This window comes from Cnephaeus nilssonii (assembly GCF_951640355.1).
Source record: "Cnephaeus nilssonii genome assembly, chromosome: 14".
In the NCBI taxonomy this organism is placed as follows: domain Eukaryota; kingdom Metazoa; phylum Chordata; class Mammalia; order Chiroptera; family Vespertilionidae; genus Cnephaeus; species Cnephaeus nilssonii.
In genome coordinates, this window is record NC_137085.1 from 36,643,243 (window position 1) to 36,715,331 (window position 72,089).

At 39.3% G+C, this 72,089-nt stretch overlaps 1 pseudogene across 1 annotated transcript; it reads left to right on the forward strand.

Annotated features, from left to right (window-relative positions):
• Nucleotides 1-1,984: 1,984 nt before the first annotated feature.
• On the forward strand, nt 1,985-15,336 carry LOC307111166 (small ribosomal subunit protein mS33-like; annotated as a pseudogene). Its single transcript has 2 exons — nt 1,985-2,128; nt 14,884-15,336. The product of its transcript is annotated as a small ribosomal subunit protein mS33-like (transcript).
• The last annotated feature ends 56,753 nt before the right edge of the window (nt 15,337-72,089 follow it).

Here is a 72,089-nt window from a genome sequence, read left to right on the forward strand (position 1 = left end):
AAAAGTTCAGCATGTTTACTTATCATAGAGTATTTTCAGATGGAACATTTTCCCCTTTTTGATGTCGTAGAAGTAAGCATTTCCATTCATAATTGATCTCAGAGATGCTACTTCAAACACCACCCACAATGTGTTTCCAATGGTATTTAAAGTGTTCTGTGTGTTATTGTTCATAAGACTTATGTCAGACACACAGTAGAAAAGCAAAGTCAGTGCGGCAAGGAACTAAAAACATCCATTTTGTTGCTCTCAAATTAAGGAAAAAGACAGAAAAGGAGGAAGAAGAGAAGCAGACAAAAGAGAAGGAGGAAGAGATAAACTAACATTGTTTGAACACTTACACCCACCTTTGTACCAAGTTCCTCTCATATATTTCCTCCCATCAACCACACAATGACTTTTGAAGCAACTATTAAAGTTATCCCTATAGTTATGAACTGGGAATTCAATATAGAGAGATTAAGAAAATTTCCCCAAATCCCCAAGAGGTAAAACTGTGTTTGAAACTCAAGTCTATTTGTCCCAAAGCTGGTGTGATTATCCACTGCATTTTCTAATCTATATATATAAAAGCCTAAACGACCATACCAACCGAATGGATGACCAAATGGACATCCGAACAGGCTGCGTGGGGCAACCAGGCCAGCAGGGGGGTTAGTGAGGGATGACCAAATGACTGAGCAGTGGGCTGCGTGGGGTGACCAGGCCGGTGGGGGGGGGGGGCAGTGAGGGGTGATCAGGCCGGCCAAGGGGGTCAGTGAGGGATGAGCAGGCTGGCGGGGGGGAAGTTGGGGGCAACCAGGTCAGCAGGGGGGGCAGTTGAGGGCGACCAGGCCAGTGGGGGAGGGGGTAGTTGGGGCTGACCAGGCCATCAGGGGTGATGAGGCAGGCAGGCAGGTGAGTAGTTAGGAGCCAGTGGTCCCGGATTGTGAGAGGGATGTCTGACTGCTGGTTTAGGCCCGATCCCACAGAGCAGTTGGACATCCCCTGAGGGGTCCCAGATTGGAGAGGGTGCATGTTTGGCTGAGGGGACCCCCTCATGCACAAATTTTGTGCACTGGGCCTCTAGTAAGACTATAAAAAAGGTCAGTTGGCCCAGTTGGTATGGCTCAGTAGTTGAGCAGGGACCTATGAACCAGAAGGTCAAGGTTCGATTCCCTGTCAAGGCACATGTTGATCAATGATGCTCTCTAATCATTGATGTTTCTCTCTCTGAAATCAATAAAAATATATTTAAAAAAATAAGGGCAATTGTCTGATATTTTCATTTGTTTACAAATTTACCTAATTTAACTGAACTCAACCTTTAGGCTTGATGGGTTTCAAATCCTTTTCTTATTGCCATATAGTTGGCAGTGCAAAGGAAAACTAAACTGGCAGGTTTAATTTTCAGTTATCCAGTTAAAACTTTTTAGGTGATTGATACAATTTTTTTTTATTAGTAGTAGAGATTAAGCACCAGTAGGAAGGGAAAATGTCTTTACTGTGTCTGAATTGATGAGGATGGCATATACGCTTGAAAATAACTTGATTCCTTAATGATCGTCATTCATATTATCGGATGTTAAACAGAGTATGTAAAGTCTTTAGTGTGCTGGCTTTGTCAACATGGCTATACTGAGCTACAATTTCCAGAGTTCCATTTCCTATATGTTTCTGGCTAAGGTGAGCCACCAGAAAGATTCTTCTATGAGATTTGACTTACAGCAGCCCTTCTGTAACTCACACATTTTGGTTTATCTGCTGGCTCGCTCCTTGCTGTGAGGCAGCAAGCAGGCTGGCAGATGCCCACCGTGCCGTGGATCCTCCAACTCCTCTGACTCCTGTGCTAGGTGAGTGTCCAACTGCATGATGAAGTTTACCACCTTCTCCGGCAGCATTCCCACACCATCACAGCCAAAGGCAGTGTAACTGGTGTGGTGTCAGTCCATCCCTGTGGGTTCCAGCTCATGCTGTGGACCCCAGTTTGTCCTTCTCTTTCGCAATGTTATGGATTGAATTGTGCCCCTCTTCCAACCCCAAGAAAGTTGTGTTGAAGTCCTTACCCCCAGTACCTCAGAGTGAGACCTTATTTGGAAATGAGGTCTTTACAGAGGTCAAGTTAAAAAGGGGTCATCAAGGCATCAAGGTGAGTCCTAATCCAATATGACCAGTGTCCATATGCAAAGGGTATATTTGGACACAGACATGCACAGAAGGAAGACTATGAGAAGACACACTGGGAGAAGGTAAAGGATCAGAGTGATGCATCTAAAGCCAAGGGATGCCAAGGACTGGTGGCAAACCCCGAGAAGTTCCCAACAAGGAACCCATCATGACCTTCTAGCCTCTAGAACTGTGAAACCTTCATTTCAGACCTCTAGCCTCTAGAACTGTGAGACATTAAATTCCTTGAATCTAATTTTAAGCCACCCAGTTTCTGATACTTTGTTAAGGGCAGCCCTGTATAGCTCAACCCCCAGTATCAGAAGCTAGTACAACTGTCTTGCAAAGACTTAATCAGCTCCCACAATCATGTAAGATCTAGTCCTGGCCACAAGTCCCTAGAGGTTCTGCTTCTCTGATCGAGTCCTAACTGATGGGAAAATAAATTAGTTTAAAAATGACCATAAAGCTTCAAGACAGTTGCACAGTAGGAAATTTAAGGATAACATGACGAGGGATACTACTGTGATAGTGATATTCCGTTATTCCATAAGAAACAGAATAAACCTGAATCTTAGTGAGAAAAGCTGACAGCTTATAACCAAAGTTCTTTTCCTCTAACATAAGCTGTGCTATTAAGTTTGTCAGTTTATTGACGGTGCCTGTGTTAACTAAACACATTACAAGCTCTGAACAATTTATGCTCTTTCAAAAAAGATGACTACAAATTCAGGGAATACTGTCCTATGTATTACAGTATACAGTTTAACTATCATTTATTAATATTGTAACTTTCTTTGAAAAAATATCAATGTTGGCAGGTATTACTTTATTAAAACCCTACCAGTGGCCTTGTGAGTAAAGAGATAGCACAATTAGTTATCACTCTTTTCAACACACTCTGGGCCCAGCAGCTAATCAGCGGTAAAGTATAGAGTACACCAGTGGTTGTGTGAATCCCCAACTAATGTGGTATTTCCTCATAGAAAGAGCAAATTTCCAGTGAAGTTGTTGATTTCTTGGCATTTTTTAATTAAAATTATTATAATAATTATTTGTCCTTAAGATTCCACATTGTTTTGGATCTAAACAGAGGAAAACATATTTGTTACAGAACCATATATCCCAGCAAAAAGGAAATGTATTCAAGTTCTTTTTCTCCAGGAACAAAAGCATTTTAATATCTTAAATTTTGCCTTTGAATCATCAGCATGATATTTTTATATTACTAGGTATCATCTTGTAAGTTATTTTTTTGTTTAATTTTCTTTCTTAAAGACTTTAATCAGATATTCAGAAAGCTACTTGAGACTGAACTGTTTGAAATGCATTTTATAACTAGTTTTGTCAAAACTAGGACTTGGTGGTCATTCCTTAAACACTGCTTCTCTGTCTTTAATCTAGGCATCAGTTCAGCTGTAAACTCTTAGAAGTTACTAGTCCACCCCTGGTAGATTTGTGATTTAATATGTTTTGCAAGGTAGAACACCAGAACAAAGCTAATCAGTACAAGCTCACAGTATCTAATGGCTGTAAGCTTGGTTCTGGGGTTGCTTCTTCACTTGCTACCATATAATTTATTTATTATTAGTGTGGAGAACTTTGATACAGAATATTCATCATTTTTTCAAAGTCCATTTCCCCGCTTTACCCTGTTGCGCATGCTGCAACCAATAGAATTACCTAGTACATCCATTTAGGCACTTGACAATCTCTTGTAAAGAGGATCTATGTAAAAGGTGTGTGTATTTTAATAGCCTGCTATGTTTCAATTGTCTTTTTAAAATCCTATATAATAAAGAGGTAATATGCAAATTGACCATCACTCCAACACACAAGATGGCTGCCCCATGTGGACACAAGATGGCCACCACAAGATGGCTGGCAGGGGAGGGCAGTTGTGGGCAATCAGGCCAGCAGGGGAGGGCAGTTGGGAGGGACCAGGCTTTCAAGGAAGGGCAGTTGGGGGCAATCAGGCCTGTAGGGGAGGGCAGTTAGGGGTGACTGGGCCTGTAGGGGAGGACAGTTGTGGGGGACCCAGGCCTGCAAGGGAGGGCAGTTGGGGTGGACAAGGCCTACAGGGCAGTTGGGCATGATCAGGCCTGTAGGGCAGGTCAGTTGGGGGTGGGGGGACCAGGACTGCAGGGGAGGGCAGTTGGGGGGTGTACCAGGACTGCAGGGGAGGGAAGTTGGGAGGGACAAGGCCTGCAGGGAAGGGCAGTTGGGGGGGACAAGGCTGGCAGGGGAGGGCAGTTAGGGGCAACCAGGCCTGCAGGAGAGGACAGTTGGAAGTGACCAGGCCAACAGGAGAGGGCAGGTGGGGGGGACCAGGCCTGGAGGGGAGGGCAGTTGGGGGGGACCAGGTCTGCAAGGGAGGGCAGTTAGGGGTGACCAGGCCTGCAGGGGAGGGCAGTTGGGGGTGACCAGGCTGGCAGGGAGGGCAGTTGGGGGCAATCGGGCGGGCAGGGGAGCAGTTAGGCGTCGATCAGGCTGGCATGGGAGTGGTTAGGAGGTGATCAGGCTGGCAGGCAGAAATGGTTAGGGGCAATCAGGTAGGCAGGCAGGCGAGCGGTTGGGAGCCAGCAGTCCTGGATCCCACTGGGATCGGGTCTAAATGGGCAGTTGGACATCCCTCAAGGGGTCCCAGATTGGAGGGGGTGCAGGCTGGGCTGAGGGACATCCCCCTCCCCCGTGCATGAATTTCATGCACTGGGCCTCTAGTAGTAAGATAGGAGGGAAAAAGTAATAGAAGTTCATTCTACCAGAGATCTTTGACAGAATAACAATTAATTATTGGATTACTTCAACCTCTTCATGCAAATTAACTTATTTTCTTGGATAGTCAAAATGGTGAGCTTAAAGATAGCTGTAGGGGGTGACATTATTATGGTAGTTAAGAATAAAACATTTCTGGTTTAGAAGAATCACAGATATTTTTGCAGAGCAAGTAAGCAGGAAATGACTTTGTATATATTTTTTATGTTGCTCTGTCCCCATCAATCACAGAAATGTTGGGAGCAAAGTCAGTCAGTTCTTTCTAAAGGGGAGATGGAAGGAGGGGAATAGGAGAGAGTAGGAGTAGAAGGAGTCTGAAAAGGATTCATATACCAGCAAACCAGCAAGTATTAAAGAGACATGCTTTACTTGTGTGAATTATCAAGCTATAGTAGTATTTGCAACCAAGTAATTAATGGCTCTATTCAACAAAGCAGTTTAGAGTAGATAAAACAGGCAGACCTGGCAATATAGCAGAAAAATGGAACAAGACCTCCTAGTAAATAAAGAGCCCAAACCAAAATGAGCATTGCATCGTGTTTGAATAGAGTTCCATTTGGGGTATTTACATGTAGGTGTTCATATTTCTTTTAGTAAGGTTCTGTATTGTATACTTTCTTAAGACTTGTTAAACAAAGTCATAATTAACATATCATTTCATAAGATATGTTTACTTTAACAGAAAAGCAACTTTGCCAGGGTCATTGGTGTGGGAGAAAGCAAATTAATTAGCTCTCAGAAAGCCTAGCTCCTGGTTCTAACTTTGCCATCAGAACTTTATTCACCTTGGGTAAGTGATTATTTAAAAGGCCCTTATTTCTATATCTGTGAAATAGAGAATCTGGAGAAGAGCAGTGCTTTTAAAAAACTTGGTTTTCAGCCTTGAAATAATGTGTTCAAGCAGAAATCTTATCTGGAAACGCAGCGTGCAAATCTAGAGCTGCTCAACTTGAAGCTGAGGTGGAGAGGAGAACAGTCCCTGCCCTTGCTACCCACTAAGGTCAGACAGCCAGGGGCAGCCTCCACTAGAACCACAAGCACCAGAAAGTGAACAGCCCTCCAGGACCTATGTTGTTGAATGATCAAATATCCCACCTTCCTGGAGCCCTTGGTGTGCTTATTTCTCCTTCCAAGTCAGTCTGAAATGCCTGGTGATCTGATTTGGGGACTTGCCATTTATAATTATGCTGGTTCCCTTTCTTTTAGTTTCTCTTAGTGGTCATGTTTTGGAGGTTCTCTTCTCTTGGAATTGGACATCTCCAATTATTATTAAAACTGTCCCTTATGTCACATTAACACATTGGCTCCCCTTTGCTCATCCATGTCTCAGGGACACTTGATTTGGATTATACTAATAGTTCCACAGCCTAGAGAAAACCTTCCCTCACCAACTGACATCAACCTGTCACTCTTCACTTATCCTACAAAGTTCAGGCTGCCCTCCAATCTGAGTATATGCTAATGTTTGACAATGTCAAATGCCTTGTATATAATTGTGCTACAGGTTAGTGTATGAAATAAAATAATTAATGAGGAATTCATTTAGTCATAGTGTTTGTACTTAGGCTGTCAACTAGAACAACCTATTTATTTCTCTTGAGGTTGCCATTATTTTAGTCATTACTACCAGCTGGGGATTAAATAAGAATTGTAATAGTATTTTGCAAGTACATGTGATTCACAGATTTAAGTTTTTAATTTATTGTTTTGAATCACAGAATACACAGCATGGTTTTAAATGTCTAAGGCTTTACCAGACTCATAACAAAAAATAATATTTCCAGCTCCACTTCCCCCTGTACCTGATTCTTATCTCTGGCAGGTTAATCCATTAGCATAATCTTCTAGTATTTGCCCCCATATTTCTAAATAATATTTTTATTTTTAAAATTTTATTTAGATATTACCCACTGACCATTGACTAACCACTCTAACCCCACCTCCTTGAAAAGAACACATCCATTTCTATCAAATACCTAGTGCAGTTACATCACAACTTACTTAAGTCAATAGTCCATGTTTACATGGTTATGGCTTTATGAATGTTATTTATAGTTGAATCAATGATTATATTTCTAGGTAGTATTACTTTATGTTTTTCCTGGAGTTAATAATTGCCTTGCTCTTTCATGTTCTCTGTTACTTCAGTACATTTTAGCCAGAAACTCTTTTTTCAAAATAAATTTTTATTGATTTCAGAGAGGAAGGGAGAAGGAGAAAGAGATAGAAACATCAATGATGAGAGAGATTCACTGATAGGCTGCCTCCTGCATGCTCCCTACTGGGGAATAAGCCAGCAACCTAGGCACGTGTCCTAACCTGACCAGGAATCTAACTGTGACCTCCTGGTCCATAGGTGGATGCTCAACCACTGAGCCATGCAGCTGGGCATACACAAACTCTTTTTAGAAGTGTAATTATTCACCTAATATATCTCAAAACATCAGGTAATCTGCTAGTTTTATTTTCCCCTTTTTGTGATATTTCCATATTTTTGCTCCAATTTGGTCTTTTTTGCTGTCTTGTCCTAGGTTTTTGCCACAATTCCGGATTTTACTTCATTGTCTTGTATCTTCTGTTACTTGAATCACATGTTTTGTTTTGTTTTCTTTCTTTATTTATTTTTTGCTTTATTTTGGTGTAGCACATTCTCTAGTGGATTTCTAATAAAAAATGGAGGAACTACATTTCTTAAGAATTTGCATATCTGAGAATGTTTGTTTTTTATATCCTTACATTTGGTTGATTATTTGACTCCATGAGTTTTCTATGCTGAAATTTCAAAGGCATTTAATCATTATTTTCTATCTTTTAATTTTGCTTTGGAGAAATCCAGCATCATACTGATTCTTAATCTTTTTTGACATGTTTCATTTTTCTCCTCTTTGGACATATTTAGCATTTTCTTTTAGCCATGGTATTCTGAAAATTTAGCATAATATGTTGAATGAGTGACTACTCTCAATCTGAGAACTTATAGACTTTGATTCTGGAATATTTGAGTATGGTTATTTTTTATTTAATAATTTCTTTCCTTCTTTTTTGTTTATTTTTCTCATTCTGGAAATTCTATTATTTAGATTTTGAACATTCTGTACAGATCCTTTAATTTACTTATATTGTATCTCTCCTTTCCCATCTCTTTTGTTATTTGTTTAATTTTGTTTTGCTTTCTGGTTGTAGAAATAACCCAGGAATTACCTTATCTTCCATAATACTTAATGTATTTTTTATGTATCTTATCTATTATAAATTTCAATCATATTTTAAAAATTTTCTGAGTGTTCCTTAAAATACAGCATTCTTTTTTATTACTCTATAATAGCTTCTACTATCTCTCTAAAGATAACATTTTATAACATATTTTTTCTTCTATTAGAGTTGTGATTCCTCAGAGTTCCCTCTTATTCTTTGCTTATTTTGACCCTTGTATTTCTGATAGAGGATTTCCTCAAATCTCTGGTGATCCTTAGCTCTCATTTATATTTGAGGCACTAAAGGGTTGTTTAGAAGCTTTATGCCCATGATCAAGACTTGTCAGGTGCCAAAACCGGTTTGGCTCAGTGGATAGAGCGTCAGCCTGCGGACTGAAGGGTCCCAGGTTCGATTCCGGTCAAGGGCATGTACATTGGTTGCGGGCACATCCCCGGTAGGGGGTGTGCAGGAGGCAGCTGGTCGATGTTTCTCTCTCATCGATGTTTCTAGCTCTCTGTCCCTCTCCCTTCCTCTCTGTAGAAAAATCAATAAAATTAAAAAAAAAAAGACTTGTCAGGTGATCCAATAGGAACTATGGGTTTAATTGGGAGATTCTTTCAGTTTCCTCTGAGAAGAATCTGTCAATCACCTGCCTGGGGTTATAAGCTTGACTGCCAGTATTCTCTGTGCCAGGTGGAGGAAAGGGGCAGGTCATGTCATTGTCCTCTATGTAATATTCACTAGTCTTCTGTTTTTAGCTGTACTTGATGTGCCCAAATAGTCCCTCTGGTGGAACCTTCTCAGAGAGTGTACCTCCAATCATTCAGTCTTTTGCTGGGGTAAAGGAGGGATACACACCTCACTGTGTGAAGTAAGCGGGGTGGATTTAGGCTAAACTGGCTACATAACTTGCAGGACCCAGTGCAAAATTAAAATGTCAAGCCACTTGTTCAAAAATTATTAAGAATTTAATGATGGCAACAGGAGAGCATTAAACTGCATGGGTGCCTCCTAAGTGTGGGACTTGTGAAAATGCACAGGTTGCATGCCTGTGAGGCCATCCCTGGATTTAGGTATCAACTACTTCTCACAGACATTTCAAAGTAATTTTCCTATTTACAGGCCTGCCTGTACTCCCATTCTTCAGAGGCACCCAATGCCTCCAGTGCCTAAGTTTATCATGCTTCTATAGTGCAACTGAGTTTGCTTCCTGGTTTTCCTTTCCTCCCCTAAGGCTGTCTCTTCACAGCAATTGATTTTCATGTTGCTTTAGTCATCCTTCTGCATTTGAAATTGCAAAATTGTGTTGACAACTTTCATATGTTGTCCTCATCTCTTGTTCTATTTGTCCTTATGGGTTTTTGTTTTCTTTTCACAAACCTATTTTCTCTTGTTGTACTATTGTTTTGGGAGAAAGTTGAAATAAGCCCTTGTCTTATATCTGTCATGTTTGATAGGAAATCTGAATTTCAATTTTATATTTCTCACAAAATCATTTCCCCTTTACTCCGTTGATTTTTAAAATAGATTAATACTTTCTGTAAGGATCAAATTTTTCATTTAGTTAATAAATTATTATTTAAAAATATTTTAAAAGAATACCTTAATCTCAACAAGCAGTAATAAAAGCACTTAATAATAACTTCTCCTTGTTTTGATCATTACGCCAAGTTAGTTTTGTTAAAAATATATGTTTTTATTGACTTTAGAGAGAGGAAGAAAGAAGGAGAGAAAGATAGAAACATACATGATGAGAGAGAAACATCTATCAGCTGCCTCCTGCACACCCCCTACTGGGGGTCAAGCCTGCAACCCTGGCATGTGCCCTGACCTGGAATCAAACCTCCAACCTCCTGGTGCATGGGATGAAACTCAATCAACGTAACTGCACAAGCTGGGCCCACGTTAGTTTTTAGGAAGTACTTTCTATACTCAAGTACCATATTATTTATTGATTTTTAAAAAATATATTTTTATTGATTTTAGAGAGGTAGGGAGAGAGAGATAGAAACATCAGTGATGAGAGAGAATCATTGACCTGCTGCCTCCTGCACACCTAACACTGGGGAATCGAGCCCACAACCTGGGCATATGCCCTGACTGGGAATGGAACACTGACCTCCTGGTTCATAGGTCAACACCCAACCACTGGTCAACACTGGCCAGGCTACACATATTATTAAACATTCAACAAATACTAATTGAGTATATCCTATGGGCCAGGTACTGGTCAGGATGCTTAATTATATTACATAGCTATAAAATATAACTATATTTAGTAGTCTTAGAACTGGGAGGGATCTTGGAGAAAGATGAGTTCAATTTCCTTACTTTAAATAGGATGGAAATTAAGCCCAGAGAGATTACTGTATCATGAACTTCTTTAAGAAGTTGTTAGCTAACTTTCTTCAGTAAATTGATGATATGCAGTATTTGTTTCTTAAGCATTTTAAAAGATAAAGCAAAGTTTTAAATATTAAATGGTAGATGACATACATTTTATTTGTTATAAAAACTCTGATACAATTAATATATGAAAATGTGGCGTTCTCAGACATTTAAAACATTAAAGAAAGCAAATAATTTTAAAAACCTAAAACTTAGAAGAAAAAGAATAATTCATTCAATACAAATGCTTCAAATAAAGGCTGTTCACCAAGATCTAAGAATCTAAGTAAGAACACACCATGGACAGCATCTCCTATGCAACTCACTTGGGGCAGCAGTGGTACTCTGAATGTGACCTTGGCCAGGGGGTTGGGGAAAGACTTAAGCAAGAGAAAGACCAGGAAGAAACTAGAGCTAATTCACTACTAATGAAGGTCAGTGGCTTCCAAAGCAGCACAACCAGTTTCACGGGATCCTTATATTTGTGATGACTACAGTTTGTTGCCAGGGTTCAGCCAGGTGTTCAGCTGCAGCACCTCTAATGGGGTGACCTCAGGAGGAATGAGGAAATAAACTTTTGGTTTGTCTCTTATGAATGCCTTCTTGCTAATAGATACAATGGTTCTAAGAGGCAAAAATTAAAACTCCTAGGATCTCTTGAAAGCAAAAAGAAATTAATAATTTTCAGAATCATTTGCCATCCCTTTGTATCTGTTGCCTCGCTAAACAATGACAAGAAAGTTGCCAGAATTTATTAAATATCTTTGTTGCACCAGGAAGCGTGCTAAATGCCTTTCCTCCATTGTTCTGTTTGAAATTTACAGGAACAATCCTGCAGTGTATTTATAGATGTAGGAATTAAGTCTCAAATATATTAAATAACTCATTCAAAGTCAAAGTATAAGGAGGGAGTCAGATTTTTGAACCCAATTTTCTCTTAGTTCAAAGCCCATGTTCCAATCAAACATACAGAGATCATGCTCATTTGATTAGATTGATTGGTATGTATCATGGTTTGTTGCTGTTTATATTAATGCCTAATTGATTACCAAATGATGGAAAAGAGAGAGTTGAGGAAATTAATATTATCAGTGAAGGTGGTTATGTCAAACAGTGCCATGAAAACGACCAAGAACTCTATGTAGAGATGTTCACAGGATCCTCTGATTCCTGTTGCTTACATCTGACTTTTGATAGCAGATCATCAAATACAATATGATATAGCATATAATGAAGACTGTATCATAAACCATTCCTAGTTTTCTCTACTCACCAGTTATTCTCCCCCAAACCAAATTAAACTAAACTCTGCATTCTTACTGCAGGAAGTAGCATTATCTCAGAAAAGTATATATTCCATAAAACACAACTACTGAGCAAAAACACTATATATGCATTTTAAGACTGCTCTGTTTATTCAAATGCATATAAAAATTTCAGAAGCTTAAAAACATCTTGCTTCCTAGTAGAAACCTCTGACAAGAAAACTGTGCCCTCCAAAACAGCAGAAGTTATAAATTGTATCAAGGAAACTACTAGAATAAAGGATGGTCATTGATAAGAAGGAGGACATTGAGTATAAATTAGTTTATTTTCCTTAGTTAGTCATGACAGAACCTAGTTTGTTAGAACTGTGTGTATGTATATAGAGTATGTCTGCATTTCTGACTCAGTGAAGTATTTTTCTCCACTAATAATAAGGAATAAAAATATATGGATTTAGAGCAAAAAAAAGTACATGAATACAAATTTATGTAAGAGAAGAGGAAGGAGAAGGTGGAGGAGGAGGAAAGGAAGGAGAGAAGGAAGGGAGGAAGGAAGGAAAGGAGGGAGGAAGGGAGGAAGGAAGGAAGGAAGAAGGAAGGAAAGATTTTAGCTCATTGGCATCAGCAAAATATAAGCATAACTAAGGCTATAGCTACATGAATTTCAGGAAGCTAGAGCACTTAGTACTAGAGGAAAAAGTACTCTGTGGGCCTTAAAACTAGTTACTCAGCTGCCAGACAGTTCTTTTCCTGATGGCAGAAGATAAGATATGAGAGTCCTGGGTCAGAGACTGAGAACTTCATTACTCATTGCCCAGCAAACATGTTCCCCTTGTCTCCCAAGTCCCACCAAGGTGATATGGAGGGTCCTTGGTAGTAGTGCATACAAGTACTTTTATGTTACAGCTGAAGAACCATGAGCTTAGGAAACCTTCAAATTATGCAGTAAGCACAACTGCCCGACCTTTGCTCCTTCAGGGGACATTAATTAATTATACCTGGCAGTATGCAACCCTACCCTCTGATCCAAAGGGCAGACTATCTCTGTCTTCCAAGGCCATTGGCTATACAGGCATCCTCGGAAAGATAGTTCAGAACAAATAGACAAACAGGACATGTAGAAACATGATAGGTCCACGGAAAATTATCTCCTGACAAAAACATAGGGGTGCCATACTGAACAGTCTGAGCGTGGATCAGTCATCAATTCCTAGGGAGAGCCCAGATCAGAAATTTGGCATCTTGTCAGCTGCACCTGCTCAACTGTTCTTTCATGTGTAAGTGATGTGCAAGATGATGACCAGAGTAGGAGAGACTCTTCTCTGCCCTGCCTCTTATGGCTTAATAATTAGTAATCTAATTAGCAACAGGATTCTCAATTACAAATTAGATACATTATTTTGATAGGACTTCATTCTTCCTCATATCTGGCTGAAGTTCATTTCCCCACTTTTCAGAGATCATATATAAAGTGAGGGTGTTGACTGGAAGATCATGGAGATCCTTTCTGGTTTTATATGTTATGTATAGAAATATGTTATACTTATATGGGTATCTGGGAATTACAAAGTCCAATTTCCACAGGAGCAGGCAGGTAACCTAAATTGGAAGTGAGCAAAGGATGGACTATGGTAGGGTTTCTCAAACTTGGCACCCTTGACCTTTGGGGCTGATGATTCCGAGTTGTTGGAGGCTCTCCTGCACATTGTAGGATGTTTAATGGCATCCCTGGCCTCAACTCACTAGTGCCAGGAGCACGTCCACCCCTAGCTGTGACTATCAAAAATGTCTCCAGTCATTGGCAGATGTGCCCTGAGGGGAAAATTGCCCTAGAAGGAGAACCACTGACTACAGAAAACTGAAGAGCTCAGTGTCAGATACACAAGCCCCGCTCCTCTCCACTTGATTGCTCCAAGGTGGGAATATTGGCCCAATATGGCCAAACCTGAAAGATTTCAACAGAAGGCAGAATTCTAGGTATTTTTAAATCTCAAAGCAGAGTTTTAAAATACTAGTATATAAGTGCCTTTCTTATATTATTTCTAGAATATGACTATGATGAGGATGCGACAGTTGAGGGTTTTTCAGTAACTTCTGAGCTGGATCATCTCCAACATAGGAACACACATTTTCATGGAAGTGGGTGTCTGATATAGGTCATTTTTGAGTGCTGGCCAGAAGGGATAAGTGTAGAGCAAAATTCGTTTGAAATTATGGGGAAGAGAAGTCGCTCAGAAAAGGAATGAGGTAAACCATGTACTGCTTTTAGAGTGATACGTGTATCTTTCATGAACTCTCCCTACTTTCCTTTACCCAATTGTGGCTGCTCAAGTGCTGTACCTGTAGCAAATTGTTAGAATTTTTATCATGGTGTTTCTGGGGAGCATCCACACCATGTCCTGGCTCTCCACAAGAAAATCAAATTCAGAATGGAGATGTGTTATCCTTGCCCATCCTTCACACATGAGCACCATTTGCTGGCTATTTACCTGACAGATTAGATGCACCATCTACCAGAAATAAACAGCTTTATAAAACCAGCAATTTTGAAGCATTTAACTCATTTGTACTAAGACTTCTGTGCTCTCTTTAATCATACACTATCAAATAAATGTCCAAGTCAATTCTCCAAAAATATTCTTTATAAAGAAAAACCAAAACCTTTAATAATAATACCACATTTATGAAAACCAAGCACAGAAAAGCATTTCTTAAGATGACATTCTCCCTTTTGCTTGGCCAGTGTTGCTCAGTGGTTGAGCATTGACCTATGAACCAGGAGGTCAGGGTTCAATTCTCAGTCAGGGCACATGCTAGGGTTGAGGGCTCGATCCCCAGTGGAGGAAGCGGGGTGTGCAGAAGGCAACCGATTGATAATTCTCTCTCATCGTTGATGTTTCTATTTCTCTTTCCCTCTCCCTTCCTCTCTGAAATAAACATATATTTTTTAAATATGATAGTCTTCCTTTTAGATTAAAAACATTGAAAAATATGCTGAATGTGTCAGGTCTACTAGGAACATAGTAATTAAGAATTATAGTTATTTCATTGTGTATTAATAGTCATTAATTATAATACATGGTAATTAAGAATAGCAGTTCTTTTTCATTATAAGAAAAAGAATTCAGAGTTATTCAAGGGACATAATACTAAGTTGCAATCCAAAGAACTGGTCAGGCTTCCTGTAGAAGGGCACGTGGGAGAGGAAGGTCACCACTCTGGGCTCTTCCTCCTTGCTGCCCCAGAAATATCTTCACTTTCAGAATATGCCTTGCACATGACTAGTCTGAGCGCCCGGCTATTTGGTGAAGTTGCTAGGCCTACTAATTCCAAATCCATGAAAGTGGTGAAACTGTTTAGTGAGCAGCCTTTGGCCAAGAGGAAGGAGACATATGACTGGTATCCAAATCACAACACTTATTTTGCACTCATGGAGATACTGCATTTTTATGGCCTCTACAGAGATGAGCATCAGGACTTCAAGGATGAGCAGTGATGTCTGAAGAAACTTCATAGAAAGGGGAAAGCAAGGAAAGGAGAAGGAAAAAGAGCAGCAAAAAAGAAATAGTGTTGGTCAGTGTGGAGAGAAACTCCCCCCCCCCCGCCCCCCCCCCCCCCCCCCCCGAGAACTGAGAGCAGAAGCAAGAGTATTTATTCTCTTTCCCCATGTTGGATTAGTGTAGGCTTCCTAAGCCGAAGAGCATTTAGAGGAACACAAATGCTCCGTGTTGAAGTCTGATCCAGTTAAAGTGTGACTCATTTCTTGAACACATTCTAATTCTGCAAAGTTATTTTGGCCTTGGTTTTGTAATCTGAGGTTTACCACATTCCCTAAAGAAATGAATGCAGCCCAGCCGGTGTGGCTCAGCAGTTGAGCATTGACCCAGGAACCAAGAGGTCATCGGTTGGATTTCTGGTTGTCGGCTCAATCTCCAGAGGGGGGCATGCAGGAGGCAGCTGATTGATGATGTTGCTCTCTCACTTATCAGTGTTTCTCTCCCTCTCCGTCCTCTCTCTCTAAAAATCAATAAAAACATTTTTTAAATTAAAAAAAAAAAAGAACTGGTCAGAGGAAAGTGAATGCTTTGGATTTCAGGGTGACCAACTGAAACAAACCCTCCATCAGTCATTCACATCTTCTTTGTATTCCAGAAATCATTTCACTGACTTGGAATCCCTGAAGTCCAGTTTTGACAAGACTAACTCTCTAAAGTGTGAGAAGATGGTGATAACGGAGTCTAGCAGTTTAAAAGTTACATGCTCAGGAAATATTTCAAAGAGTGTTAGACTGAATAAAGACGTCTACCGTCTTTATGATGCCAAAGAATCTAAACTTCACAACATGATATTTTTGATTGCCAAGGTGTGCATTTTGTAATTCAGTGACCAAAAATGGTTTCGGAAAGCTTCGCCCTCACAATTCCCCTTAGAAATACTAGTAGATGCAGTTGTAAGTACAACTGTGGAATAGATAAAGTTTTGCTCAGCTCCCCCAGGCCAATATTTATATATATGTTATTTCCCGTACTCTCTACTACACCTTTAGGTGTCTTACATTTACTCCCAAATCCATTCTTAGGAAACGGTCTGATACTTAACATATAGGGTGTGTTTGAGACAACATGTTGATGTATCAAGTAAGACTTATCTCTAACTATGGAACAAATGAATACTTCTTGTTATAGAAATTTCAATCATCAACTCTGAGATGAAGAAATAACCTGTCATCATGTAAGAAGAAATTCTGTCTTTGGCCCTCATAATCACAATAAGTGGATGGCATGAAAAGTTCCCAATGATAAAGAAACAATAGTCCTATTATGGGTGTGTCTATGTCAAACTCTTATGTAGCTTGGCTCAGCCTAGGAAGCATTCTGGGTTTATCAATAAAATGGTTTAACCTGAACACTTGGCTCTGAATGAAAGGTGGTATTCACATGAAATCAAGATGACATTGGAACGCCCCCGAGGGTAGTTAGGTATGTGGCCAATGACTCATAGAAACTTTGAGTCCTATTGGCTAGCTACTATGCTTCATTCATTCCTCTTCTTTACCCTTATCTAAAGTTCTCAAGATTTTTTTGGAAAATTTCACCAGTGTTAAAAATATTTTCAAAACTGTGCAGGAAAAGTTGACCAGTTGGAGATTGAGTTTTCATCCAGGATCAAGATAAACTAGCACAATGAAGTAGAGTTAGGAATAGAGTGGGAGTAAAATAAAAGTTGCTCAAAAATTACATCACACAGTTGCACCTTAGTCAAGGTCAAGGTTACAGATAATGTTCTGATTCATTTGCTATCCACCAGATCTGCATCAGCTTTGGAAAGAGGAGAACGTGCCCAGATTTTCCAACTCTTAACAGCCGTCACTCATGGATGGCTCTATCTAGTACAAGGGAAACATTCATTTACTGCTTGCCCTGAGGAACCCCAGAAGTGTGAATCATCCATAGTTGTCCTGCTCCTTTGCTCAATTTCAGGTACTGATACTATTGTTAAACCTTTGCTATGCTCACCTGATATGCCACATTTCAGTATTTCATCTACTTCTACCACACTTAAATCCACCAAATAGCCAACTGATGGATCTGTGAATCTAGGAACAACACTGTAGTCCTCAAATGATTCCCATGAAACCACAGTTTTCATATGGCCTCTCTCCCCACGTCCTATAAAGGGAGGAGTTTGCAGGAATAAAGTAGATGATCACTTGAGCTTTTGTGAGGGTAAACAAAACAGATTGTAATGCCTTTGTTTTATAGTCATCTACTTCCCAAAGAGAAAAGAGTGACTCTATGTGATTTTTTTAATCCAAGCATCAATCTCTAAGATGGCCCTCCCCGCAACTTCTTTCTAATGAAAGCACTCCTCAGTGATCTAGTATCATAAAAATAGTCTCAGTCTAGGACTAGATAATATTCCAAAGAGGCTATCTTATCTGTAAGCTCTAAGGCAATTTCTTTGAGTACAAAGGCAACTTTTTATGTAGCTTAGGGCATTAACAAAATAATTTTAAATCTTCATTTTTCATTGGTTATTCCTTGAAGAGCCTGTCTTCCCCAGACAATCCTGATAGAGGCTAAAATTAAGGCTAGATTTAGCTATAAAGAAGAGACTTCCTTTCATGTATATTTACATACTAGTGACCTGGTGCATGAAATTCGTGCACATTAAAAGGGGATTAATTAGAGGAAATAATTTAATACTGCTATTTGCCCTTTCTCTATAATAGAAGTGTCAGAGATGAAAGAAAATTACTGGTAGTAAAATGTATATGAAAACCTTCCTCCTGTCAGAGTCTGGGGCTCACCACGGGACCCAGAGTCAAATCCCTGCCCACCCACATGCACCTCAAAATCGCGTGAGACCCAGACCCGGCCATCCCCCGCCCCCCTTTGGGCTAGATCCAGACCTGGCCAGTCCCACCCTTGTTAAGCCCTGCCGGGCAGGGGGCATAGCCTCAGGTCCCCTGGCCTGGTGCCAGGACAGGGGTTGTGGCCTGAGGTCCCCCAGACTGGGGCAGGGGGTGTGCCTTGAAGTCCTCTGTCAAGCCTCACCAGGTGGGGGACATGGCCTGAGATCCCCTGTCAAGCCCCATTGGGTGGGGGGCATGGCCTGAGGTCCCCCATCAAGCCCTACCAAGTGGGGGTGCAGCCTCAGGTCCCCCAGCTCAGCACCAGGAGGGGGGCACAGCCTCAGGTCCCCCATCAAGCCCCGCTGGGCAGGGGCACAGCCTGAGTTCCCCCAACCCAGCACTGGGGATGCACCTTGAGGTCCCCTGTCAAGTCCCGCTGGGTGGGGGGCACAGCCTGAAGTCCCCTGTCAAGCCCTGCCAGGTGGGGGACACAACCTGAGGTCCCCTGTCAAGCCCCACAGGGGCGGGGGAGGGCGTAGCCTCCGGTCGCTGCTGATTGCTCGTTAAAGGTCCTTATGGGAACTTGGTCTTAGCTGTGGGTGCAGCCATCTTTGTGATGGAGTGATGGTCAATTAGCACATTCCCTCTTTGTTATATAGGATACCACTAAACTGGACAACTCCAAGGCCACCATTTACATCATAATCCACATGCATAGTCTTATGTGGAGGCCTTGTACATGGATTTGGGTTTTTTGTTTGTTTGTTTGTTTGTTTTTGTTTTTTTTTTTGCAAGAGCAACAGAAAACAATATAGTCACAAAATATATGGGATGTGTGTGTGTATGTGTGTGTTGTATGCACCAGAGATGAGCTTTGAGGAAGACCAAAAAGGAAAACATCTGGTTGTTCACTAGAATACAAGTTCCATGATGGAGGAGTTTTTGTCTTTTGTTTTCATGATGAATCTTGAGCACTTAGACTTATTCCTACCACAGAACAGACCCTCAATAAATATTTGTTGAATGAAAAAACCATTTATGTTTCATTATCCATAATAGATAACTGCAAGTAATACTGCCCAGTTACCATATGAGTCTTGGAAAAAAAATCTAATTTACTCTATATTATCTTAGCAACAAAAGCCATTTTGAAAAAAATAAATTTAATTTGGTAATAATTTATGAGGCTTTTAATTTATGTAGCTGCTAGCTATAGTCCTAGGTGCTTTCCCATAATTTATTTAATTTGATTTTTCCAATATCTGTAATGGAAGAATAGTTATGCATGTTTTTACAGATAAGGAAACAATACTAAAGCGACTTAGTAGTTACTTGTTTAAGTTAATGTATAATAAATAGCAAAACAGGGATCTAAATATTGATTGGTCTTTTGATTTCAAGTCCAATGGTTTATTCACTCTACTGAAACATATGTTTTAATTTTTATGTAGAAACTAATTTATTGTATTCTGTGGCATGCTTCATTATATTATATATTCCAAATTCATTTCCTGCATTATAGTAAGATAAACTCTTAATACCAGAGGAGAGGAAATCCTAAGGATAATTTTAGTCTTGGCCCTAAACTTTTCTACCTAATTCTTCTTCAATTAAATTGAAATGCATTTTTAGGCTGGAGTGACTCAGTTCAGATCTGCAGTCCCTAAGAATGTAAGGGAGATGTGGTGCCTGGGGTGGATGGTAGAGTGGGATGAAGTGAAGGGGGATTGACATGGACATTTTATTAAGTAATAAGGGTGCCAGGTTGTCAAAGGACCTCTCAGATCTAAGACTACTTTGAAGCAAACCTGTTTTGAATAACAACAGATGGACATTAAAAATTCCTGATTTCATTCAGAAAAGAATGTGACCCATAATTGGAACTAGAGCAATTCTGAAACAGAAATCAGAGGCGCAACAGTGATTTTGAAATATGATTATCTATGTGCTTCCAATTCAAGATATCAAACATGTTTGAGTCATTATAAAAAGTACAGAAAAGCCCAATTAAAAAGGTAAATGCTAAGTTTTGTTTCCAAAACTTCATTATGATAGTTTAAGATAAAACAAAAAATAACTATATACTTTAAATTTTCTGATGCTGGCAAAGTTACAAAGTAAATTTGAGCATTAGGACTCAGTATAAATGTTCCTCCACTGTGATCGTTTCTTGAAATACAGAGGTAACCTTAGAGGGTTTATCACCCACACATACTCTGTATTTCCTTTAATCACTTATCTTATTATCCTGTAATTATTGGTTTATTTCTCTGTCATTCATCATTAAATGTGTACTAAATGAATCAATGAGTCAACGCAAGGCAATGATGTAGCTGGAATATGTCGCTTTCTTAGAGAACTTTGATTTAATATTTGCTTAAGCCATGCTGTATCAGATTGTCTATATTATAAATGTGTCTCATGGTTTCTCACAGATATTGTTTTCTAGGTTTTGTCCTATTCCTAAGGTTTAAAAATGATGATATTCTTTCTCCAGACCAAATCAAAGGGGGGATGATATTGCATTTTAAAAGAGTAATAAGCAAAGGTCTTCTAGACAAGTTGTTCCCAAACTTCGGTGTGTATCGGCATTATCTGGAGGGACAATAAAGGACACAGAGGAATAGGATGGTTGAAGAGGTAAGATCTGGTCTTTGTATTTTACCAAATTCCCAGGTGATTCTGATAACCAGCCAAGGTTTGGGAACAAAGTCTTCTCCCTACTCCCAATACCCTGAACCAATAGGGACCTAACAAAGGAATGAAAGACACTCATGCAAAGGAATATATAGTGCAACCTGACATATATATCATGGGTATTTCATAGGCCCTGAGCCATCAAGAGCCAGTCAGACTTCTTTTGGGTTTGAAGAAAATACAAATTGTTTACAGGGCTTATTTTCTTTTAGGGCTTTGTTTCCATAGACTCTTTTTCTTCAAATGAAATCTTATGTGGACTCTGGATAAGTAAAATCCAATAACACTGGAGCTTTTCTGTTGGAAATGAATGTGGTCCAGAGTGAGGCAGGGCTTGGCCCTTTGTCCACTAACTGCCCCTTTGCTTTTTATCGTGGCTTTTAGGAACTTTCCATGGAATTCCCAGGGTGTGTTGGAGCACAATTTGAAAATGACCAATATAGTTTAAAAACTTTCCCCCATCATATCCTCCTGGATTCTTTTTGGTGGATATAGTCAGTGCTGATGTGATTAAATCATGAAAATCCAACTTATACCTGATTCTCACATTTAGGAAGGCACCTACAAGCCAGGAAACGCATGCCAGATATACTCAAAGAAAAGGCAAGATGAAATTCTTGGCTTAGGTTTGCCTCTGGACAGAAAAAAAACATGAAGAACAACAGCACTGAACACGCCAGGCAGACGAGTTTTCATCCTGCAGTTGCCAGTTTGGCTTCCTGTTCTCTTCCTCCAATTGCAGGAGACGTGTGTCTTTTTCAAGGGGAAAGGGAACAGAAAACGTTCCTGGTGTTATTCCATGTATGGTCATCTGCTCCCTTACCCTCAGAAAATGGTAGCCTGAGATCGCCTCGTTATTGCCTTATTTGATGCAATCATTTTAACCAGAGCTTAAATTTTTCTTTATATATGCATCTTAAAGAAACTTAAAAAAAAAATTTAGCCCTAGCCGGTTTGGCTCAGTAGATAGAGAGTCGGCCTGTGGACTGAAGGGTCCCGGGTTCAATTCTGATCAAGGACACATGCCTGGGTTGTGGGCTTCATCCTCAGTAGGGGGCGTGCAGGAGGCAGCCGATCAATGATTCTCTCTCATCATTGATGTTTCTATCTTTCTCTCCCTCTCCCTTCCTCTCTGTAATCAATAAAAATATATTTAAAAAAATTTAATTTAACAGTTTCAATTCCTTAGTAACCTGACTGTTGACTTTTAGAGGGGCAAGGGAATACCTGATAGTGGTTATTAATCAAACTGCATAAGCTATGGGCACAGGAAACAAATGCACGTTACATATAGCTTCATCTACTTTATTTCAAAAGGGATCTGTCTGACGTGAAAAAAAATGGAGAAATGATAATTTTTATTTTTTTTAATTTTAATGTACAAACCAAGATTCACCCATGCTGCAAAGGAACCTGATGAGACATACGTAGAAGCATAAAAGTAAGACAGAATGCTTCTTCAGTAAACCTGCAATACTCCTTTCAAATCTGACATGACAATCTCCCTTTTACAATTATCTCATGGGATTAAGTCACTAGAGGATAAGCTCCTTAAATCTACTTTCCAGAAAACAATTATTAGAAGGTTCCAAAACGGATTCTTAATTCTTTTACTATGGAGGCAGGAAGAAATTTTACTTTTCCTTTACCAGAAAAATCTCAAGATCCTCCTGGGAGAAAGACATGTGGATAACGTATTGGGATTTTTTACTCTATGCTCTATACTGCTTTATTGCCATTCCTAACGCAAAATTTGTTCAACTGTCTGAGCTTAAGAGATATTTCTGGGAGAAAATTCTCTCTGGCCTCAAAAGAACAAAGAAAGAGAAAAAGGCAAATTTCTTATTTGCATTAAAATATTCATCTATAATAGCAGGGTAAAATCCAATATCTGTGTATTTAGAAGTTGGTAGGAACAGGTAACAAGATGTGGATTTAGCTCTTCTCCATATTTATACCTGTATTTATGCACGTGGACTGTGGGCCCGCATTCGCGTTTTCACTGCAACGAGCAGTTTGCTGTCCAGATACCAATTCTATGCTGGTGAGTGTATGCATTAGCCAATGTCCAAGTTTTTACTTTCAGAGCAGCACCAAAAATGTAGTCTTTAAATTCACAAGTGTCAGAGACTTTCAGAAACTTCGTCTTCTCTGGTTGCTACGCCTATACTCACACATTTAAAAGGAGCTTAGAATTAAAATTGGTGTTTCCATCATGCCACACATTTGCTCCTTTTTGTTTTTTGCTGCACAATGTAAATAGAAAAAGCAGTGTGCAAGATATACAAAATAAATGTAATTCAATTCAATATAAGACCGAATGATTTTTTATGTAAAAAGCATGAAAATAAAAAATGAACCCAACTAAGTCAGAAGTTTTACTTTTTGCATGAGGATTCTGATGAGAAAAAGTTTTTTTACAGTGTGAGGAAATAATAAAAAATCAAAGGGTTCCTTGTTTTGATTCAACTCCAAATTTTTAATGATCTGAGCATACTTCATGCAAAAGAAATCTTCAAGGTTTATTGTCAGTTGAATTTTGACTAATCTAGAATGTTAGATATAACTGAGTACCTTGGCAGTGATGGAAAAAGAGGATTATCCAGTCTAAATTCTTGGAATATGGCCTGAACAATCAGTTGAGAAAACGTCATCTATAGTTGTCAGTGCTTACCACCTTCGGACATGGAACGACCAAATGTAGTTTAGTTCTATTGGGGTCTCAGTGTTTGTACCAATTTCTCTTCAAGGTGAGAATGTTAAAATATTATTTTGGGGAAGGAGGGTGTTAATCCTTACCAGAAGATATTTTTCCATTGATTTTTAGGGAGAGTGAAAGAGAGAGAAAGACAGAGAGAAACATTGTTGTGAGAGAAACACATTGATTGGTTGCCTCCTGCATGAGCCCTGACCAGTGCTGGGAAGGAGCCTGCAACCAAGGTACATGCCCGTGACTGGAATCGAACCTGGGAGGGACCCTTTGGTCTGTAGGCCGATGCTCTATCCACTGAACCAGACTGGCTAGTGCTGTTAAACCATTATTTATTGCCCTGGTAAAGGCCTCAGGAATCTGAAAATGTTTCCAGTTACATGGGGATAAGTTACGGGCATTTCCTAAATGCTAACTTCTCTGTTTGAAGCAGTGATAGAGAGAATGCCACATTCCTATGAAAATCGCCTACCCCGTGAGGAACAGAGAAAAACCTCTTTGAGGGAGCTGACATGCATTTTCTGGATGAGAGCATTAGGCACCTTGGTCCTGGCATGGTCCTTCTTGTAACTTGGTCATTCATACAGTGGCAGCTCAGCTCAAATCCCAAATGATGTGGGTTATACTGCTATCGCTATCTCTACCATCTCTCTATGCAGCTCTTTCTCTCTCTCCCTCCCTTCCTCCTAGCAAAGATATGTTTAAGGGAGTTTGATGGTTAATTTTATGTGTCAGCTTGACCAGGCCACAGTATATCCAGGTATTTGGCCAAACATTATTTTGGGTGTTCCTGTGATGGTATTTCAGTATGAAATTTAAAAGGGGAGACTTTAACATTTAAAAGGGGAGTCTTTGAGTAAAGCAGACTGGCTTCCATAATGTGGATGGGCCTCATCCAATCAGTTGAAGGACTCAAATAGAACAAGAAAACTAGCTTCCCTCAAGCAAAAGAGAATTCTCCAGCAGACTGTCTTGGACTTCATCTATGGCACTGGCTTTCCTTGGCTTCCAGCCTGCCAATCCCCCTGCAGATTTTGGACTTTCCAAGTCCCCATAATCATGTGAGCCAATTCCTTATATTGAGAACCTCCTTCTTCTTCTCCCCGCTCACTATATAAGTGTGTGTGTGTGTGTGTGTGTGTGTGTGTGTATGTGTGTGTGTGTAGTGCATGTCTCCTTAAATTAGGCAAATGCAGTTAGAATTATCCTTCACTAGCACTTTCTACAAATTCCTCAGAAAGCCCTTAAGATCACTCTGCTTTCACGGAATTTGGTCGACATCTTACAATCATTACATTATTTTCATCATCTGATCCGAATCAGATTTCTTGCAAGGTATTTAGGTTTCTTGATTTTTAGAGTAAAACAAATAAGAGAATAAAAGACATTTTAAATTATGAGTTATCTCAAGTAAGGAGAGGACTGGGAATACCTCCCATACCCCTATACACACAACCCAGTACCAGAAGAACACGAATAGTTCCATGGGACAGTGCCCCACACCGAGCATACAATGGAAAAATAATTTCTTTCGTCTGCATCAAAAGGACAAGGTTCCTGCTAAAACTTCTTCAGTTAGTAAACACTCAGTATCTTATTAATATAGAGCTTATACTAGATAGACATTATTATATCAAACTATAGGCCTGGTGCACGAAATTAGGGGGGGTCCCTCTACCCCGCCTGCACCCTCTCGCAATCCATGACCACTGACTCCTAATTGCTCACCAGCCTGCCTTCCTGATCGCCCCTAACTGCTCACCTGCCTGCCTGATCACCCCTGACCACTCTGCCTGACTGCCTCATCACCCCTAACTGCTTGTCTGCCTGCCTCATCACCCCTAACTGATCACCTGCCTGCCTGATTGCCCCTAACCACTCCACTGCCTGCCTGATCATCCCTAACCACTCGCCTGCCTGCCTCATCACCCCTAACCACACTGCCTGCCTGCCTGATTGCCCCTAACTGCCTCTGCCTTGGCCCCCGCTGCCATGGCTTCATCCAGAAGGATGTTCAGAATGATGTCCGGAAGGTCATTTGGCTGTTCGGTCTAATTAGCATATTACATCTTTATTATTATACATGGAAAAATATTCCAAATGTGATAAAGAACTATATAAATGTTGTTGTTATTAAGATTATTGACCTTCAGGCTAGAAAATGATGCTGAAAGGAGTATTTTTTGTGTGCCCAAGTATAAAGACCAGTGCAGACTATAATCATAGGATACCTTTCTTTTCATTCCAGTTATATCTCCTTCTCCAACTTGTTGCTAGCTTTTATATTTTTACTTCTTGGGCTCTTATAGCTTGCTCTCTCAGCCAGCCCCAGAATGGCTGGAATGGCCATTGCTAAGTATTGTATTGGAGCAGCATTTCCTTTCAGTCATGATGAACTGGGGAGCTATCTAGGACTTTTGGGTTGGATGAAGCATTCCTTGCCATTCAAGAACCAAAGGAGGGAGGAAGGGAGGGGGGGAGGGAGGGAGGGAGGGAGAGAGAGAGACTATCCAGAATAGGAACCTGAAATCACAATGATAAATAATAATAAAATGAAATTTGGGTGGCTTAGAATTACTTTTCATCCTTAAGATAAGCATGTGTCACATTCTTTTCTGATGTAGAAGTGATGGAAAAAGATAATACCTTTTCTAAAGTGATTGTTTTAGCTCATAACAAATTGGGTGGCCTCTGGTTGTCTTTGATACCCCATAAGAAGGATTTAGCAGCTGATTGTGAAAAAAAAATCCTTATAATAGAGCTGAAATGACAGCTGGTTCCCTTCCTTAGCATCCAAGAGAAGCTGAGGGAAACATTTTCCAGAAATAAGCCTACCTTTCTGTAAGTCCTACGTCCGCCTGCATTTCCAGCGAGCCTGCTGACATGCAGCCTGCTCTTTGCTCTCTTCTCAACCACATCAACTAGAGAGATTTTATGTTACTATTAAAAATTTTTAAAAGGAAATGTAAAAACAAAACAAAACACACAACAGATTTGTTATTATCCATGTCCCTTGGAAGGACGATGAGCCAGAAAACACGTATAAAATGTTTAACTGTAAAATAACTTCTTCCCGAAATCTCCTTTAGAAAAAGCTACCCTCACTGATGCCATAAAACAACTTTATATTAGATTGCCTTGTTTCTTTTCTTTCTTTCATTTTTCCTTTGTAGGGAAAAGAGGCTATTTTTTTCCGAATGGGACAAAGAAGGCTGTCATGTGGCTCCCGCTTGATGCTTTCCCCCGTTTTAATGAAACCCTCATCAGCGAATGTCCAGTCAACCAATTATTTGAGTCCAGCCTTTACATTAAAATATAGATTAAATATAAAGTGTTAGCTACACAAAAGGGAATTTGCCTGATTCCTCAATAAAAAAAGCCCCCATGTCATAAAAATATCCTTTCCCTAATCAAAATATCACCTGAATGAAGTCATCATGTTTAGCCTGATTGCATTTTCCTCATATATGTGCAGCTGCATTTGCCTCTCCATAAATGTCATTTGATTATGAGAAAATAAACAGGAAGGGACTCAAAGGGAGTCAGTACAGGGCCTGCTTGTTTACCTGTGGCAGCTTTCTTAGCTGAAGAACAAATGTCATGCAAATGGTGCACCAGCAATGAGCTGCCAATCACCCGGGCTTGGCATTCAAGATGATTTGCTAAATCATTTAAAGAGACATGCTTTACTAAATGAAAAAATATCAGAGGCAAGGGCCTGTGTTTAAACATGGGGCTGAGTTATTATCCCAGTAGGCTGGAATGAAATGAAGACATCTTCCAATTAAAGCTTGCAGATGAACCCAGACAAACCCCCCTTTTTTCATAAAGACAAGCAGATTATGATTGGGAAGGAACAGCGACAGAGGCTTTCATTACACGCTGATTATGGTGATAAAATTCCCAGCGCTGTGTGTCTGCGGGCCCAACTTCACATTTGAAGGTTTTTAATATAATTTCCTTAGGGTGAAATGCTGAAGATTTATTAAACTTTATGAAGGGCTTACAGATCCAATTTAAGAGGACATATCATAGGGCAAAACTGACAGACGATAAAATACATTCCAACTATCAGAGAAAGGGAGGAAAAAAAAAAAAGCAAGGAGAAAGTTGAGCCGTGAAACTGTTTTTAAACATTTTTTGTTGTTGGCGGTATTCAAGTGAAATCAATCATTTCCCCCACTGTTACAGCCTTGTTGCTTCACTGAAGTTTTCTGCATGCTTTTCCAGGAGGTAGATATTCGGGCCACAGAGGGATGTTTGCAGAGCTTACCTAATTTAAACCACCAAAATAATTTTGAGGTCATTGAAGCATAAACACTCTCACCATTTGGAGTTTTTCTGCAATGAAGCTTGCATGATGCTCTTTATTCCAGGATACCGCCATTTCGGCATTATGCTGATATGGATGTAGACCTGTTTGCTCTGACCATTTTCATACAGACAGACACTTGTCAGAAACACAGGCTTAGCAACTTCTATTGGCTTTGCTTTTTCTTCAAAAGTTTCAAAACATTTGTAGGCACTACTTCTCTTTAATTTTTAGCACGGTTTCATGAGCCCGCACTCATGAATTTAGGTAGGATTTTTACACAGGGTAACAAATAGTGTAGGATCAGGCTTCTAGTGGGAAGAAGGATAGCAACGTTTTCTAGGTACTGACAAGGCTTCAATAACTGACAAGCATTGCTCATCACTCCAAACGAGGCACAGGGAAGAGCAGCCACAGGGAACTGATGTCCTCTGTTGCCTTTATCTGGGAGGCCCCATCCCTGAAATTTGCCTAAATTGCTCTATAGATAGGATTTCTTGGTCCAGAATTTTTTTCTGGGACCTACTTTTCCTTCTCCCTCCTTCTCTTTCTCCCTCCCTCACTTTCTCCCTCCCTCTCTCCCTTCCTCCCTTCCTCCTTTCATTCATTCCACCCTTTCTTTCTCTAGCTTTCTTAATGTATAATTTACATAGCATAAAGCTTACCTGTTTTAAGCATATGATTTAATGCTATTAGTAAATTTACAGAGTTGCACAATCCTCATCACAATCCAATTTTCGAACATCTTTATCATCACAAAAAGATCCCCCATGCCTATTTGCAATCAATACCAGTTTCCACCCTGTAGCCTCAGGCAACCGCTAATCTGCTTTACTTCATATAAATGGAATTGTACAATATGTAGTTCTGCCCAGACCTTTTAACCATTTCAGGGCTAGACACGATCCCACACAGGAACTTTGCAGGGACTTGGTTTATACTCAAAGCACGCTGGAAAACAGGGCAGGCCAAAGTAGGCCCAGCCTTGTGGCTGTTTCATGGTAAAAGACCTTCTTAAGTGGTTTTAGTGAAACTAGAGAGGTGGGATTAAAGCCCCTTAGATTTTTTTTTTTGGGGGGGGGGGTGGATTTTTGATAGAATCAAAGAAAATTAATAGTTCTTGTAAAGACTCTATTCTATTTTATAAAAATATGCTGTTCCTCATTAGAAATAAAAGCTTTGTCTTCACTGATTTTTTTCACCATCCTCTCACATGTCTCCTAGAACAGGAAATAAATCCAGGAAGGAGATAGGAAACTAAATGTAACAAATGAGCCTACCTTGGATCAGGGAAAATAAAATACTCTAATAATATAATTAGGGAGAATTAGTGAAATTCTCATATAGACAGCATATAGAAACTAGTATTATAAAGATCCTGGATTTGATCATTGCACTGAGAATGTCTTTGTTCTTAAGAAAAATATGCCAAAGCATTTGGGGTAAAATGGCATACATATATATTTTTACATGTTATATACATAATATATATTTACATATATATATTATTGGTGAAGGGTGTAATGGGATATTCTTTGTTCTATTCGTGCAACTCTTCTGTAAATTTTAAGTTATTTCAAAAAAAAGTTTAAAAATATGTAATGGTGTAGCTGTGGTAATAGTAGTTATTGTATCTGCTCTTTCCTGGGGATGAAGTATTTAGAGCCCAGGCCATCAAGGAGATAATGAGGATATTTATTGATAACTCATTGCACACCAAACATGGCTAAGTGTTTAGATATTTTCCCCCTGTCAAAACGAAAGGTAAGGGAATGGACTAATTAAAAATTGCTTTGTGTTTAAGTATAAGGGCAAAAAGAAGGCTGCCCCGTAACTTTCTTTATCAAATCTTGACCACAGCACAAGCACCTAGAGGGCATGAGATATAAATCAGGTCCAGTTTCTGTGACAGGCTAGCGAGTGCTGGAGCTCAGCACTTGGCTCCAGACATCTAAAGGGATGCAGTGAGCAGTATGGCTGCATCATCGAAAAACTAAGAGCCATCAGGTGCTTCAAATGATGAAAATACACCCATATTTCAATGGATGCTTCAATGTGCCAGCTGTTACATAAAGCGTGCATGCGCAATAGATGTTGGTGTGTGTGTGTGTGTGAATGTGCTATCTGTACAGATATATATTCTCATTTGTTCCTCCCAACAACCTTTTCAGATAGGTATTATGTATATTTTTTGTGTCTAGAATGAAGAAATGTAAGTTGCTCAAGGTCTCGTGGCAAGTCAGTGACAACGAAAGACTCACAGGCAGGTCTGTCTGACATCACGAGTGGCTCCCCACCACTTCTGCTATGTCTGTCAGCCTATCCATCCAGGTAGGAGAAATGAAAATATGTCCTCTGTGTGCTTTATAAGGATGGTAAGAGGATTTATGAAACATATATATTATGATATGCTTCATGGAAAAAAGAACAACAAGGACTGCATACTAAAGAAAACCCAGCTTCCAGTCGGCTGGCTGTGTCATTCTCACGTCCACTAACTGCATATCCCACGGATCAATAACGGGTCGGAGACAAGAAGACAGGAAATATTCCTTGTTACCAAATTATTGCTAGGAGATGTATTTAACAATGCAATTGCTTATTACTCATAATGGGTTCCTAAGAACAGATTAATTTGACTAGTAATAGTGATATAAAATAAACACGCATTTTATTGTATAACAAGTAATATTTATAATTATATGACACATCATAATGATTGATAGCAATGGAGATAACTTCTATTAGTTCTTCAACAATTTATTTTCATCATTTTGTAAATATTCAACATGTGTGATTTATTCTTATTTTGTTGATTTTATATACATTTTCTACCCTCATTGCTGCCACATAAAAATAGGTTTACAGTTGTGAGTATGCATAACACAGAGTTTATTCCTGTATTTTATTAATTATTATATTATTTTCCATACAAATCGTTGTAAACCTAGTTTTGCCCCACCTTGAATATTCTGTGGAAGAATGTGGCTCCAATTAGTGTTGCTTCTCATTTCCTTATTCATTTCTAATTATATCTGGAAAGTGCTTCATCTCCTTGGCTATCAGCACTAACTTTTCTGCCCCCTCCACGCTTTCCCTATTACTCTGTCCTGTTGCAGAACTGAAGACTAGGCAACAGTTAAGTTTGACAATACACAGTTCTTTCAAAATTCTCTCATTTAATTTATATTTCTGAGGTATTGCACCTTTAGGTACTTTGGGAACTGGCAACATTGTTATTGAACAGCTGGATAAAAATATGAAACATTCCCCAAAGGCATGCTGGAAGCAAAAGGGACAGGGCAGCCTGCCTTTCCTTGAGCAACCAGACAATGGAGTTTCCCAGGCTGCAATTCTGCTGTGCAGCTAGAAACACATCTGGATCTCCTCCCTTCGCAGAATTCCTTCCCAGCTGGGTGCTATACCCCCTAGTGAATCACTGCACTCTCCCTTCCGGGGCCCCAAAATCTCTACACGGCTTTATTATTACAATTAAGTTAAAATATGACTAATGGGAACACAAGTGTTAAGTCTGTAATAATTTGGATTCTCAAGTATGAAATGTTAAACCATTGGCTAATGGAACTAAAAGAAATGTTTGAGATCATCTGAACTGACATCCAATGTTCTGAGTGATGCACTGGTTTGCTCAGACTTGGGGGTGCACTGAAGAAAAGAGCAGAAGAGATGCGAAAGAAAAAAAATTAAATGATAGAGAAAGGAGGTGAAGATGCAAAGCAATGGAAGGAGTTCATTTTATTTGGGGAATTGTAAAGTGACATTTAAATTCTGAGAGTGAGAAATAAAGTGGAATTGAAATATGATATTGAGAATTAGAGAAGTACCAAATAGAGTCTTTTGCCCTTTATGGATAAGTATGAATGAATTTTAAGAGACTTAACTCAAACAAATATTTATTGAAACCTATTATATGCAAGGCATTCTGCCAGGTGCTGTATTATACCAAGATGAGTCAAACATCACTCCTGATTAGAAAAAAAATCCAAATGATGGAGAGACAGAGAAATCTCCAACAAGGAGAGAATGTCAGTTAGGGGTGGAGAGAAAAATAAAGATTTAATGGAAGACTGTATCTTTGGGCTAGAGCCAAAAAGACAAAGTGAGATCACAATAGTTCCAGGTGGCAGTCTGGAGGTGTGGCTATTCTAGGTAGACTGAATGAGCAAGAAGACTTTGATAGACGGGTTAAGAATCTTCTAGAACCAACCCAAAATCCAGTTAGGCTAGTATACAGATGTTATAAAAACCAGTACATGGGAAATAAGGCTGCATATGTTGGAGAGTTTGTAGTACAGTTGGTGATGAAGAACACTGGAATTTGACTTTGGGTGTACAGTGAACTTTGAACAATGTGGGGGTTGGGGTCTCCCACCCTCCCTGGAAGTGAAAAATCCATTTACAACTTTTGACTCAAATTGTCTTTCAGTATCCACAGGGGACTGGTTCCATGACCCCACAGATACCACAATCCATGGATGCTTGAGTCCTTCATATAAAATGGCTTAGAACCGTGCCCTTTGCTTTCCCAGATTCCCAACTGTGGACTGAAAATATTGTTTTTGTATCAAAACTTCTTGAATTCATGAATGCAAAACCAGAGGATATGGAGGGCTGACTTTATTTCTATTTATTGAAAAAAAAATCATGTGTAAAGGGACCCATGCATTTCCACTCTGTGTTGTTCAAGGGTCAACGGGATTTGCTTGTTGGTTTTCTGTTTTACACAGAAGACTGTATGTGAACAAGAGTTGAAGCAGTGAGTAGAAACAAAAGAGGAGGGCAGAGTGATGGGTAAAAAGAGATTAGAACCAAAAAGCTATCTCAGGTGAACAATGGCAGAAAAAAAGGACAATGGATTCAAGAAACACAGGAAAGAATACTGAAAATTGACAACTGATTAGATAATGAAAAGCAAGATTAGCAAAATGTTTCGTTTGCAGATTTCCCTACAGGAAAACATAAATTTGGAAATTAAAATTGTTTTTGAACTCATGTAACAAATAGATATTTAGCATCTACTATGACCAGATGCCAAGTGCTCTGTGGGTAAAACAGATAAATTATACCGATCTGCACCCAAGAAGACACACGTAAGCATTGTACAAAATAGAATAAGATAGGTTTTGTTACAAAATCCAGTTCTCTGGGGCTTTATTACAGAAGGGATCAGGAAGGGGCCTTTGGACAGGCCCAGGGAAGAAGAAAATTCTGACAAACTAAAATTGTAGTGAGTGGCAGGAGAGGGAAAAAAGAGATTTATTTAGACTTACCTGGGAAAATTTCAGGAAGGGCTTAAACTGGTGGGAATTCCCTATCTGTATTTCTCTGTGTCTGTCTCTCTCATGCCTTCTTCTTGGTTTTGACTATGGTTATATGGTTAAAAGTGGCAAGTCCCTTTCCCCTTCATCTTAATCTTTATCCACATATCTCATATGGATAGTGTTAGGATTACCTAAACTATGTAAAGGCCCTCTATAAATTCAGAAAAAAAGCACCATAGAAATATGTATAAAATATAAACATAAATGAATAAGGCTGACTTTCATTATCAGCTTGTAAATACTTTGAATATAGCTTCACAAATGATCATTAAAGATAGTCATTATCAGAAGACTTCTTGTATGATCCCAAAAGGGAGAAAATATATTTTATTCCATTTAAAAAAACAAACAAAAAACTTCCCTGAACTCATTCAGCTATAGAGATTGTGTTATTATTTGGGATCTCCTGCAAAGTTTGAAAATCTGGTGGGTAAAAGCTGATGCTTAGCCTCTGAAACAGAACAAAACAAAATAAAACCTTACAGTGGGCTTTTGTAAGTAATGTCTGTTCCCGAGGTCGTGAACTGAAAAGCCACAATTCTAAGTTCAAATCAGAACCAGCTCATGCTTAAGGCCCAGCCAGTGTTATAATGAATCTGAGTCATCTGGAAGATTCCATTATCAAGAAGCTACTTTCAGCCCTGGGCAAAGATTGCAGAACTACATAAAACAGTATCACCTACATCTTATAACAAAGAGTATCATGAGGCTTGTGTGCTATTTCCGCCCTGGTTTCTCAATGAACCAACTCAAAAGGAAGAAAAAAAATAACCACTGAGGACAAAGGGCTGGAATTAAGCAATGTTTACTTACTCATCTTCAAAGGAATTTGGAAGGTCCTTCCTGAAGCATGGGGCAGCCTCAGAAGAGAGAGAGCAGGGGATTGATGTATCTGCACCGATAACAACTCAAGGCCTCATGCTTGGGGGACGGCCTGCAGAAGGCCAAGTGCTCCGTGTTAACTGTGTTCTCCAGCAGTGGCTCTGAGATCTGGGAAATGTTCTCTCTCTGGTTTTCCCTTCAGCCATGAAAAATACTCGCTACTTACTTTTCCCTCTTCTAAGGATTACCACTGGGCTCTTTTATTGAATAGTGTTATCATTTGCAATGTAAGTGAAGAAACAGAATATAAAGCAATCTTGTTCCCAGTGCAGGTTCACTAAGGGGACAGTGCCTAGGAGAAGAGACCACCAAAGGTCTGCTGTTCATGGCCCCCCAGCTGGCTGCCCACTGCTCCCAACACGTCAGATTAGAGAACTCAGTAACCAGGCCTGTTTCTAGGATGTGTACTTGAGTTACCCATAGAGAGAGGAAAGAATTTAACTGTTTGAACAGGGACAGACTGACAGCAAATAGTATGAATAATTGATATTTTTATTCTGTTTTCAAGGGTTAGAGAGGCTCCTCATCATTAAATTTAAAATGTGTATGGTCCCTTGTCATGGAAAGAGATAGGAAAAAGTTTTTTGATAATCAGAGTAATAGTTTCTTTCTAATATATTGTCCAATATCATCTTGCCTTGTATGCAATAGACAATAATATCAATGGTAATCATTTTTTATCACCACACATAGGTGGTTTCCCTAGTAGTAAATTCACTAGGCATTTCCTGGTACATAATTCCTATTAACAGTACCAATAGCTGTTGCAGAGAGAGGCAGGAAAAACCAGATCCAAACAAACCACATACCAAGTTTACACTACGCGGTTCAGAATTCTTGGCCATGGCTGAGCCACACGATGGACCAAGCCTGTTTCACTTAGATACTGAATATCGGAACTATACTCAGAGCCTGGGGAGCAATATGCCAACTTCTAGTTAACAGCTAACAATAACAGACAAAGCTGCAACCATTGCAAACAAGAAAAACTAAAAGTTGCCATGATTTATAAGTTATTTCTTGCTTCTCTGAGCAGCTATTCCTAAAGGGAGCCTTATCTTGATACTACCCCTTGGCCCTCCCTCCACAGGCTTCATTTTTCTTTCAGTCTTTAGCCTTGGCCAAGAAGTCTGCTGTGCATTAGCCCTTGATTGACTGCTCTCAGCACTTTCCATCTCCTGTTCTATATTAGTGAGTATTGATTCTCACTATTGGATCTCTCCCTCCATGTCCCATACCAGGCACTATTAAGTCTGTAATATATTCTTTCTGCAATGCAACACTTTCAGTTGCTTGAGTATAAGAAGCACAGAGGCAGAGTCTCAGAGTTAAAAGGAACCTTACCATCAATGCAGTTCAACTCCATCATTTTACAAATGATAAAACTGAAGCCTTTGATAGGTTAAGAGGCTTGCATATGATCAAGATCAATCAAGTACTAAAAGTGAAAGATCAAGGACCCAAACCCATGGGTTCTGTTTGCAAGTCCAGCCCTGCTCCTGACTACCTTGCACAGAACTGAGGCTCATTAATGAAGTAAATCTGTCACCTCTGGGCTTGGCTATAACAAAGGGATATATTAAGGAGGAAATCCAGAACAGAATGTTATATATTAGAGGAAATTCAGTTGTTTAAGATATATAAATGCTAGTAAAATTATACAAGATTAAAATAGTATTACTCCCTTGTGGTACTCAGGAAGCAGATAGGAAATTAAAAACAAAAATATATATTTTTCAAATTTCAGGCAAATAGATTTCTTATAGCTGGCCAATCATTCTCCTGCGCATGTCTAAGGGCTTAGAAAATACAATTGCTTATTAATTTGTTCTCCTTTACTTGGAGAATATAGAAACATGCAGAAGAGAATTAGGGAAAGGTATATGGTTGGTTGGCTATGGCAGACAAGGAGGATATGGACAATTGTTTCATATTGTGGCTCATCTGCTGGTCATTTCCATACCCCCCACCCTCCATTCTTCACTTTCTCTGCATTGATATTTGCCTGGGATGGGGAGAGACAGAAGTCCTTTATGACCTCTACCCCTGCATTGGCCAGACTTCCTTAACCACTAGCTGCTGGTTGGAATAAGCCAATGGGAAGCTATGGCAGGAGATCAAAGGGCAGAAGCAAAAGGATAGGGCATTCTTCCTCTATTTGCTCCCTGCATTGTGCTGCCTTGGCCAAGAAGCCTCCATATCCCTTATCTGCAGGTTCTATGAGGTGGCTCTTCTCTATGCCTCCAGCTCTCAATGTAATTCTCTAGGACTACTCCTTCCCCTGCCTCTTCAGGTCACAGGATGGTAATAGCTTCCACTGTGGCTAGTCTCTGGGTGCTCCTTGTCCCCCGGAGTTTCCCTTAATGCTGCTCTGTAAAGAGCCCCTTCACACTCTGTAAAGTGTCTCATACTTCCACCTGAGCAGACTTTCTCTGCTTGTCTGGGCAGTGACTGAAACAGTTCATTTGGGGTTAATCATAGTCTGAAGTCACCATTTATCTTCTTTGCTACAGCAGCAAAGCCATCATTAGAAAGGATAGGATCAATTCTTGTTCATTTTATATCTCACAGATCTGCTAATCCTTGAGAAATGCAGCTAAGCTCAGCGGAGGACCGATTCTCACCTCCACTTGCATTTTTGCCTTTTGGGTATGGTTGAAATCACATGTAAAAAAAGATCATTAGCAGAGAGGAGGATACAGAAGCAAAGATTATATTTGGTTTATGCCTATGGATTCTAACACTTTCTCCTGAATTATGGAGACTGATGTAAAAACTTGGTCTTTCTATATAGAACCTGGTAATGTTCAGAGGACAAAAATAGGCCTGGCTTTGTTGAATTATTACAGGATGAGCAAATATACCTGGAAAAAAATATCACCAACTTTATTTATAAAAGGCATGGTAACTGGGTAGGTTTGAAACTGGCCCCGATTTTCCTCAAAATAGAATTATTATGGACTTTTAAAATAAATGTTTTCTCTTTTCTCATTGTGGAACTAACCATTGTTGATTAATGAGAATTCATTTACTAATTCTTCTAAATATCACCAACTGCTCCTTAAGCTTTGGGAATTATTTCTGCTAGTGGAAGAAATGATATACCTGGGTGTTGTTTTTTGTTTCATTTTGTTTTACAAAAACGATGCTGTTGTGTTTGTTCTTTTCCATTAATCGCCATGAGTTCAGGGAGTTCTGCAGAAGGACAGAGATGCTATTTCAAAACTAGGAACTAGGCCTGGCCGGTTTGGCTCAGTGCTTCAGTACTGACCCATGAACCAGGAGATCACAGTTCAATTCCCAGTCAGGGCACACGCTTGGGTTTCAGGCTCAATCCCCAGTTGGGGGTGTGCAGGAGGCAGTCGATCAATGATTCTCTCTCATCATTGATGTTTCTATCTCTCTCTCCTTCTCCCTTCCTCTTTATAAATCAATAAAAACATGTTTTTAAAAAACAGAAAATAATTTAGGAAGTGGGACAAGAAGCAGAGTATGGAGCTTCTCTCTGGCCTAAATGTTGACTGAACTAGGGTTGTAAGTCATTCATTTTTTTAAATCCATTAACATTTATCACGTCAGGATTTATTAAGTCCAAGAAAGTGCCAGGAGCTGGGGATGGAAAGCTAAATAAGACATGCTTATGGCACACAACCAAATAGGGAAGGGGTTGTCTGGGAAAGTCACTGTCCTTCACCAAACAGGGAGATGGCCCCAGCTCTTACATGTTCTCACTTATTTAGTTGGTTTGGTTTAAGACAGGAGACTCAAGTCCTGTTTCACTGGCTTTATCATTTTGCAACTGAACTGAACTGCAGGGCAAGCATCTGGCTCCACTTTGGGGAGCAATACATGGCAGGAGGGTGTTGAAGGTGGAGCTCCAGTTCCCTATAAAAGATTTTTTTGAAAGAAAGTTTGGATTGCTAAAAGAAGAAAGAAGGAAGGGAGGAGGAAGGAAGGAAGGAAGGAAGGAAGGAAGGAAGGAAGGAAGGAAGGAAGGAAGGAAGGAAGGAAGGAGGGAAGGAACCCATTGAGTCTGCAGACATTCTCTGTCAAGGGTCAAATAATAAATATTTTAGGCTCTGTGGGCCATACGGCCTCTGTCACAACTATTCTGAAATGCTTTGTAGCACAAAAGCAGTCCGAGACAGTAAATAAACAAATGGGCATGGCCCTGTTCCAATAAAACTTAACTTTGGCAACACTAAAATTTGAATTTCATGTAGTTTTCACATGTCACGAAATATTGCCTTTCTTTTCCACCTACTTGAAAATGTAAAAATTATTTTTGCCTGGTGAGCCACAGTCCAGATTTGGCCCATGAACCACAGTTTGCCAATTCCTGGCCTAGAGTAAGAGGCCTATGGAACCAGGAGAAGCGTTGTATACCACTGCTCTGCTGGAATCATCGGTGTCCGACCTTCCATTCAGTGTATCCACTGATGAGGACAAGTGGTTAACTAGATACAGCTCGTCCCTGTGACCGTGGGTACACTAGTTGGCCTATATGAACTTCTCCTTCTTGCCTGTAAAATAGACAACTTTATCTGGCATTTTTGAACTTACAGGTGTCGATGAGAAGAAATGAAATAAGAATCCATGGAAAGAACTTTGTGCTCTGAGGAAGAAAAGCATTATACAAACCCAATGTTTTATTAAAGAAAAAGCAAATCTGTCTGAGGGAATTGGAAAGCCCCAAGCATAGTGCAACATGGAAAATGCTGCCCAAGATGGAGTTCTTTCTGCTAAGAAATAATCTAGCTTTCCTTCCCTTACATAGTCGTTCCACATTTCATCGTCTGCAAGTGGGATGACTTGACTGCTGTTCTATTTTTTTCTTTTCTCCCCCCCTACCCCTGCTTCATTAGTACATTGAGAGAACCAAATTATTCCTCAAATGGATCGCTCTGTGGCACTTTGCTGGATCCCTCATCTGATGTAGCTTACGGGGCTGTAGTTATCCAGCCAAGGCCTGTGCTTGCCTCCCAAATTTAATAATTATTGGACAGATTATCCCTGTGTGTAGCATGGTATCAAAAGCTTTCCGATAAAGTCCAGGTAAAATATGCCCGTGGTTTTTTAGAGTCAACTTATTTCGATACTTAATCAAGTTGCCATTTCAGTGGTGATAGAACATGATTATTTTTGTGAATTAGACCTCCCTTACTCTTGGTAAGATGAGCTTTTCTTTGTATTTCATAATTCTTTCCTCAGCTGAGTTCTTCTGGCATCTTTCCCTATAAAAGTAATTCTGATTATCCTCATTCCCCCCAGGTAGAGTGGACTAGTTTTATTAGACTCCATTTGCCCACCATAGGTTGGCCCATGTTTCTGCCTGAAAGTACTGAGTTTCCTATCTTCACATATAATGATTTCCAGCTTTTGCTCTATCCAAGTGTAGCTGGAATTTCTAAGAATAACTAAAACAAGATTCCATAATATTTTCATGTCATAAGAGAATTTCTTCTTTCCAATGGAAGTCGCCTTCACCTCCAGTTCTTAGTATATATTCTTAGAAATTATTTATTTTAATTTTCTGTACATGAACTGTTGTTGTTCTTGTAACTTTCCAAAGCTTGCTTTTCAGAGTAGAAACACTCAATGGGAGAGGATGAAGATACAGAGTAAAAAAAGGAGCTGTCCTTGACTTTGGTTAAGGTTAAACTTTAGTCACTTAGCTCTTAGGGATGGTATGATTAAACCTCATTTTTCTGTAATATCACCATTCATGTGATATACCTTTTCTTTCTAACTTTTAAGGTACCTTCCCATGCCCTGGAATTATTTCTCTGTGTTCTTGTTATTATTATACCAATAATATTTCCACATGAATAAGTGACATGGATTAGTCTATTATTCTATAGTTCTGCTCTCCTGGTGATTTCTTCCAGACTTTCCTTTGTACAATAGAATTCCAATATTCTATGACAACCTTCCTCACCATAGTTTGATACAAACTTGTAATGTCAGTGCAGGCAGAGTAAAAGATAACTTTCTAGAGCCTTGTTTCATGAAACTTGAACCAAAATTGATATCAGATGGAAAAAGATCTCTTGTAGTAGAAGAGTAGAGAAGAAAAGCACTCTTTTCTTTAAAAGGAACTTTGAGTAGTTTTAATAACAAACCATTCTGGGCCATTTCTATTGTGTCTAAAAGATACCAATGTCCCTCACTTCTGCAGTTTGTGCTTAAAACAGTGTCACTTGTATTCAATCAAGTACAGTCCTCTGATTACTCTTATTTCTGGGACAGATTTTCAAGAGCAACTTCTAATTTTAGGTATTGTAGCTGAGGTGCTTCCCATTCTCTGCACTCCAATGATGTTCTCTGTGCATTAGCGTCCCTCTAAAGGCAACAATCATAGCCACTCCATAGATGAGGCAGAAAGCTTGTGTGGGTGGAGGTGAGGGAGGGCAGAGAGGGAGGAAAATATCTCTTTGTCTGTCTGTGTCTGCATGTTTAATTTACATGGCTATTTTAACAAATAAGCAACTTTTCAAAACCTATTTTAATTATTTAATCCTACAGACTAGAATACAGTCTGAAGCTATTGTAATGATTTAGAGTAAGGTGTTACATCTCTTTTCTTTTGTGTATGAATCTCAGTTTGTATTCTTACCGTACTTGTGATACATATAACACACATTGCTTCTTTCTAGATATGTTAAAGTTGCTCTCCACAATATTTTATCTCTGCTATTAATGCAGAAACCAAGACAGATAAGCTGAAGAGGAGTCACTATGGGTGAATGACTTAGGAAGCTTTGAAGTTTAATTCTCAAGTAAGTGCACCTCCTAGGTTGTAATACTCACCCAGACAGATCCAACTGCCTGGAACAAAGTCCTCCCAAGTTAATTTCCTCATTGTTCTGAATTTTCTAGAACTCTAGGTTCCTGCTCATGACTAAAAGCATAGACCTGCTTGTGGGCAGAGATTAGGTTCAAGTCAGGACCACCAGAGACACAGCTTAAAAGATGAGTGTCATAAGGATTGAAGAATAATGCCAGTGCAGAAAGACTAAGGAATCTACCATCTTTCTGTGTTAGGAATATGGAGTCATCATTTCCGTTTCCCACTTCCTAGCTGGACTATTCACTATGTAATTCAGTGTGGTTCCCATTATGTCTTTAATATTGAAGTTGGATATGGGAGTTCTTGAACTCCCTGTTTGAGTTAGGATCCCAGCCGGAACTAGTGGGCGTTTTCTTGAGGAGCATTTAATGAAGTGACTATGTACTTGCAAGGTGTGAGTAACAGTTAAGGGAAAAAGTATGTGATGATGTCTGTCTACTCTTGGGCTGGCAAAAGTGGGAAGTCAGGACCAATCACGGGGCTGGAGGGCAAGAGTAGCAAGCCAGTGAGGCTGTGGCTGTTCAGGAGGGTTCAAGATACACTGAGACCAGGCAGGTCATGGCTAGGGAGGAAACAAACCTCTCCCCATGTTTGTCCTCTGATTCTCTCTAAGTGGCTCCCATTGGGTGACACCAACTGGCTGGAGAGAGCATGGGAGACCCTGGCAGCAGTGTCCTCAGAATCCAGCCTCCTGGCAGAAGATTCAGGCAGAGGAGGGGCGGATGGAAGATGCCTGCACATTCTCCTCACATAACCCTGCTTCTACATTTTCCTGAAGTTCTTGGCTTTCTTTCTTGATCTTCTCCCATCCTTATGCTCTCAGTTTCCCCGCTTAGCAGTATCTCCTCACTCTCTGTGCACTGTCTGTGCCATCCATCGTGCGATTGGCACCCAAAGGCCTCCTCCATCTGCCTGTTCCGCGCTGCCTCTAGCTCTGCACAGCTTCACTTCAACATCCAGGCCCACAGCTCCCCCTTCAAGTTATCCCCTCACCTGCGGGGGCTCTGAGTGGTGTGTCTCAGCCGCCTTCCGGAACTGGAAATCTTTCCGGCACCAATATTTTGAAGTCACGCTTTGAGGTTGCAAATCTGTCACTTCTATATATTTCTATATATCCCTTAACATCACACCATTTGTATTTTAAGTGTTGCGTAGTAAATCCTAACTGCCACCAACTAAAATAGAAATAGGAAATAGGAAGTGTGGGCATTTGTTAAAATTTACCATTCACATTGAATCTCCTCCCCAATGTGACTGCAATAACAGCTCTTGCATAAAACACCAAGCAACACGTTGGCCTGAACTGAACAAAAACTGCTTATTTGTTCCAAGTTGCATTCAGTTTATCGTTTGAGGTCTGGTGGGTTTTCTCTCCACAGGAATTTTGAAGATGCCCATTGATGATATGTCTGCTTGCCAAAGCCAAGCTGAGTCATTGAAATGGTTGGTATTGTGGTCACTGGAAGTGCACAAATGTAAGGAGTGATGTTTACATCCAGTCGCCCTTGTTATGAGCACCCAGAGGAAAAACTTTGCAGATCTCAGTACTAAGAATTGCCATGCTTCCTCTGACAAAGCTGGCGTATTTGTATCCTCTGAACATGGAGAACCTTGTGTGAGGGAATCAAACTCTTCTCTTGGCTTCAGCAGTTAACTATCTCAGTGAAGTATGAGATTCACCCCTAACCTGAGTTTTGTATATTACATAACTCCCATCATTATTTTATTTTTGCACTTTCATTTTCTCACATTCAATCTATGAAAAAGCTGTTAATTCTACTCCAAAATACATTTGAATCCATCTATTAGTCCACCTCCAAATTTACTCTTAATGTCCACTGCAATGACTGAAGGAACACCCCAGCATTTCTATCCTGGAACACCTTGATAGACCCCTGACTGCTCTTTTGCATGCCCACTAACCTCACACCCCATTTCTTCTCTGTGTAGCACTCTGAGTAACTTCTAAAAAACAAGAATCAAGAACCTAATTATTTCCTCAAACTTCTATTTTAGAAAAAAAATAAAATTTGTAAGAATAATACAATAAACATTCATGCACTCATCACCTAGGTTCACAGTTTATCCCTGAACCCTTCATTATATATTTGCTAACACAAGGACATCCTACATAACCATAAAACCTTTATCATTGAGGTAGCATCAACACAATACTATTATGTAATATCTAGTCGTAGTCAAACGTTCACAATTGTCTCAATAAGGTCCTTTATAGCTATTGTTTTTACTGATGTCTGTGTCTGTGTGTATATTTTATCCATGATTTAATCCAGGATCATGCATTGCATTTAGCTGTCCTGTCCCTTTACTCTCAATTTAAAGAATTCAGGTCCATGGTGTTACAGAATACCTCAGAATTTGTCTAATTGATTTCTCATGATTAGCTTCAGGTTAAAATGATCATTTTTTATTTTTGAACACTATGGAGTTAATGGTGTGTCCTCAGTTCATCACAGCAGGGGCATAAACTGTGAATTTATTCCATTACAGATGATGTGAATTTAATCATTTGGTCAAAGTATTAGCCACTCGATTTTTTTTAATAGTAAATGTTCCCTTTCCCATTTGTAGTTTATATCTAATATTCAGGGTGATGAATCTAGTTACTTTAAAGCTATATGTCCAGTCTTTAGAAAAATTATGTAGTTAAAGCCCTTTGAACTATCTTCTACCTAAAGGGCTTCGTATATGTTGTTCTCACCTCTGTGCTCATTGCATAGTTATCTTCTCTATAGGCTTCATGTCAAGGATCAAATGCCTGCTGTCAGAGGGGCTTTCTCCAATTATCCAAGCAAAGCATGCCTCTCACCAACCACTAGCTCTTCAGTATCACAGTGCCCTATCTTTTAGTGTTGCCTGGCTACTTATTTATCACATAAAGCTGTAACTAGACTGTAAGCTCTTGAGGGTAAAAATACCAGGACTGTCTTTTCCACTATTGTAATCCCAATGCTTGAGTATATAGGGCCATGCACATGGTCAACTATGAATGAGACATTTGTTGAATGAGAAAATCAATGCATGTATGAATAAATATTATATCTTGGTAGATTTTGCATAGTCATATATTTAAAAACATTTTCACAGCAAGAAGGCCAAGGGAATGGGGCAGAGATGTGGGACTCTACATCAAAATTTATGATCACCCTGCCTAGCCGGGTGGCCCAGTTGTTTGAAGCATCATCTCCTAGGCTTCAGCAGTTAACTATCTCAGTGGGAGGCAACTGATAGATGTGGTTTTTATTCTCTCTTTCTCCCCCCACTCCCTGTCTCTCTCTCTAAAATCAATAAGCATATCCTTAGGTGAGGATAAAAACAATTTATGACCACCCTTCCATAGTATAAAGTTGGGAAGCAGCTGCCTTAGCAGGAACTACATTTCCTTGCATTCCTCATATCCAGGTGGCCATGTGATTAACGCTTGCCAATCAATGTGGGGAGTGTCACTTCCTGTTCCTGCTATTAAGAAGTAGGTGGGACTTGTCCATGGGCTCTTTCTCCCTGACAGCTGGAAAAAGTCAAGCTGTTAGGGTTCAGCAGAGTCACAGATAGAAGAATCCTAGATCCCTGAGTCATAATGAGGAAGGAAGCTATTCTGTGAAAAGAATAAGAAAAAGATGTAGTGTACATATCCATTTAATATTTGTGATTTATTTACAATAGTATCTAGCATTACTCTGAATAATCCTATATAATAAAAGGCTAATATGGAAATTGACCAAATGGTGGAACAACTGGCCACTATGATGTGCACTGACCACCAGGGGGTAGACGCTCAACACAGGAGCTGCACCCTGGTGTTCATTGAGCTCCCACTCTGGCGAGCCTCTCCTGTTTCTGAGGCAGCACTAAGGAGCAGTGAGCCCGGCTTCTGGGGTCCCGGACTGCAAGAGGGCACAGGTTGGGCTGGGGAACACCCCCCTCCCCCAGTGCATTAATGTTGTGCACCTCTAGTATAGAAATAAAATCTGAAAAACTGGTAGTCAGAAAAAAATTCTCTAAGTGAAAAGACAGTTGTGATGACTTAAGGTTTTAAGGTTCACTGTCACTTCACTATTTTTTGCAGTGCATATTTTCCAGATTCCTCAAGTTATATGGAGTAGGATTATGCCTAGAAACACACAAATAGGAGACTCTGAAGAGAGTTTTATTATAGAGTAAAATCAAGGGCTACCTTTGTCTTTGGAAAAGGTGAAAATGCAGTCGCTTAGCTTGTAGAGATGGCATGATTAAACCTCATTGTTCCTGAGATCCTACATTCACTGCCAAACTAATCTGGGGAAATTCTAGTATGATTTAAGAGACAATCCATCAAATCCTTTCTTTGTTGCCTCTGATGAATTCAGTTTGCTGTGGGTAGCATTACTAATGGAACAACAATCTATCTAGTAATTATTTATTATCAAACCAGCGAGTAAAAGGATTCCCTGACTTTTAGAGATGGATGGGATCTGAAGCCTATTTTACAGTAGGCCCAGATAATCTAAGTGCATGCCTTTCAGAGTGTGGTACAGTGTGTACTGGCCAAGCTGACCCCAGAAAGTAGGGCTCCTGACCATAATAGGTACATACTGGATACAATGCTCTATGACACGCAGACCATGGCTCAGCAGGAGTGATTTTAAAGGACTTTAGTGGCTCTGATTTGTTCCAATTGTAATAAGGAGAAGTTGGTAGTGCATGTACAAGTATGTATCATATACGTGTACATTTCTACCTTAATGTGAAATTTCCAAACAAACATAACCCAAACACATTGAGATATTTGTGAATCCTTAAAGATTATATATTTATACTAGAGATGATGTTATTACTCAGCATTTTAACATTTGTATTTAGAATTATCTTTAAGAACAAATTATTTCTTCCCCTTGGATTACAAAAGTATTTCTATATACTCTGGAAAGAAGAAGAAAATTAAAACCACCCATAATTTGATTACTGAGAGGTAACCAGTCTAAACATTGTAAAGTAATTCCGTTTATGTAAATGTGTGTAAGAGTATGTCTTACAATATTGCAACAATGGTCTTGCATTTAAATTTTTATATTGTATATTGGTCTATACAATCCATTTCTTAAGTTTAGCTATCACATTGAGTTGGACAGCAAACATAGATTTTGGTTCAATATGCCAACTAATGTAGGTTATTGGGTAAAAGTTTAAAGAGTTTTGATCTTTAAGTTGGTACATTATTTTGACTGCCCTTTGTGCTGAGGTTGTTATTTTAAAATAAGCAAAATATACTGGATCTAAGTCTGGTAAATAGAGTAAATGATTAATCCAAGGAATGCATTTTGAGTCAAATAGAGAATAAAATAAATAGAATAAAATAAAATGTAGAGAGACTCCCTGAAACTGTCAGGAAAGGCAGATTCAGAAGAGGAGTTTCAAAACATTCAGAGTAAGGGAGGCACTTACTGATTAAATATATATTCTCCTAATGATGGCTACTTTGAAGAAAACAATCACTTCAATGCTTAAGAGCTGGTGTTCCTGACAAAAAAATCAGCCCCTTGATTCACAGATATTTCCAGACATTTGTGCACACCATCACATAAATGGGGAGAACAAGGAATTAGGATCTACCATCATGTGTGTATAGGAGAAAGCTAGATTTTTAAAATTTCCTATATCCTGTTCTAATACAAAGAAATAAGGAAAGAAGGAAGACAGGAGGAAAAGAAAGGGGAAAACAAGAGAAATGAAGAAAGAAAAGGAAAGAAAGAGGGAGGAAGAGAGAAAGGAAATAAGGAGACAGAAAGGGAAGAAAGGAGAAAAGTTGAAGGAAGAAAGAAAGGTAGGAAGGCAAATTGTTAGCCCAGCATTCCTCTGGAGTAGTTTATCAACAGTAGTTTTACTAATACTTAAAGATCAATTTATAAAGCCAGTCTTGAACTTAGTGCAGACTGATGGTTTTCAAAAGTTTCAGGATAATGGTAGTCTTCTATAATCTTTCCAATATGCTAGAATTCCAATTACAGTAGAGTCTGAGAATAAGTTGGAAATGATGGAGCAGACATACACAGAGACACATTAGACACTGCCTTCACAATCATATCGGTTCCAGAGAACAACTTTTGAAAGCCAGTTTTAGGCTGATGAAGCCCATTAGTACAGTTAGCTTGCATATCAGGACTGCAGAAGAAGGGAAGCTCATGAATACCAGATAAAGCTATTTGAACAATGTTTTCAGAATTCAAGGTCCTTAGGGCTAAAGCACCCTGACCAGAAATGGAATATTAGTGCCTTCATAAAGACTCATTAACCTGCTTGTCCTCTAAAAGTGCACCATTGTGCCACATGTGCCCATTAAAACCCACCACCTTTGAGGATAAAATGCTATCCAGAATTGTTGCCTATCTTTAATAATATTTTAATACAAGGGTCAAAGAAAACTTGATTTTAGAGATGCACTTTTTTTTTCAGATCTGGAAAATCTTGTTGTTGCTTTAATAAATTTAATTTTGCTAACATTTGAGTGAAGGTATTTTTTAAATTATGCACACAAACACAGTTCAGAAGCAAAAATTGCTTTTCTGTTTCCATCTGAATGTATTACCTATTTCTGGAATTAAGCCGCAGTATATAAAATCCTTACAACAGTGATCAGATTGTTATATAATAAATTCTACACATGTAACAATTAAAATGATAGATGTTGGAAGGACTGTGCATCTCTTACTCTTCCAATTTATGTGATGAAAGACTGAAAAGTCTTATTTGAGTAATATCAAAATACAGAAATAACAGATAAATACTGAAAAAAAAACATGTCAAATTTGCTGTTTTCCTAATTATGCCCATCCATAAAAATTCAGGGAAAGAAGAAAAGTAATATAATTATTAAAGATACTTTGTTTTGTAAGTACGTTTGGGATTGGGTAAACATTTTTTCTAAAATGACACAATAGTCAATGTTAGCTTCCTAAAAGCTTGCATTTTGAGAGCAACTCAGAGCAACCAACAGGAAAAAAAAAATTACAGGAGTTAAACATTATCTATAATCAGAAAAGGAAACAGAAGAAGTAGAAATTACAAGAAAGAATAGTATCAAAAAAGTCATTTGTTTCTTGTATTTTATCTTCAATATCAGAAATATTATCTGCCTACTTGGATTTCAGTAACTGAAAGTATCAATAATAAGGTAAGTAAAGGATATAGAAATAATGAATAAAAATGGATTTCAATGCAAAGCAGTGGTAAAGAGTAGACTTTCAAAATCAAAGCATTTTTGTAAGGTTTTATTAGCCATGGTAGGCAGAATAAAGACTTCCCAAAGATGTCCATGTCCCAATTCCAGAACCTGTGTATATGTTATTTTACATGGCAAAGGGGACTTTACTGTAAACTAAGTTTCAGGATCTTGACATGGGGATATTATATTTATACTAGAGGCCCAGTGCATGAATTCATGCACAGGTGGGGTCCAGCCGGCCTGGCTCCAATCAGGGTGGATAGGGGCCAGGCCTGTCGGGAGGAGGAGATGGTGAGTGGTTGGCCTGCTGGCCTGCTCCGATTGGGCCTGATCAAGGCCGGGCTGGCTGGGGGGAAGGGCTGCGAGAGATTGGCCAGCAGGCCCTGCCACTGATTGGGGTGGGGGGAGCCGATTGGGGGTGGAGCCAGCCATGGGGAGGGGCTGTGGGTGATGGGCTGGCCAGACCCACCCCCAAATGGGGTGGGGGGGCTGATCAGGGGTCAGTGGCCAGGGGAGGGGCCAGGGGAGGTTGGCCAGCCAGCCCCACCCCCTATTGGTGTGGGGGGCAATCGGGGGCGGAGCTGGCTTGGGGTAGGGGCCATGGCCAATTGGGGTGGGGCCACCTGTGGGAAGGGGCTGTGGGAGGTGGGCTGACCAGCCCTGCCCCCGAAAGGGGGGCCCATTGGGGGCCAGCGACCTAGAGAAGGGGCTGTGGGTGGTTGGCCACTGGCCCGGGGCAGGAGTTTGATCAGGGGCAGGGCCAGCTGGAGGGAGGGGCTGCAGTCCGATCGGGGTGGTGGGGGTCCATCAGGGGTGGGACCGGCCAGGGGGAGGGGCTGCAGGCAGTTGGCTGGCTGGCCCTGCCCCTGATCGGGTGGGGGGTGATCAGGGGCCGGGCCAGCTGGAGAAAGGGGCCGCAGGAGGTTGGCTAGCCCACCCCACCCCCCTGATCCAGCCGGTTCACTGGCCACGGTGGGCGTCATAGCAACCAGTCGATCCGGTCATTATGGCATTCTGGTCAATGGCTTTATATATATACTAGAGGCCCAGTGCATGATTGAATCATGCACGTGTAGGGGGGGGGAGCTGGGTGCCTGTCCGCTGGTGCACCAGACCTTTCAGAAGCTTCGGGCGCGGTGGAGGCTTCTGAAAGGCCTGGTGCCTGAGCGGACAGGCACCCAGTTCCCACGCTTTTGCTTTTGATCACTGGTGCACCAGGCCTTTCAGAAGCCTCCAGCATGGTGGAGGCTTCTGAAAGGTCTGGTGCCTGAGCGGACAGGCACCCAGCTCCCCCGCTTTTGATGGTTCACGGCGGGACGTGAGCTCGCTGCTCCAGAGGCCCCTTCTGTGCCGCAGCACAGCCATGGCGCAGACGCTGAGCTTGAGCCGCCGCTGGCGATGCGAGCTCAGGGTCCCGCTGGCCCAATCAGCCACCCCGGCCACCCTGAGTCCCGCCCCCCCACGCCTCCTGGCCAATTGTGGGCATAGCGAAGGTACGGTCAATTTGCATATTTGTCTATTATTAGGTAGGAGATATATATATATATATATATATATATATATATATATATATATATATATAAAATCTGGGTAGGCCCAGTGTAATCACAAGAGTCCCTATAAGAAAACAACCACCACAACAAAAAAAACAAGGCAGCAGAGTTAGAGGTGGGAGTGATGAGGTCATAGGGCAAGGAGAGCAGGCAGCCTCTAGAAACCAGAAAAGACAAGGACACAGATTTTCCCCTAGAGCCTCCGAAGGAATGCAGACAGCCAACCCATTTGGACTCCTGACCTCCAAAACTGTAAAAGGATAAGGATAAATCTGTGTTGTTTTAAGTCACTAAATATGTGGCAATTTCTTACATTAGATGGGGGGGGGGGCTAGTTAGTTTTAAAGGAAAATTCATACACAATCAGACTCAATTCTCTCCAAACAGATAGTTTCTAGTTCATAAAGGGTTATGCCAGATGAAATTGTAATTTTATTTTTTAATAACTTTGTCTTCCACTGTCACCTTCATACTAAAAGAGGAAAAGAGCTGTCCTTTCTTGTACCTCTACTTGGTATAGTCAGAGTGATGATATTTCTTCTTATTATTTTAGTTAATCCTTATGACAACTCCAAAATGGACATATCAGCACCTATTTATAAATAAAGTATCTAATCATAGAGAAAATAAACAATTCAATACATTTCAAGTTGGTTATAGAACTAGAAAAATTCAATAACGGGGCAGAGATTAGAGTGTAGGTAATTCATATTCTCTTTAGAAAGCAAACATAGTATACAAGAGATAGATGAGGAGAGAGAGAGAGAGAGAGAGAGAGAGAGAGAGAGAGAGAGAGAGAAAAGAGTAAAAGAGTATTGGACAAAATCACACCGAATTTTACAAATCAAATTTAGTGTGGCCAAAAGTTTGCAGGGCAAAGTCTGGGTTAGATAGTTATTAGGAAAAAATTTTTTTCTGGACACTCCACCTAACCTCCTGGTTTCCTGCTCTATAAAAGAAAGATAACAATAGACATCTCTCTCATAAAGAATCCCAGGAAATAGGACTGAATACTGTGACACTGAAGTGCTCTTTAAATAGTGATTCAACACTCTTCCGTCTACTTAGGATCCCCAAACCAATTTGTGACATTCAATACTAAGAGATTATCTGTTCTGAAGGAGAAAAAGGGACATTGTAAATCAGGTGGTAATGAATGATGCCAAAGGGAATGGAACATATTCTTTGTCCAAGTGAACAGAAGATGCTGCTATGAGTTGTGGGCTCTCAGAGGGAAGTAGACTGAGCTGAAGCTGGTTACCAGAGAGTGAGCACAATGCAAGAGAACCTTCAAGAACAGCAGCTCCCAAGACATCTTGGATAAGAATCTCAAGTTAGGTCATCAAGATGAATGAGGTCACCTACTTATAGTTTAGACAACTGCAAAGCAGAACAATATGACCCAAGACTGGCTTAAGACCTCAACGAAACTACAGAGCCAACAGCAGCTGGAAACTCTTAAAGACTAAATGCAAAGGAGAGAGTAATTTTGACATCAAAGGGATCAGTTTGACAAATGAAAATCAAATTGGATGGACTTTAATGCAAACAGCTGGGTGTGATGCAACCTAAAGAGGCAGTTTTCCTGGAGTCAGCCAAACACATTTATTAGAATCCCCCATACCTCCCAAGGAGAATGTAAATACATAGTTTTAAATTTTCAAGTTTTTCCATCCCAAACAATGGAGCAGAGAGTATGGTAAGATAAACAATTTGTACCACTATCCTTGGGATGATTTATTAGTGGCTAGGCTTGTTCTATCTATGCCAAGATATTTTCTCTGTTCCATGCACATTTTCCTCCTTTCCTTTCTCCCATCTTTCCTTCTAATGTGTAGTAAATTTTATCTTCAGATAAAATATTTGATTCAAAGAGTAAATATTTTCCTGCTAACGGATTTGTGATATTGGAAGTGCCTCTAAAGGAATGGGCCAGGACTCCATGACGCCATGTGTGAGTGAGGATGATAGATGCATTTGCTTTCTAACATGTGCTTGGCAACCAGCTTTCGGCACCAAGAGCAATATGGATCTGCGTCAGCTGTGGTTTACACCAAAGGGTAGGTAGCTCACTTGCTGAAGGAGAGATCAGACTCAAGGTAAGTGGAAGAAAGAGCAAAAGTTTATCATTAGCCAGCGAGCGAGGCACTCTGTGGAATGGCTTCAGGGACATCTGTCTGTTCTGTTTTGTATAGTGATCCACCCTTATCCTGTTATCAGTGGTAACTCATCTGAATCAGAATTCAAACATCCAGTACAAAGGATTAAAGGTATTGGAAAAGGCAATACTATTGCAAGTTTTACTGCCCTAATTCCCCTGCTATAATATAATAGAAGCTGTTAAAAGACAGAAACACTTACCCAAGCTGCTTGATATTGCTCATTACTGTATCACCACCTACGAGGCACACTATACATATTTAATATGATAATGTGAGTAATATGGGTGTAGACGTGATTGAGTGTAAAAGGAGAGATAAGATCTTCCAATTCATTAAGTCATCCTTATCAATTTAACTTACCTCCTCTAGCAGAATCTGTACAGCCAATTCAAAGCAATAAAATCTAAGTTCAGGATTCATTTGGGTTCAAACAAGACAAAATAGAAAAAAAATATCCTCCAGTTTTGGTACCCTATCATAGGGTCTGTTTGCCTCACTTCAGAACCTATGCAATGACGTCCGAGCAGCACTTAGGAGGTTTTAAGTTAATACGCTACTTAATTGTGCTTTGCTGGTGGATCAGTGGATGACTTCATGGACCTGAAGCTTTGTTCTTGTTCTTGTGCCCATCTAGATTATTCCACTGATATGCTGAAGACAGACATACAGGTGAGAACTAATTGGCTCAGCCCATCTGGAGCCCATTTTCTTTCTGTTTACTACCTGCAACTCCTGCTGGTTTCAAATGTTTGGTCTTACATCTGAAGGTAAGTTTTGTTTACATAATAAGCTATTTTAGGGCCAGACCTGAATTTAGGTGAATGTTTCCTTGCAATTTCAGGCTTGCAAATCAGCAAAACAAAAAAATGAAGTAAATGAACAGATATTGTGCCCAGAAAGTCCCATGTGCAATTAAGCTGATGAACCTGCAACAAAGCCTTGGGAATTGAAATGGAGGTGCATTTATATTCAGGGGAACAACCTTTAGATCCTTTTAGACTTGGTAATCTAAAGAGTTTAAGACTTAAAGCATAACAATAAAGTGATGCACTCAGGGTCTAACTTTTCAATCTTGATTGTGCCACCCAGATGATACATTTATTTATTTTAGTATTATTTATTTATTTTGTTAATTCTCACCAGAGGATATTTTTTTCTATTGATTTTAAGTGAGTGGGAGGGAGTGAGAGAAAGAGGAGAGGGAGAGAGGGGGAGAGAAAGAGAGGAGAGATCAATGTGAGAGAGACACATAGATTGGTTGCCTCCTGATTGGGGCTGGGGATCAAACCTGCAACTCACGTATGTGTCCTTGATCAGGAATTGAACCCTTGATCCTCTGGATTGAGGACTGACACTCTAACCACTGAGCACACCGGCCAGGGCAATGTATTTATTTTTTAGAACAGTTCAGAAGAGACAATGCTAGTGCTTTATGAGTATATGCAAGTATGTGAATATGCAAGTACGTGCATGTACACATCAGATATAATAAAACCTAAACACTGAACTCTGATTATATTAGCTTACAAAAGCCAACATGGCTGGTGAACAACTAAACTGGAAACAAAAAGTATAAGAATATGTTTTGAATATCAGATAACTTCAGCATTAGTAAAGAGGGTGAGATCAACTTTATCCAACTAAACAGTCATAGGCTTTTCAAACACATTGGATATCAGTTCATAGAAGCAGTTGATTTTAGCATTAGCTGGATGAAATTAACATTCCCCAGATAATAAATGAGCTTACCATGTACTGTCGAGCAAGACTTGGTTGGTCTCAATTTAATTTTAAAATAGTTTCCAGAATGCTTAGTTCCATTAAAATTATTTTCAGCCCAGCCAGTGTAGCTCAATTGGTTGAGTGCGTAGCCCCATGAACCAGGAGGTCATGGTTCAATTCCCTGTCAGAGGCAGCTGACCGATGTTTCTTTCTCACTGATGTTTCTATCTCCCTCTCCCTCTCCCTTCATCTCTCTGAAATCACTAAAAACATATTTAAAAAAATTATTTTCAGTTCACAAAAGTTGCCTTTTCTCCCATTTATGAGAACCCTCTCCCTCTCAACTTAGCTTTTACTACTAAAAAATAAATAAATAAATAAAATAGATGGAAATTTAACCTATTTCCCTGCTGTGAACTCAGTACATGTCTAAGATTGATCCAATTTAGGCAAACTCCATGTATTTGGGGTGAACTAGCCCCACAAAACTTAGACTTTTGTCTCTTAACCATTAGGCAGTGGGTCTATTCATCTACATGATGAGGCTTTTAGGAAGCTAGTTCACCCTGGAACACAATAGTTTTGAGTCAAAATAATTTTGAGAATAACACTAGGCTTTAGACAGTTTGAACAACAACAACAAAATATTAATGAAAAAAGATGGCTTCACAATAGCAGGAAAAATGTACAGGAGAAGGAGCTCAAAAATCAGTGTCAGTCATTTGTGGGTCATTCTGACTTTGCGGAAAGGGTTATCTCAGCAGTTAGGAGTTTTCTACGTAGTTAGCAATGGGAGCCAGAGAGGTTAAAACAGCTCATCACTTTATCAGGATTACTGAGGGTATGAGGGAGGCCTTAATGGTCTGGCAGTCCTTTTTGTCACAATTTAATGGCATATCGATCTTGCAGAGTGAACAATCATGACCTTCAACTGTTTACAGATTCTTTGGAGGGAAAAGGCTTAAGGAGCTTATTCCAGGGAAGCTGAGAAGGTTCAGTTCTGACCAGTCAAGTTTGGGAACTCAAACAGCAATCAAAACATCCCAGTTTGGGGCAACTTTCCACTGGGGGCGGCACTTACAAGGGGGAAGATCACAAGTGCTTTGAGAAAAGCCAGTGGTGTTACAGGCAATCAATAAATCAACCAGGAGTGTCATTAACAGAGAGTGAGTGGTGTGTGTGTGTGTGTGTGTGTGTGTGTGTGTGTGTGTGTGTGTGTAAGAGGGGTCCTTGCTTCAACTTATATATTTCTGCTAGAATAGATTTTCAAGAAAAGGTTTCTTTTAGGTGCCTGCAAGGTTTGAAACCTTCATATCAGCAAGCTAGTGACCCAGGGAAGAGGTAATCACATTTTACAAGACAAATCTGAGCAAAGAACAATATGAAACAGAGTGTTTTCCTACATCACATAATTAATCTGAGGGTTGTGGAAGGCTTTTTTTTTTTTAATTCACATAAAACTGCCTGCTAAGATGTGCAAAACTACTTTTCAAGAGAAGATGAATGCACTGAAATGAAATTCTCAGGAGTAGGAGTTGGAATGTTTATCCGCATAGTCTATTTCAATGACTCCAATCTATACTACTGTTGAATCCCAACACAAAGGTTGACTCTCCACTATTTGATCTGCAATGTACTGGGTGCTAGTCAAGGTATAAAAATGTAACTCCTACCCTCAACGAGTTTGTAAGTGCTCTGAGCAGTCACAGATTCACATACTTTTTCTGGCTATGAGATTCTAACTCCTTGATGTCTGCTATGGGTTGAATGGTGGCGCCCTCAAGAAATATGTCTCCATCTTACTTTCTGAATCTGTGAATGTAACCTTACTTGGAAAAAGAGGACCTTGCAAGTGTAATTAAGTTAAGGATCTTGAGATAAGATCATCTTGAATTCCTGGGTAGTCCCTAAATCCAATACAAGTACCCTTGTAAGAGACTCACAGAGAGCAGAAGGTGAAGACAGAGGCAGAGACTGGAGTGATGCAGCCACACACCAAGGAGCACCAAGCGGCCCCCAGAAGCTAGGAGGCACAGAAGGGATTCTCCCCTAGAGCCTCCAGAGGGAGCGCTGTTCTGCTAATACCTTGATTTTGGACTTTGGCTTCCAGAACTGTGAAGAAATAAACTTATGTTGTTTCCAAATTGGTGGTAATTCATTACAGCAGATCTAGGAAGCTTCTTATCTAGATTAATTTAACCTTGCCCCACTTGTACTTGACTTTGATACACAATGAGAGCCAAGATGTATGATATCTGCAAATAGTTACTCTACTGTAAAAACAAAATGCACCTTTTTGCTCACTGCTAATTTGTTTGTTTCCCCTTGAATTTGTATATAAGAGATTTAAGAGGGTTGCAGGAGGAAAAGGGATTTGCCCAGAAATCTGCTGAATGGTGAGTGGGAAAGAAGCAAAGAACAGGCGTTTACAGCATTGGGTGGGAGGAGATCTGGTGGTAAGGCTGAACATCAGCATTGGGTGTTCAAAGTGCACAGCAGCAAATTAGCTAATATTTAACTGTCCTCGAAAATGTGTTACCATTTTGTAAAATTTGGGCCCCAGGTGCTAGACATGTCTTTGAAGCTGTCTCAAAATTAGGTTGCAGGAAAAGGACCTCAAGATTAGCTTCAGTCATTTGCAGGTCTTCCTGAATTTGCAGGAAGGATTATCTGAGCAGATAGGTGTTTTCTATGTAGATAGCAATAGAGAAATAAACAAATGTCAGTATATGTCGTGTGCTGATTGAGTCTGTTTGGCTGCTCAAGGCACAGGATTGGTGACAGAATATCAAGTCAGGAAGAGCCATATGGTGCTCATGCTGTGGCGGATGCTCTCGGAAATGCTCAGAGGGACAACTCCCATCCACTTGTCCAGCTCTTGCCTGAGATAGGGCTGAAGCTATGAACCACCTGTATTAACCCAGCCTCCAGCCTCCCCTACTCCCAACCATGTTTCACTCTGACAAAGACATCTTTCCACCATGCCAATCTGATCACAGTTCTCTTCTACCTAAAATCTTTCAGAATTAATAGTCTGGCTCTGAAGCCTTTATGATCTGTCCTCACCTAGCTCCACCTTCTGCCTCTTATTCCCCTTTGTCTTCCCTCCATGGAGCTGCACTTCTGCCATTCTCTGCAATTAACATGGTGTCTGCAAAGATGCCATGCTTTCTTACATGTGTTAATAGCTCTTCTAGAATGCTCTCTCTGCTTATCCACTTGGCAAACACATTTATTCTTTAAAATCCAGCTCAGCAGTCTCCTGTCATGAGAATCCCCCTGACTACTTCTCTTGTCTAGGCTATCACTAGCCTACACTGTTGTAATCGTCATATTGTACTGTAATTAGCTTATATAACCATATCTCATGATAGACTGTGAATGCAGAGGATAGAAACTTTACTTCCTCTCTGAAGATAAAAGCATATCTACTGTGTCATCGTATGTCTAGTGCCTGGCCTAGGACCAGACAAAGAATTGGTATTCAATAAATGTTTGATGAATAAATGAAAGAATGACTTGTCCTTTCTGTGATTAGTAAGCTCTTAAAAGCTCTTAAGACATGTATGTTTACTCACAATTCATTAATGTACAAGGAGCTTGTCTCCACACGTATCAGATCTTTGAGGGAGGAGATTGCTTTTTCTCTTGTTTAAAAATCTAATAAGCTGAATATTTTCTGATAATAAAAGTAATGCAAGTTCTTTGCAGAAAATCGGAAAAATAGGAGTAAATACGAAAACAGAATTCATCTCTAATCCTGTCATCCAATGATAAACACAATTAATTTTTATTTTCAGGTAATTAAAAATACATCCATATGGTCATGGGAGCAAATAATCATGCAAAATACGTATGTATAAAAACGCAAACACCATGCACTAATATTCTCACTCATACACACACACAAATTACAATCACTATATTAGTTAATGCAATGCACGCTAGTATAAAACCCAGCCTCCAAAGATATAATGATTTAAACATCATAGAAATTTAGGTCTCTCTTGTACAATGTCTAAATCGGGTGTTTGTGGTCAGCAAGATGAGGACCCAGACTACTTTCATCTTGTGGCTCCACAATCTTCAGAACAGGGCTTCTTAGGTGTCTACGTTCCCACAAAAGAACAAAAAGCCTGTGGGAGAGTCTAAGGGACAGGCCTAGGGGTGGCATGGATTACTCCCATTTACATTCCATTGGCTAGAACTCAATGGACATGACCCTATCCAAGTCAAGGGAGGCTGGAAAATATTTATCTGTGTGCCCTGGAAGAAAGGAAATGAGTGTGCTGAGCCATTAAACAATCTCTGCCATACTTTAAATGTATTATTTTGTAACCTGATATTTTTCTTTAAAAACATTTCATTGGAATGATGTAATAATATTACTGCTGTGAAATTATTGAGGCAAATAGTAATGTTTGTTTTGCCAGACTATCACTCTGTATTTGTTAACTGCCATATATATTAAATTATTTATCATATTAAAGGTAAATTTCAATTGTTAGTTTCAAATCTCTTCTTTCATTTAAGTGTGTAAAAGTTAACCAGATGGTATCAGCCTAGTTCTGATCCATCATTTATTTTTGAGCCTCACCCTATGTACAAATATATAAAAATATTTAAAAATAATTGTTGTATATGCTGTGATCATATGTAATTAGCCACATACATATTTTCATTGTGGAATTTACTATTGATCAACATATGTCTGTACTCATCAATGCCTTTTGTCCTGTGTTCTATTTTACTTTATAGGAATGCTACCACTCCTGCTTCCCTTTTGTTTGCATTTGCCTGGCCATCCTCCTAGTATTTCTGAATCACTTTGCTTTATGCATGGGTCTTATAGATTGTGTATAGTTAGATATTCTGACCCAATCTAACAGTCTTTTTTACTTAAATAGAGATCTTTAACCCTTTTAATATTTATTCATCAATTAACTTGTTAGTTATACATCTACTATCATGTTTTGATTTCTGAGAGTCATTGCCCTTACATACTGACTTTGTAACACGTTTTTTTCAGATGATGTTTTAGTAGATACCTCAGTTTTCCAAAGTCCTTGTTCCAATCAATGAATGAACAAAAGAAATAAAGGAAGGAGCAAATTATCTCTCTAAATATGAGTAAATTATTTTTTAATCCTCATCAAGGATATGTTTTTCATTGATTCTAGAGAGAGGGGAAGATAGAGAAAGATCCATGTGAGAGAGAAACATAGATTGGTTGCCTCCCGTACACACTCCGACCAGTTTTAATGAAAGGGGATTTGTATAACCTAATCTACTAGACCCAATTTAACATTATATGTTTCTTTCACATATAAAAAGCAACTTTGCTAGCTATGGAATTGTTGAGTCTTATTACCACAACAGTTCTATTTCTATAATGTTCCCAGTCATATTTAGCTGCAGTCAAAACTCTTCCCTCAAATCCTTAGTATAGCTCAATTCTGAAGTAAGAGGTAATGTATTCTGATAATTTCACAACAGAGATAGTTTTCTGTGGTAATATAGCTTGGACAAACATAATCCACACGGGACTCCATGCCATTCATCCAATCTTATCTTCATCATACAAGGTGTAATTAATTCAGGTCCCCCCTCTATTAAGGGGCTATGCCTCTCCCTTGGAGTCCACCCTCTTCTGTCTTCCTATAATATTCACAGTTTATATTTCATAATTAAGCCATTAATTATAGTCCAGTTTCTATTTTCTCTCATTGTTTGAATGATTGTCTTATCTTCTAAATAGTAAATTCTTTGATGGTGGAGCCATGCTCTATTTCTCTGTATAGCCAGTCACCAAGAACAGCAATGAATACTGGGCCCTGTCTACCTATTTCTTGCTTGTTTCATCATATTAAAGATACATTTCAATTGTTAGTTTCAAATCTCTTCTTTCATTTAAGTGTGTAAAAGTTAACCAGATGTTATCAGCCTAGTTCTGATCCATCATTTATTTTTGAGCCTCACCCTATGTACAAAACAACCAAAAAAGATGAAACAGTTGAAAGGTGGGCAACTAACTGAAATGAGAAAGGAAACAAATTATGTGAGAGACAGGAAATTGACTTTATTTTCAACTACAACAACACCAACTATAATTACAGTCAGCAGCAATGATAATAACTATGTCTTTTAATGAATGCCAGATACGATGATAAGTGCTCACATTAATTACTTTATACAATCCTTAGCTTAAACTTATAGGTAGCTAGGGCTCTCCCTCTTTGTAAACATGAGAAATCTGAGGAAAAAGAGAAAGAGAGGTTTGTTTTTTATTTATCCTCAGAACTAGAAACCACAGTTATTAGTTACCCAATGTGAAAATGCCTATTGAAAAATTTTGCTTTTAGATGTACCATCCTATATTGAAAGCAGTGCAGGATTATACACTAAACATAAATGGCTTAAAATTTTGACTCTGTTTGTTGTCTGTGTGATCTTGGTAATATTACTTAATATCCTTGTCTCCAATTTCATCATCTATACAACAGGAATTATATTTACATTGCAAGGCTATTAGAATAATGAATGTTAATGTAGTTGTTCAATTGGTAGCTACTATTATTGTTAAAATAATTATCACTCATTATCACAATGCCCTGTCCCTATCTCAGGCTATTAAAATCTATTTTTTCTGTCCAAGGTTCATCTTAAATGACATCTCCTTCTTCTATGATATTCATCATCAGCATGTGACCAACATCCCTTGCCTTTTAATCTTAATAGCTCTTCACTTAGGTTATATGTTTTTAATACTTTCTGTATTTGTTTTCCTTCTATCTCTTGGCTTGTTACATTTTTAGTCTCAGAACTGCCTGTTATTTTCCTTTATACTCTCTACAGTCTCGTGTGGTGACTCACTCAGAGTAGGTCTCCAACAGTGTCTGTCAACTTTGATTGGCAATTCACTCTGTATTTGTTAACTGCCATATATATTAAATTATTTATTTAAAAATACCTTTATTTCCTTTTAACCATTGACCTCAACATTTTACTAGTTCATTCCAAAGTACATAGTTGAAACAAGTGAGTGAATGAGCAACATCTTTTTAAGTATCTTTAAAAAGAATAGCTGAATTTTTATTATTCTTATAGTAGGACTGTGGTCTTCAGTCTTGGTTGATTGAGTTGACACTTGACATGGTTTTTAATAGTCAACATTGCTTTGAGTGAAAATGAGTTCAAATGAGCTAAGGAGAGCTTTAATGACCTTTAAAATATTATATTAAATAAAATATAGATAAATTTGCATGGCAAGCCAACACTAAAAGTATTTTATAAGGGTAGAAAAATGTAGAAAGACTGTACTAGAAACCCATAAATAGCCAATAAAAATTCACCTTGTCTGTGTATTGTCCTAGGAGACACAATCTCATTTACATTTATGAGAAGTAATGATGTAGTATCCTACAGATAATTAACATAATAAAATGCTGCTAATTTCACAGTGTCATTATAAAATTTGCCAGTTCAAATTAGAAAGTGATTAACCCTCTGAGTGAGGCAATGACATTTCCATTTGTGGTTTGTGAATTATATTTGAAAAGATGTTTCCCCTGGTTTTAAAGTTTAGTTCTCTCACCATTCTTGTCTTATCTTCACCATTTTTACCATGGCCTGTCTAAGAATTAAGACTCTGGATTTAAGGAAGAGAATTTATGGCAATTTTGTACCTCAATGTCCAGATTCTCAACAAACACATAGGTTTGTTTCAGAATAGGAATGAAGCCAATTTTCTTCCTTTAAAAGGAAGGGTGGAAGGAAGAAAGGGAAGAAGAAAGGAAGGAGGGAGGGAAGGAAGGAAAGAGGGCAGAAAACAGCAATCTCCGATAAGCATAATTTCTTTGAATAATGAACTTCTTGTTGGTGCGTGTAAGTATAAAAATTCCCCATTAACACGTTGCCTTCACAATGTGCTTCATTTCATTTAACGGCAGTTACTCTTTAACCTTTGCCTGAACACCACTTGATTCATTTACTGCATATCTCTCGTCCACAAATGATTTTAATTAATTCCATAGAAAGGAATAAATTCATTACAGAAAAGAAGATTTACAGCACCTCATTTAAAATATTTCTACTCAACTGAAATCCTCTTAAAGAATATTTAATGAGGGAATGGTATTGTAAATGTATGATACCTCGAGTTAATGATAAAATGGTCCAACCTGTTAAGACAACTATTAAATAAATCTAATCCACACATTTAGAACGCTGCTAAAAGTATGGTGCAATGGCCTTCCGCTGTCCTGTCCCCTTCACTCCTTTTCTTCCTCTAATGATTCGGGGTAAAAGAATGTATAGCTAGTGTAAGTAGGCTACTCTCTTAAAAAGTGCGTACTCATTTCCAAAGCACTAAACCTTGGTAGGCAACTTCAAAGACTAAAAACAATGAGAAATGTTCAGAGAGCTTTTAAAACACTATTTTAAAAGCATTTCATTTCATAATTTACTCTATATTTCCGAGTGCCTTTGTTATTGCTCAAACCTTCTCCATAAAACTGTGCAAATTTAATGCTGATCTGTTCCAGCGATTTTTGTCTCAGGGTTTTTTTTAAGGCTGTGAGTGGCCAAAATCTAATCTGAACTAGTTTACATGAAAAGATGAAATCGCTTGGCTAATTATGCTGGATCCAGAGCTTCAGATGATGGCACAAAGACTGTGCCTCTCCATCTTGTAGCTCTCCTTTCCTTTATGTGGCTTCATTCTCAGGCATGTTTTCTTCACATGCATCCCTTACAGCCATGGCCCACATCCTCCCATCTAAAGCATCATTGTGGAGAGAAACCAAAACCCAGACCTGGTTCTTTCTGGTGGAGGTGAGGTCAGGTAGATGCTGGGACCATCCACTGTGATGCTGAGTGGCCAAGCCCAGGACATTTGCCCACCCTTCGCAGAGGGGTTAGTCCCACCCACACCAAGTGATGGAGATTGAATGGGAGGAGATTCTCCAATGGTTAATAGGCTACTGACACCCAAAACAGTTACATTGGGCAGTTAAAATTCACTGACCCAGAACAATAATCAAGTGCAAACATGTTTTCTGAAAATACTGAAGCCTAAAGAGGCTATATCTGCATGACTAAGTAGTGCCAGAATTCAAGACTCAAGCTGGGATTCCAGCATCCTTCAATCATTCACCTGTGCTTTAGAAAACTGATGACTAACTGGATTCTAGTACCCCTTACACTCTGACATCCTGCAATTCCGTGGTTCTGTTTGGAAGAGCGAAGGCCAATAACTCTGAATGCTTAGCCAAATACCAGTGATTTTAGTTGCAGCTCTGTCATTTAAACACTGTGTGACTGAAAAATTCACTTCATCTCCTTGGCCTCTGGTTTCCTTATCCACAAGAAGAAATGATAAATCAATAGTTTTTAGATTTTTTATTGGGGTAGAACTTTTAAACAAACTGAGTATCAAAAGTTCTCAAATATGCAGTTCTTGGTTCATGTATATTGAACTCATATATGCTTAGGTGCTTTATTAATGCATCCCTGTTCAAACACACTTCTTTGTCAATGACGACAAAAGCTACTATAAGTTGTCATGGCAGCACACAGTGTGATTGTTACTAGACAATGATGTAGGTAACATGGACAGTCACCAATGAATGGCCCCGAAAGGCATCACAGGTAATCGCCACTCCTATTTAGGACATAAAGTTTGTCTACCTACACTGAGAAATTACTTGTGTTATCAGGGTCACACCTGCTTTAGGTTGACAATTTGTGATTATCGGAAAAGTGTCTTTCAGTGCTTCCAAGAGAAGCTCTGGTGCTGGAATTTATAAAAAACCTTCTTGGGAACCACAAGGCCCAGGCAGGTGTATAGGTGAGAACATAGGGAGCCTGACCGAGGACTGGGCTAGAGCTGAGTGTCAGGGGATTTTTTGTTGACAGGAAATAAGCAGTCTCTCACTTTAGTTCCCTGGGAGTTGGCTACCTAGAACGGGCCCAATGGAATCTTTCATCATAATTGCCTAGAAACAAATACTTTTTTAAGTCACAAGTGCCTGTAAATCAGATGACTTAAAATGACTGCATTTTTTAAGTCACAAGTGCTTTCCAAGATGCACTGCTCTTGATAGCAAGTAGACCTATGACAAGAATCAAATGTGTGTGTGGTGGGGCTCAACCTGCTAGCTCCCAATGTGAAACATTTGGGCTCTTGGGAATGTGATTGGAAAACCAGTGAACTAGATAATCTTTCACATCCTTCTAGCTCTCAAGTGAGAAACACAATAAGAAAGCCAGCTGTTCTCAAGTTCTTAAATGTCCGTCAGTGGCCAAGCTAAGGATTTTCTCACATCTGAATTTTTATTTATTTATAACACACATAGGCACACGCGCACACGCACACACACACACACACACACACACACACACACACAATCTTCTAACAGCAGTCCTTATCTACAACTGGGAGGCACCATTCTATGTTTGCTATTACTAGTTTCTTCCCATGGCAACTTAGTTTTGTTTTTTTTTTGCCAAAAGGCAGAGTGGGGGAATGTACATGTTTAAATTGGATTTGATTGCAGCTCCCACAAAAACCCCATGTGGAGATTATGTCCTGTTGGTATGTCCTATTGCAACACAAGGTGGCAAAGCACATATTTAAAGCTGCTCCCTGATTTATGGGTGAGATCTTAAGAGTGGGAGTGCCTTGGAGCAAAGGGTGTAATTGTTGAGTGTGCTGATTGGAAAGATAAGGAAAGATAGAAGACAAACCTCTGGTTACACAATAGATTTTTAGTGTATTTAAACTGAGAATATTTCATCCACTGTCAAGGAAACAAATTGCTTAACCTTAATCTACGAAATAATTTCTCCCACACATAAATGCCCTTTCACTGTTAAATCAGGTCCCTCCTTTCCTGCCAACTTCAGCCCACAGCTCATTGTGTCTTGTCTAGGAGGTTTGGCCCGGCTTATCACCCTCCACCTCCACTAGGCCTTTTCTCTATGAACATATATCTCTGTATTACTGGGCACTTACTCACTTTATGTAACTTAGTCATATTATTTATAGTATAATTATAGCTTAGAATGTATGTATTTTATTAACTAAAAAATCTTAAACTCGTCTGATTAACTGCGGTTACATGGGTAAGTCATTCTATTCTGGTTTCAGGATAATCCTTGGAGTAGGTAGGCTAGCTCCCTTAATTTCCATTTTAAACTAGTAAAAATGATGTGCTTATATCTGCACTTCTTTGATGTGCTTATATCTGCACTTCTTACATCCAAGAGCTGTGTGCTTAATTTATTTTCTTTTAGAGTTCAGACAAAGCTGGTAAATGTGTAATATATTACATAATTGGCGTTTTTTTCTTTGTTTTTTGAGTAAGAAAAAGAAACTATGCTATGCACCATGTAAACATTTTACATACATACTTTTACTTAACCTTCATATCAATTGTATGAGATAGTTAATTTTATACCCATTTTATATATGGGAATATTGAGCCATAAATTTAATTAACTTGACTGAGCTAAGAATTAGACAGCTAGCATTTGGATTGGGTTGGTCTGGTTCCAATGTCTATTCTGACTTATCCTCTTCATTATGGTGCTTTCTGTGCAAACCAATTTATTTATTTTTTTTGTATGACAAATTTACATGAGAGTTCAGAAAGGGCACTGACTTAAGTAAAGTGAAGCCAACACAAGTATTATTGATATGATTGATATCTACTAGTCATGTGACTACAGACCCATTGTTCCACTACTTACAGCCTCGTGTTTCTCAATAATGAGTTGAATAAGGCTATCTATAAGCTTTCGTCTAGTGCTAACAATTCAAGAACATGTGCTATTTGATTACACATTTTAGCTTAGACTCCTACAACTATATAGGTATCAAAAACTGAAAAAGAAAATATGTAAATTCAAATTCCCGTAAGTTTATAAACCCAGTCTATATTAAGATATGGCGAAGACTCCACTTAAAAAACACACAAAAGGTAGAAGAAAAGGTTGAGGCTCTATGTGCACCTTACTTTGCTACTTTGCTACAGAATTCCACCCCACCTCCAACCCCAGGGGCAAGTTTTGGGAGTGAAGCACAAGATAGTATCATGGGCGGTTACACTTTTACAAAGAGGCAAAGGATTTTCATTTATTATTTCACCTAGGAGATATTTTCGTGCTACCATTGACTTAGCTATACTTCTGTCTGCTTATTGTCCTCCTTTTGGATTGCATTAAAGTCTAGATAACATGCATCTCAAACACATCAAGAACAAAGGCTCTTTAAAAAATGTTGTAATCATTTTATGGGAAACTTGGCTGAGTCAGTGCAGCAGCTGCCAAGACCCAGGGGGCTGAAGTAGTTACTGCTGCTTGAGCACTTGGCTTGTGGCTACTCTGGCTGGGTCCTCCTACTTTGATGAGGTTTTGGAAGGTGGTTGATATAAAACCAGACAAGCTTTGCAAGTTGTTATAGAACATGATAAAGTACAGACTTGATCTCTTACAAGAGAGGAAAACAGATTGAATATGATACTCCTTATTTTCCTGGATATGATTAAAAGGAATTTTCCCAGGTACGAGGAATAGAATAGAATGCATTGAGTAAAAGGATAATTAGAGAAATGCAAGGAAATATATAGGTGGCTATAGTAAAAGTTTTAGAGAGAGATGGTCAGGACAGCAATGAGAATTTAAAGAAAAATGGGCAGAAAAGATCTGTTTCTTAAAATCTTCAACTGTGGAAGTCAATTATATATACAAGGTGAGGAAAAATGAAGGCTGAAATATGTCTCTGAAGCTCTTAGCTTGGGCAACTGGGTAGATGGTGGTGCCATTATGATATGGGAAGCACAAAGAGGAAGGTAGGGGTTTAGAACAAGTTACCCCAAGATGTGACTCTGGTATGTGGATATGTTAAGCCAAAGGCAACTGTGACCCTAGAGGGTCAAAAGAAATGTCAGCCCCCACCACCACCCCATTAACTATCTAGAAAAATTTAAATTAGGGCCCTTGTGTATAATAAGAGATTATCAGAGATTATCTTTTTTGACCTGTCTATAGGGTAGGGCAAACTACTAATTACTGAACATCTGCTTTTACTCTCATCCTACAATGACCCCCTGAGGCCCAGAATGTCATATATACCTCATTTTCCATTTCTATCTGTGAACCTCTCATATATGTGGTGATTCTAACTCTATCATGTATGTGGGGTTCCCATATGTATGCATGTAATTAAATTTGGTTATTTATCTCTTGTTAGTCTGTCTCATGTATATTTAATTATTAGGCCAGCCAAAAGAACATTGAAAGGTAAGTTTCTTCTTCCACCACAGAAGCATGTATAAAAGAGCATGAGTTCAATGAAGGGGTATGTTGTGCTTATACTAGCTGTAGGTTACTGAGGCAGAGATATAAAGTAGGAGAGAAGTCTGAATGAGGGATATCAAATTTGTGTGGGGTTATACAGGGGATAGAAGAAGCTATAGGAAGATGTCCTCCAGAAATATTGAATACAGTGAAGAAAGAGAAAGGTTTAGGGCAGAATTCTGAGGAATATCAGCATGTTAGGTATGAGTGGGCAGAGAAAGATTATCTGTGAAGGAGAATAAAAAATACCTAGAGGTAAGAGGAAATGTATAATGGAAGCCAAGGGTTAAGAGTGCTTCAAGAAGAGTATAAGGATAAATAAAAGCCCCAAATAGAAAGTCAAATAAGACAATCTTTACCAATTTTGCAATTTTGCCTATTTCCAAGCCTTTTCAAATGCATAACATGATACAAGGCTTAGCAGAAAGATGATTGACTTGCCTCACTTCTGTAGCCTTGGGCATGTCCCTTAACTACTTGGAGCCTCATATTCTCATCTGTGAAATAGGAGACAAATTAAATTTTTATATTTAGAGGACTGATGTAAGAATATACAGAGTTCTCTGAAAACAGTACTTATTTTTTGTGTAACAAATACAGCAGTGGACAAAAGTATGTTAATAATAAATAATACAAAATAAATAAATAATAATACAATCATAAACTCTGTGTTACGTGTACTCACAATGTGTAAATCTACTTTTGCCCACCCCTGAATTGTCTAGGCCCCGAATACTTAATAAAACTTTTTCATGATGATTACCATTATCACAACGAATAAGCTAAACTCTCATCTAAAACAAAAGCTTAATTGCTGTGCTAAAGCAAAGTTAAATTTCGCCAATATTTTTATTTAAATAGAGAATAACTTACATTGTGAAGACTTTCAGAAATGAAGTGCTCTCCCATTCAAAAAGAGGAAACATTTTTGCAGCCATTCTTAGATACCAGTCCAATTAAAGTTCTGTTCATTTAAGTTCTCTTCTAATCCTGGACTGGTATGAAATGCAATGATGCATGCAATGATGCATTACTTGTAATGCCTACTGTCCATAGTAGGCATTACAAGTAATGAATTTCTTAGAGTCCTATTTCTTACCTATAATGAAAATATCACCCACCTCTACTGTATAAGCAAGATGCTAAATTAGCCATGAAGATCTTGGCAGCATTTGCTGAAGCGGGTGAAACCAATGTTAGAAACTGTGTCTAGCTAATTACTTTGCATTCTTCATTATAGGTGAGCACTGAATACATACATATTCCATAAATACTGGTTCTTGTACTTAAAGAAGGTACAGTATTTTTCTTAGATTCCACGCCTTTATTAGGAAAGTCATTAAGTCTAAACTTGGAAAAAGTTGGAGTTATTTTGCTACCATTGGAGGATTTTTAAAAAAATATATTTTATTGATTTCAGAGAGGAAGGGAGAGGAAAAGAGAGATAGAAACATCAATGATAAGAGAGAATCATTGATCAGTTGCCTCCTGCACACCCCCTACTGGGGATAAAGCCCACAACCCAGACATGTGACCAGACCAGAAATCGAACCATGAAGCTAGGCTAACTGAATATTAATCATGTGCCATGCGCTGGGAGCTGGAAGGCAGGAAGCAGGCAGGGTGGGCGCTCCAAGTGAGCCTCATAAATATGCATCACTAGCACAAAGGCATTCCTGGCCCATGTGGCTCAGTGGTTGATGTATTTTAAAAAAAATAGCATGTGTACCATTCTATGTCAAGGTCTGTTAGGATGAATGAAGCATCACACAACAGGGAGAGAATAAAAACATCCCAAGGATGACTGAACAAGTAGGACAAGGAGGGAAATGAAGGAAGTGAGCAGTGGCCTACCAGGAAAGGAAAGGTTTTTGGTCACAAACTGCCTTTTTCATAGTCTTGCCTAAAGCTAGAGCTGAAACATTTAGTCTGTGAAGACTTATCAATTCACTTCTGTCCAAAGAGAAAAGGTAACCGGGAGGGGGTAATATGGTCTGTGTGCTGGGGAGGTTTAGGGAGAATGGAAACTCAGAGCTCTATGAATGAACTCACAAAATTAAAATAAAATAACATTTCAGCTTAAAATTTCACATTAGTTATATACATGTGCATACCCTGGCAAATTTAGGGCACCTTATTCAGACTGCACGCGTGCGCGTGCGCGCGCGCGCGCGCACACACACACACACACACACACGTGAATTCAGGACCCTAAATCATTATTATCAGTAATAATAAACAGACTGAGAGACTCCACTCCAGGGAGGATAAAGGGCATTAAGGGCCCACAATTAGACCATAATAGATGTCACTTTCCTAGTATGTATTGGGTGTGGCCCTGCCCCTAGGCAGTGAAACAGACTCAAGCACCTACCTGTGAGCATAGGTTCAATGCTTTCTTTTAAGATGCAGGCATGTTTGGAGAGGTAATAAGATGGTATCTATAAGGAATTTAAATTCTTAAGACAGGCCAAAAACAACTTCTGTGCTGTGTTATTATCACCCTGTGAATCACTCAACACAATAATAACCAGTCCTACTATGATGAGATTCTGGAACCTCAACCACAATTAAAACTCTAGACTTGAATTTGTTTGACTGAAGTTAGGCTTTCATTATAGCTCTTGTCCATTTTTCCACAGAATGTCTGCAAAGGTGATTGTTTCATCAAAGGCAAACCTTTACAATCTTGGCTCACTTCCCTTCCCAACTGTCCCACAAAGCAGAGAAGAGTTGGGCATGGACAGAGAAAACTCTCCATCCTCACAGAAGAGCGAACCTTCTGAATGTAACTAATCACAACACAGCAGCCAAGTGGCTGGAAGCACCAAGAAAATTATAGGCGGGCACATAGGACACAGAAGGTCAACTGGTGAAGGTGCTTGGTAGACATAGTTTTGTAATCAGCTCAGAAAAATGTGGCTCTCCCTTTCAACTAAGAATTTGCAAGGACTCCGACTACTGTTTCTCACCTGGTGGGACAAAGAGATAGCTGGGTCCATATTTCTTATAAATTTCACTCTCTATGCCCCTTAAAAAATCAGGGTTCTCATAAAAATTAAATATATTAAACTGAATATATGGTCAAAATGTGAGAATTTGACATTTATTCATTCATGAACCCATGTTTTTGTTCATTCAATAACACATTATTATGCACCTATTTTATGCCGGACTCTGAATTAGATGTTGGGAATACAGAAATGTATAAGAAATTACCTTTGCGATGATCACCCTCAGCCTAATGGGGAGACACATAAGTAAACAGATAAGCACAGTGCAGAATGCTCATGGCAATGATACAGGTAAGTTGGGATGTTATGGGACAGAAGAAGAATATTTAGGGTCAGCCTGTGGCTGTGTGCTGTAATTGTACATGTGCATGTATGCATGTGTGTAGGGCTGGGATGGGGGTAGAAGTGGGGAGAAGGCCAATTTAAAGAAGTCTTCTAGTTCTGGCTGTTTTTTAGTTATGCATGTGGGAGTAAAAAATAAATAGAAATCAGCCAAGTAGAAGGGGCCTGAAAAATATACAAGGCTGAGGAACTGTGTGTGCACAGGTACAGTGGTGTGAGAAAGCAATTTCAGAACACTGCAAGTGGTTCCAAATGACTAGAGCATTCACTGCATGTTTGGTAGACTTGGAGAAGGAAGTAAACAAGATAAGGTTTTTAGATTTTTATCACCACATTGATAAGGAGCCAGGGGAAGGGCTATTAAATCATTTAAAGATCATTGTGGCAACACAAAGACAAGTTTGAAGTTGTTACCACTGGAGGCAGTCACCAATTAGGATCTACAATCTTTATCCACGTGAAAAGGGAAAAATGCCTTTACCTGAGATTCTGAAGATGGTAAAAAATAAAATCCTTGTGAAGTGAAAAATAACAAACTGGAAATGAAGAGTGACCAGATGCATGGGATACACAGGAGTTGAGATTTCTGTACTGTATGGGTATTTTTCAATATCATCACTATCCAGGTATACGTAAAAGCATAGGTATGTGTAAGGTGACTGTAAGAAAATAAACAAAGTGAATAGAGGAAAAGGCTAAGGAGAAAACCATAGAGAATATCAAACTTTAGTAAGTAAGCAGAGATGGAAGAGTATATGATGAACATTAAGTGGCAAAATCAGAGAGGTGGAAGGAAAACCAGAATAGAGCATTACTCTCAGAAGCCAAGAGAGACTTTTTATGGAAGGAGCGGTTAACAATGCCCAATGTTGACAAAAGGTCTAATTTGGATCTTGAAAGCATAAGTTGAGATGTTAACTTGAACACCTACCGATATTGATGCAGGGATAAAGGAAATAAGTTTAGAGCTTTGCATGAAGCTCCTGATCTTGCCTAAACACTTGTTATACATACTTTACTGTCCATAAATAGTTAACGATAATGCAAAAAAGACCTAGTTAGGGACTGCAAAAAACCCCTCTTTTATAAGTAGTATTTCGATGTTGTTCTATTGATCCTCAAATTTCAATAAATAAGATGTAGGAGTGCACCTCTAAAATTACCCTTAATGCTCCTACCTTTGGTCTTCATGCCCTTGTGTAATCCCCTCTTCTTAAGTGTGGCTGGAATTAGTGACTTGCTTTTAAAGAATAGAGTGCAACAGAGATGATGGGATGTCACTTCTGAGATTAGGTAACAAAAAAAATGTAGCTTCCATCTTGCCTCTCTCTTTATCTCTGTCTCTCTTGTTTCTGTCACTCTCTCAGCTCTTGAGAGCAAGCTTTCGCATTATGAAGAGCCCCATGGATAAGCCTGCATGTCAAAGGACTGATATCCCCACAGGACAGCCAGCAAGGACCTGAGGCCTGCCAACAGCCACACGACTAAGCTTGTGACTGGATCTAAAGGTTATCAACAGTCATGGGAATGAGCTTGGAAGTGGGTCCTTCCCAATTTGAACCTTGAGATAACTGCAGACACAGCCAATAGCTTCATTGGGTCTTTGTGATAGGCCCTGAACCAGAGGCACCCAGCTAAACTACCCCTGCATACCTGAGGCAAAGAAGCTGTGAGATAGATGTGTGTTGTTTTAAACCACTAAGCTTTGGTGTAATTTGTTACACAGCAAAAAGTAACAAATGCATAGGATAAACATCAGGTACTTATGTTCATCAAAATGCATTTCTCTGTCTTAAAATATA